The sequence below is a fragment of the Hordeum vulgare genome, chromosome 5H, assembly GCF_904849725.1.
Source record: "Hordeum vulgare subsp. vulgare chromosome 5H, MorexV3_pseudomolecules_assembly, whole genome shotgun sequence".
Taxonomy (NCBI): domain Eukaryota; kingdom Viridiplantae; phylum Streptophyta; class Magnoliopsida; order Poales; family Poaceae; genus Hordeum; species Hordeum vulgare.
In genome coordinates this window covers 408620560-408692648 of record NC_058522.1, presented here as the reverse complement: position 1 = coordinate 408692648, position 72089 = coordinate 408620560, and the positions used below count along the sequence as shown (strand labels likewise).

General features: G+C 45.4%; 1 protein-coding gene across 1 annotated transcript; it reads left to right on the top strand.

The window, feature by feature from the left end:
* The first annotated feature begins 50113 nt into the window (after window positions 1-50113).
* LOC123397934 lies at window positions 50114-52291 on the top strand. The gene is made up of 3 exons (XM_045092447.1): window positions 50114-50286; window positions 50644-51104; window positions 51372-52291. The coding sequence occupies exons 2-3, from the start codon at window positions 50657-50659 to the stop codon at window positions 52034-52036; spliced, it is 1113 nt and encodes a 370-aa protein (XP_044948382.1). The 5' UTR covers window positions 50114-50286; window positions 50644-50656; the 3' UTR covers window positions 52037-52291.
* Window positions 52292-72089: the final 19798 nt, after the last annotated feature.

The window sequence follows — 72089 nt, the reverse complement described above, 5'->3', positions numbered from 1 at the left end:
GGCTTTATGAAGACTTTTATTACTTGGTGGAGAACGCAGGTCTTACTGCGTTCGTTGAAGATAAGTGCTCACAATACCTCCTCCTCACCAATATTTTCGTTCAAAGCTTCAACTTTTATCCGAGGAAGAATCTTCCCATGGTTGAGTTCATGTTGTACGATATCCCCCAGTGCATCACACTACAGGATTTTTGCAATGCATGCAAATTACCTTATGTTGGGGATATTCATGATCCTCGTCCACGGGACTTGGAGGATTTCATAGGTACTATTGCTGTTGGAGAGGAGAGAGGAGTGTCTCGCGCTAGAATTGCTAGCATACATTTTCCTGTGCTTCGGTACTTCTCATTATTTGTGGAAAATGTTTGATTGGCCGTGCTGAGGCTGGATCACTTAGCTCTCCAGACCTTGCGGTTTTGCATGAAGGCCTTTATAGCAATAAGACTTATAGCCTAGGTGCTATAGTAGCTCAGCGGTTGAACACAAACCGTTCCAAAGGTGTCGTCTATGGAGGTATCTACGCTACTCGTCTTGCTAGACACTTTGAGATGCCTATTAGACTTCGCGAGGAAGAAGAAATGCTTCTTCCTGAAAAATATCTGGTTTATGACAGCATGGTTCGCCATGATTTTCTGGATATAGATGTTAGTAGACGGATGATTTATAACCTGGTATTTAGTCAGGGTACTCGAGAGACTATTACTTTGCCTCCTCCTTCTTTGTTCGATCTTCATGCAGGCAGGTACACTATTATGCCCTCGGACATCTACGCATATTGGGGCTTAGCCCAACCACAGGTGCCCGTGCCCGAGCCGCCAGTCGAGTACCACACGCCAGTTTATCAGTGGGAGCGAGAGGATCTCACACAGCAGTGGCATCCACAGTCTGCTCCGGAGTATCCTGGAGCTGGTTATTTCCCGCCTTGGGAGTAGACCAAGCTAGGCCAAAAGCCTAAGCTTGGGGGAGTACGTGTTCTCACCGACCTTACATTCATGCTTATGCTTTCACCTTGTTAGCCAGTGTTTACACTTAGCCACTGTATTATCCATGCTAGTTTATTTTCGTTTTCTTGTTTTCTTGTTTTGTGTCCTTTTGAGAAAACCCAAAAAGATTTTCCTTTCTTCTTTTTCTTGTTAGGAGCTTTCCCGTGTAAACAGTTTTATTTTTCTTTGGGTCAAGGTAGAAGATATTAGTTACAATGTTTAGTGGCTCTCGCATGCATACATGTTTAGCTTTTAAAGAGCCATATTACTTTGTCTTCTCCTTTGTGTTTGCCTGCAGATTCAGCTTAGTCCAATGCACGAGCACTCTTATTATTGTTCACATCGTTCGATCGTGCAAGTGAAAGGCAATAATAATGATATATGGTGAAGTGACTGAGACTGCAAAAGCTGGTATGAAATCTATCTATTTTGTTTTTGTAAATATGACTAGCTTGTCGTCCCAGATTCAGTTTTGTAGTGAGAGAACCATGTTTGCAATGACAACTTAGAGATCATAGTTTCTGATGCCATGCTTATTTAGCTAGGAGTTTATAATGGTTTGTCTTGAATGCCAACATAGATTTTGAGATGACTATGATGTAGTATGATAGGATGGTATTCTCCTTTGAATGATTCAAGTGGCTTGACTTGGCGCATGTTCATGCATGTAGTTGAAACAAAATCAACATAGCTTCTATGATGTTTGTGTTCATGGTCATTTATATCCTGCTCATGCTTGCACTCAATGTTAGTCAAACTCATTGCATCTTGATGACTGTTGTCGCTCTCTAGTTGGTCGCTTCCCAGTCTTTTGATAGCCTTCACTTGTACTAAGCGGAATACTGCTTGTGCATCCACTTCCATAAACCCAAAAGTTTTTCCATGAGAGTCCACCATACCTACCTATTTGCGGTATCTACCTGCCGTTCCAAGTAAATTTGCATGTGCCATTCTCTAAACCTTCAAGAAGTAATCTGTTTTGCATGCCCGAACCGCTCATGTGGTGACACGGGGCTATTGGTATCTTCCATGTTAGGCGTGTTATCCTCGGCATGTGTTTATTCACTGTCATTCACGAGAAAGGGGTCGATAATTGGAATGCCTAGTTCCACACTTAAATCGAAAACATAACTGTAAAACAAGACTCCCCCCGGATTGATGTTAGTATGGACGGTACCCGAGGATTCGGCTAGCCGTGGAGTGTGATTGATTGGTGGTGGGGGAGTTAAAACTTTACTTTTCTGTTTGGGAACCACCTATAGCATGAGTAGCGTGGAAGATATTGATAACTCTTGGTCATTGCGTTGACAATGAAAGCATGCCACCCAAAATTATTATCTCTGTTTTCAAATCTTGAGCTCTGGCACCTCTACAAATCAATGCTTCCCTCTGCGAAGGGCCTGTCTATTTATTTTCCTGTTGAGTCATCCTCTTCTTATATAAGAACCAATTAGAGAGCACCTCTGTCATTTTTATGCTTTGCTTTTGATTGATATTGAGTATGAATATGACTGGATCTTCGTTGCTATGAATTACAATGTTTAGTCAGCCCTTGATCTTTGAAAGTGCTCTGCATTTGTGTTTTGCGGTTTCAGAAAGAGCTAGCGAAATACCACCTATTCATATTGCTTCGTGCTTGTTTTGATTGAATTGTAGGTATCGGAAACTCATTATTATTTGCTCGCTAGCTGATTATGCCATTGATATTAGTTTACCGTGAAACCTTTGTGTCACTTGCTTATGTGGTTAACTTGTGATCTTGCTGAAATTCTCGTTACGAGTTAGACATAGTTGCAACAACAAGATCAAACAGAGTTTGTCAAAGTTTTTCTTTCTCTTTCAGTTTGTCAACTGAGTTGCTTGAGGACAAGCAAGGTTTTAAGCTTGGGAGAGTTGATACGTCTCCATCGTATCTACTTTTCCAAACTCTTTTGCCCTTGTTTTGGACTCTACTTTGCATGATTTGAATGGAACTAACCCAGACTGACGTTGTTTTCAGCAGAATTGCCATGGTGTTGTTTTTGTGCAGCAATGAAAGTTCTCGGAACGTCCTGAAAATTTACGGAGAATATTTCCGGAAAATATGAAAAATACCTGCGCAAAGATCCACCGGAGGGGACGGGCCAGTGGGCCACAAGCCATGTTGTCGCGCCCCCCTGGCCGCGGCAACCAAGCTTGTAGGGCCCACATGGGTCTGCCGCCCCCAACTCCAGCTCTATAAATTCACTTTCGTCCAGAAAAAAATAAGGAGAGAATATTTCATCGCGTTTGCGATACGGAGGCGCCGCCACATCCTGTTCTTCATCCCGAGGGCAGATCTAGAGTCCGTTTTGGGCTCCAGAGAGGGGAAATCGTCGCCATCGTCATCATCAACCTTCTTCCCTCTCCAATTCCATGAAGCTCTTTATCGTTCGTGAGTAATCTATTCGTAGGCTCGCTGGGCGGTGATGAGTAGGATGAGATCTATCATGTAATCGAGTTAGTTTTGACGGGGATTGATCCCTAGTATCCACTATGTTCTGAGATTGATGTTGCTACTACTTTGCCATGCTTAATGCTTGTCACTAGGGCCCGAGTGCCATGATTTCAGATCTGAAATTACTATGTTGTCACCAATATATGTGTGTTTTAGATCCGATCTTGCAAGTTGTAGTTACCTACTATGTGTTATGACCCGGCAACCCCGGAGTGACAATAACCGGAACCACTCCCGGTGATGACCATAGTTTGAGGAGTTCATGTGTTCACCAAGTGCTAATGCGTTGTTCCAATTCTTTATTAAAAGGATAACCTTAATATCCCGTAGTATCCATTAGGACCCCGCTGCCACGGGAGGGATGGACAATAGATGGCATGCAAGTTCTTTTCCCTAAGCACGTATGACTACACACGGAATGCATGCCTACATCACATTGACGAACGGGAGCTAGCCACATATCTCTCCGTGTTATAACTGTTGCATGATGAATGTCATCCAAACGAATCACCGACCCATTGCCTACGAGTTTGTCCCACTGCTGCTGTTACTTGTTTTGCTCTACTGCTGTTACTTGCTCTGCTCTGCCGCTGTTACTTGCTACTGTTGCTACTCGCTACTGCTGTCACTACTGCTGTTCCTTGCCACTGTTGTTACTCGTTACACTGCTGCTACCTGCTACTTTTTCTCGACGTTGACGGGAAGGAATATTTCCCGTCCACGGGCAACTTCTGGCGCCATTGATACGACAGTTGGGAATAGTCTGCCTTGTCAACAGATCGTTTCTGACATCGTTGCTATCATACTACTTTGCTACTGATACTTTGCTTGCACATACTAATCTTTCAGGTGCGGTTGAATCTGACACATTCAGCTGCTAATACTTGAGAGTATCCCTTCACTTCCTGACGGGCGAACCAACAAATTTGGGTTGAATACTCTACCCTCAAAAACTGCCGCGAACCCATGCGCTGGTGGGCCATTGCAAGACAACTCCTAATTGTTGAGCAACTGGGAGCAGTTCTGGCTCTGTTGCCGCGGAGGCATCAAGTCAGGAACACATCAACAACATTTTTCTAGTGTCGTTGCCGCGGACTGCTAGCATCTATCATCCCTAATAAGCCAGGCTATCACAACCGGCCCCTATCCCCGCCTCACCTTGCACCGATCCTCGACCACGGGCTCGCCTAGCCCTGAGCAGGCCCTTTGTCGTCGCCTCGCCCACCGCCTCCTCCCCACCCCCATCACCGAAGCCGCGCTCCAGGCACTCCTCCTCGCCCCCGAGAGCCCCCGCATCATGTAGCGCAACCCACCCACATGCCCAACAGCCGATGTCGCACCCTGTCGCTGTCCTCACCTCATCGAGTCGGCCACCATTATGGCCCCGCTCCCTCCTCCTTGCCTCGTTGAGCCAGCCCGCCGCTATGGCCCCGCTCCCACCTTGCCCCGCTCGTCGAGCCATCCCGCCACTATGGCCCCGCTCCCGCCTCACCCTGCTCGCCAAGCTGGCCAGCAGCTATGATCTCGCTTTGCCTTGCCTCGCCTCGATGCATCATAGCACGCACGTACTCCCGCCCTCCGGCCCTCGCTCAGCTCATGCTCGCGTCGCCACGAGCCTTTGTTTCGTGTTAGTTTCTTCCCCCACCCCCCCCCCCCTCCCACATGCTGGTTGTCTGAGGCAGAAAAGAAAAGGGCCGGTCGGAGTGAGAAAGAAAGGGGCAGCTGGCCCAAAAAAAGGATTACACGGTGAAGGCAATCTTTTTCGTCTCACTATGGTCAGCATTATCCCACACCAGTATCTGTATTCCTCCGGCAAAAAATACCCAGTTGCCATATTTTCCATATATATTACTAGCACATTTTAATTTATTTAAGAATAATTACTTTAACCTGTAATATTTTTATCTAGGACAATTATTTATTACAAAAGTGATGTGTCTTTAGACCGCAAATACGGATCTCATGCCAATATCATTATGCGCGAGCCTCCTTCCATGCCGCATTGTTCGACGGACACACGGGCATGTCCCCGTGCCCGCGGTCCAGTCTACATCACACGCCGCAGCTGACTCTTGTGTCCGCACTGGGACACAACACATCGATCGACTCTCAAGTTCGCACCAAGTTACTGGCCAACTCACGCATCTACATCAACACTCCACAGCCGCACATGCTCGTATGAACCGCCCAATGAACGCGTGCAAGTTGCCTCCCCCTTGGTCTGGTGTGCATCAACAAACCGGGCCATGCTCGCTCGTATGAGCCTCCAAACGGGCACGCGCAAGTCGCTGCCCCCGCGGCCCGGTCTCCTCCAACAATATTGGAGCAAAGGAAAAAGTGACATTTGTAATCATGTCTTACGTAAGGTTGCCAAAGCCTGCGCCATCCCCCACTCGCACAGGGTTGACCAATGGATATGCGCACTGGCTTGCCATCCTCCGGTCTGGTCTGCTTTAGCAAATCAAAAAAATAAGAGAGTCAGACACGGAGGAAATATCCCTGGAGAAGCTACAATTTCATCAGGCCATCATTGAACCGACAATTCAAAAGCCAACAACAAAGAAAAAATGTCCCTAGAGGAGCGAGGAGAGCCGGAGCAAGTGAGAATAACAAAGAATGGGTCAAGAGGCATATGAACTCAATCTGGTCATGACATTTGCCAAGTATATATGATGAGCATCATGAAGATCATCAACTCGCCACATTGTCTCCGGTTTCAATAAATTCCATCGTTCAGCTGTCAACTTTACACCAGCTTATGCTACACCCAAGTATGAAGACTCTCAAGCTGCCTCCTCGTGTCAACTTAAGACTCGGGGGATACATAGACATAATTCAGCAGATTTGGATGGTTTCAACAAATACAAGAACCTCGCGTCATTGAAGGGAAGACAACCCCGCCCCGAGGGCTGCTGCCTTATTGGCGGAAAAATAAAGGTCACCAAAGAGGACTAGCTGCCACGATATGCAGTTCAAGCATGGGTGTCCTGCCTTATTGGCGGAAAAATAAAGGTCACCAAAGAGGACTAGCTGCCACAATGCGCAGTTCAAACATGAGCGTCCTGCCTTATTGGCGAAAAACTAAAGGTTGCCAAAGAGGACTACCTGCCATGATGCGATGTTCAAACATAGGCAGCCTGCCTTATTGGCTCATCATATTGTGATGAGTGGAATAAAGTCAGCTTATCTGGACCCATATGCTTTGTAGTAGTAGCATTGTCTCCTATATATCCTATGCTCAGCTCTTTCACGAACATAAAGTCACTTGGGGGCTCCCGACTCAACACGTTAACCATTAATAATATCCCTCTTGGCCCGGTTAAAAGCCATTACAAACTTGGTTAAACCTGCCTATTTGCAAGATGCTACTCCAAAGAAGTGACTCCGTGTGCTCTTGATAAGTCAATCCACATGGACCCTAAACTTATCGAGGTTAAAAAATCGAATGGAGTCACATGAGAGCGAGTTAGCTATCATACGGATTTCTAACTCCACTTCTTTTTCTGGTCGTTCCGCTCTGTCGGATCGATGGTAGTCTCAGAGATCTGGTAACCTCCGACATTTTTGACAACACGCTTCCTGCTTCCGTTTTGAGTTGCGCATCTTTCTCCCCAGGGCATACTATACTATAGTATCACATCGTAGACCCCCACCCCAACTCTATCTTCCTTATCAGTGAATCGGAATATAGTGCATAGGTACTCTTCGATGCTGCGAGGACGAGACGAGGTGACATACTATGAACACGCACTGAAGTTCTTCCCTTTGGCTCGGCATATGGAACCTCCCAGCTGCTCCCTCGGGATAGGTAGGCCAACTTCATTGAATCAAGACTCGAGCCTCGAAAGCCGGCATTTTTATGTTCTGTTATCATATGCATACATCATGCTACACTGCTTCATATATACATATCTATATTTGTTTATGTTGTGGAAAGCGGTCTTCGAACCGGGTTACATCGTAACTTCTGCAAAAACAAATAAGTCTTTGATGGCCAAAATGGTTGGATCTTCATCATGGTTTATCATAACCAGTATTAAATTATTGAGGTTTTCCAAGCCAACTCAGAAGAAATAAATATTCTCGAAGCGTCATTTTATCACATATTGTTGAGCTAGTGTATTACACATTGTTGAGCCGACCTATCACATATAATGTCGGGTCATCTAATTGACTGGCTCTTGGATATTTTTTTCAATTTGTGCTCTATAGTAAATTACAACACTTATGGATTTCAACATTTATTTGCCTGATTGCATCGCAACCACGGGCAATAATTTCATTTCAAGCACAAAGGCATTATACCAGGATATTCGTACAAATGATAAATTACTCTATTGCATTATAACCACGTGTAAGGATTCATTTGAATCATATCAATATTAGTTCAAGAGAACTTTTGAAGAGCATTATGATGGGTTATATTATTCTCACACAATCCCAAGTCGTTGCAGGAAAATGACCCGGTACTTGGGGGCTACGTCATATGATTTTCTTTTCAAAGGAGTGCATATAAGTCATGAGTCGCTGCACGCAAATGATGTGGCAGTTGGGGGCTACACTACTCACGTCATTTTTTCTAAAGTATCAAGTCGCTACAGGCATGCGAGCCGACACTTGGGGGCTATAGTATTTAGTTGTTTAACATATTATAAGGTCCAGACAGAAGACCCGACCCATCACATACCGATGAGCCGGCCCTTGGGGGCTACACAGGTGAAATGCAAGACATTCAGTTTATAACCGGCGACTGAGATGACAACCCGGATTTCTCCAAAGCTATCTAGCTACATCATTTTAAACCAAGTACAAAGTCCCAAGTTGTTGCACGCAAAACAACCCAGCCCTTGGGGGCTACACAGGCTGAAGTTTTAAGTATAAGACAATTACAAGTCCTAGGCTGCTGCACACAGTACAATCCGACACTTTGAGGCTACATAGTCAAAATATTGTTCTACGCAAAACACCAAGTCATCATAAACTGATAAAATCAGAGCATGTGGGCTACATGTAATGTGGATATATAAAAAAAATAGAATACTTTCAAGCTGTCAATTGTGAGCGAGATTGATGTCATTTCTTGATGGAGGTTTGCAAACATCATATTCTCCAAGTTCTTCATAGAAAGGTCAAGAAGCCAGCTCAACAATAGATGGATCTTTTATTCCCAATATTGTTATCTAGCCGAAACACTGAAAGAATGGCTCAACATAATACGGATTTCATTGTTGCCAATAAATGTATCAAGTCAACTCGAAGTTGTTTTGACCTTGCAACACCAACGATCATTACCCGACATCATCAATGTTCATGACCCGCATCCACTACGTCCGATGACCCGGAAATTGACGCGGCGTCTTAGAAAGTCATCTCAACAACAGATGAATTTCTATTCCGAATATTTTCATCAAACCCAAAGCACAAGGAGCTGGCCTAACATTAGAGGCATTGTTATTTCCATTATTTTTTCTGCGAGGAAACCACAACAACAAGTGGATTGTGTCCAATGATATGACAAAGAGAGACGCATATTTTCAGGGAGTCATTTCATTGAAATAAGCAGACCAGTGGAGTAATCTGGTCCATTGGCATATTTATTATTCTTATTTCAGGAGCTTATCATGAATAAATTTAAGCTAACCTGTGGGCTAATGCTGGGGATATTCCCCACTGTTATAACCCGGCTAAGGGTTTGACCCGGCCTACATCTTGATAGACCTATGGGTCGCCCCATTTTTCGATTTAAGATGAAGATGACAAGGAGGAATCCAGGGCTCAATGACGAGACCCAACAAGAGACCATCTTGACAAGGAGGCCAATATGCCGGCTCGTACGAGCAGCCCCCAAGGCCCAGAATGAGACCTGGCAGAAGGCCAGGTCTGGAGGAACCCCGAAGGGCCGGCTCATGGAGAATACTCAAGAGGGATCCTCAACTTGGACGACAAAGATGACCTACAGGACTTAGAGTAGGACTACAATTAAGGGAAGCAAGATCCGGACAATAATTCATCTTGTAATAGAAGAGAGACTAGTACTAGTCCTAGTAGGACTCTACATGTAAGCCCGCCCCTTCAAATTATATTTTGAGGGGCAAGGCACTCCAAGAGGGACAAGTCAAGTCATTAGATATGGAAAAATTAGAAACCGTCGAGCAAAGTTATCAGAATCGTGATTCTGAATCAGATCGGAGCTCCGTTGCTAGGATCGTGAATCATAGAATCTTAACTATCAGGATCGTAGAAACTTAGATTCTATGAGCAAAATCGTAGAATCGTAGGGGCTAGTTTGGATCGTAATATCGTAAAATTCTAAGACTTGAGTCACGATTCTGACAAATTTTCCATCGAGACTAAAGTTAGCAAAATAGCACTCCTGTAATCAAGATGATCATCATCATCAATAACACCAAAAGCAGGATGTAGCCTTTTACCTCCATTGGAGGGCCGAACCTGGATAAACTCGCGACTTCCAATTCCGACCAACTCCGTTCAAGCCGCCACCTAGTTACGATGGCCTCACACCTAAGTCCTCTCACAAGGACATTCGTCGTGACAAAACCACGATAGTTGTCGTTGTTCTTAGGTAGCCTATTGAAGGGAAGAGTAAACCGGCCTGCAGTCGAGTCATCTTTGCAGCACCGGGATCCGCGAGACCGTGGTCGCGCATGAAGACGCTGCTCAAGCGCGTCGGCCAAAATCGCCTCTGTTGCAATCGTTGGACTTGAGGGATTGCTCGCAGCGGATCACACGTCGAATGGCGCTGTTGCGTGCCTGAGAGAGGCTTGGTCGTGGCCACATTGGGCTGGTACCGGATGTCACACCCCCTCTAGGACTTGCCCTACCGCGTTGTTGTGTCGTGCGAAGGCGCCACATTGGAAGAAAATGTCGTGCGAAGGCGCCACATTGCAAAGGCCGCCCCACGTAGGAAAGAAGCAACGGAGCCGAGGGCCATCGCACATTCCGTGATGGAAGCCGCTAGTTGGATACGCCTCCGCGCCGAGGCCGAGGCCGAGGGCCGAGGCATTGCCGGGTTGTTGCGCCGGTGGGAGAGGCCGAGGCTGCCCCTGGATGCTTTTGGGTGGGAGGGCCATGTTACGCATAGGCTGGTAGCCGTCTCCGTCAAGGCAAGGGATGTCGCTCCTTCACGCCTCACGCGTGATGGCATAGCCGTCCGGGTGTTTGCCACATCACGCCGGAGGGCACCGCCAGAGGAGGTCCAAGATGTGTCGTTCACGTGAGGGCGGGGCGCTACCGTCGCTTAACTGAGACCGACGCTGACCGCGCCTTCAGAGGCGCGGGGATGCGGTCCCCGTCGCTCCACCGTGGAGTGGACTATCATTCTTCTTGACTGTTGGCCTATTGCTCACATGTGTACAGCGAAAGTGATTGATAACGTGTTAGAGTAAAACAAGATTGAGTGAACGTGAATGGACGATTAATCCTGATTTCTATTGATTCAAATATATATACATCTGAAAGAGGTGGAAAGAAGAGGTGTGTTTGGAAACATTCCTCGAGAAAAGTCATTTGTTTGACAATAGAAAAAGAAGAAACATGATGATTCGAGATTAGACACATTTTTTTGCTAATGACTATTCGTTAATTAACACGTAGTGGCATGTGCTAATTAATTTTTAATATATATCTAGAAAAATGAATGGACGGTTAGTCCAGATTTATATATATATACACATACATACATCTAGTGCGTGTTTGAAGGCGTTCCTTCGCAAAAGGTGTCTCTTGATAATAAAAAAAAGAAGAAACATAACTGTTTGGGTTAGACACATCTTTTCTATAAGGCGAGTGCTCTATGCCGGTGCGCCAGCCGAAACTTTCGGTCGGCCGGGCACGGGCCGCACGATCCGCCAACTGCCGCGCGTCCGCACCGTTAGATCTTCATGCAACATTGTTTTTCCGATGCAGCAAAATTTTGATGCGATGCAGCAATTTTTTCAACTGTTGCAATAGAAACAAAATTTGTAGCAAAAAAATATCTACGTGATCGTAGCAAAAAAACGAAGCTGATGGTGCGTGATAGCAAAAGTCAAACACCGGTTGTAACAAATATCTACGTGAACCTGAATGCAAGTTTTTTTAGTGAACGGTTGCAGCAAAATATGATGTCGGTTGTAGCAAAAATTAACACGGTTAGAGCAAAAGTAAAAAAACACCGATTGTAACGAAAAATCCGACGAACTCGAGTTGCAACCAAATGTATATGCAGTTTTTTTACTGGACAAATATAGCAAAAAAACGCATGTGGCAAATATGACACTGGTTGTAACAATTTAGACAAAAAATTGTTGCATGGCTAATCAGTGGTGTCGCGCAGGTCGTGTGCGGCCGGCCGAACAGTTCGGCCGGTGCACCGGTCAAAAACGTTTCCCTTTTAATAATGATTGTTTGTGCTAATTACTAACAATAGACATGTGCTAATTAATTCGTAACATTGGGTACCGGTTGACACGCTCTTCGGCATGCATGACCGATCCAGCGCGGGCCCGTGGATGTCCGGTGGTCTACGGGTGGACTGGGATCGGGTGACATGCAAATGGCATGTCACCGTGTGCCTCGCACCTCCCATCCATTGTCCAGTTTGCATCCAACGGACCACATCTTTTCAAGGCAAAACAACATCCAGACACTCTCAAGCTTCACAGTTTTGAACTTTATATGATACATATACAAATCTTTTGCACTCAGATTCACAATATACTGTTTAGTTTTGAACAATACAAAATATACTGTTTACAAATTATAAACATCAGCCTTTTAGTCCAGAAACAGTATACTGTTTACAAGAAATTCAGTTTTGAACAAACGAAAATATACTGTTTACAAGAAATTCAACAGTACAAATATATTGTTTACAAACAACAGTATATTGTTTGTAAGTAATTCACAGTACAAATATATTGTTTACCTTCATATTCATAAGAAATTCAGACATGCCATTCATCACTATTTAGATTCAGACAACCCACTTCATCACAAGTAATTCAGAAGTACATGATTTAAAGTTCCAGTACCACTTACAAATGAAGAATAAAAACATATCATGTACCAATTGCAGCATACATTTTCTCCCGTTTTGGTCGGCACGGTAGATTTCAATGGTATACGCTTCCCCTTGAGTAACTTATCAAGCCAAGTTTTCTTTCTCCTTAATTTTGTTGTCGGAACCTCTTTTTTCTTCAGTCGTGCAGCTCTAAGCAATTCATCTATTTGCTCCACAATTGGGTCAACATTCTCTTTATCTTTATATGGTTCATCCATAGCACTAGTGGCATTGAGTATTTCCTGTATGCTAAGTGCAACGGAGGCAAGTGCATTGGCCAATAGCAAACAACACTGTGGGGAGATGGCTGCTCCATGTGCCACATTGTGAAATTGATAAGACAAATCCCTATACCGAAGTTGAGCTTCAAGTTTTGGATTTTCTACCACTATACTTCCTTCCTTATCTTGTATACTTCCATTGCGAGCTTCTCTAGTCCATCTCTTCAAGACATAATGTGTTGGCAATGTCTTTATATTCATCAAATCAAGGACTTTTAGACCATGTCCACGCAATATCCCCGTCCTATTGAACATTCCACAACTACATGAAACCGTTTTGGTCAAAGGATCACCTATCACTATGCGCTCCTCCTCAAACTCTAAATCACCATGCAAACTCGCAATAGCAACGGCAAATCTGTTATTTCCATCCAATACTCTACAACATGCAGTTGTTGATCTTTCATACTCACCTTGGAAAGCTTCAAATATAATTGAAGTGTACACTTTGCTTGCTTGCACCAACATAGGAGTGTACATCTTAATTCTTGGTATATATTTTCTTGCATTGAATTCAGATTGCAATTCCTTTGTTCGTTTTACTTCCACCGTCCTCTCAAAATGCATCAAGAACCGAAGAATATGAAAATCTGATTTCAAATGATTTTTCAACGCATTGTTGAAGCTCTCACTTAATTGTGTACTTCTCACTCCCAAGCTAAAGACATCTCTCATATAACATTCAGCCCATTTTTCTTTCACCTTGTAGATGCTATCTAACCAAGTTTGCTTATGCACTTTGAGCCTCATATTGTCAAACGCTTCTTCAAATGTTGCCTTGTTCTCATATCCATACATACAAGCACCAAAATCTGTGAGAATATGAGGCTCTTTTTCTCCATCCTCCACTTCATCCTCCACTTCATCCTCCACTCCCACTTGAGTTAAATGTTTGACAGCATTTTGCATGATATGAAATGTACACAGTCCATGATATGATTCTGTGAAGACCTTCCCTATGGCTCCTCCCATTGCTGCATCTTGATTGGTATAGATAGTTCTAGGCTGCCTTCCATTGTGTGCACCTAGAAATGTCTCAAAGAGCCATATAAATGAGTCACGTGTTTCATCAAACATCAATGCAGCACCAAAAATGGTTGTTTCTCTAAACTGATTGAGCCCAAGAAAAATACCAAATGGCCTATACTCTTTGTTCGTGCCAAATGTAGTGTCAAAAGTGACAACATCACCAAAGTGTGCATAGTCAAGTAGCATTTTAGCATCAACCCAGAATATGTTGGCTATATGCTCCTCACAATTCAACTGCAAATGATATTGGAATGATGGATTCTCAACTATCTTGTCACGAAAGAACTTCAACATACTACCGGCCTGTCCATAAGCCATCTCCCGCTGCCGCTTGGTTCGCAAATGATTCTTTTGGTCAGTCAAAGTGTAACCAACGTTGAACTTCCCACCAGCTCGACGACATGCAAACTCATGTGAAGCTTTTGGCATAATTCCGGAATCATCGGCTGTTTCTATCTCTAAAGCTTGCACATCTAAAACCTTCCTTTGTGATGCCAACAAGTGACAGGTTTGTGGCAATTGAAGGAGGTGATTGTGTTCCAAATCAACTTCGGTGACTTCAAAAAATTTGGCCACTCGATCAAATGAAACAATCATCCAAACTTTACATTTTGTTCTTGTTTCGGCTCTAATGTGCTTCGGCTCGTGATCTATTTGACTTTTTCTTCGGTAGCCTTCATTGGAACAAACAAACCTACATGAAGTGATTGTTCCATCAGTTCTGCTTTTGATGGTATTTCTTTTCCTCACATCAAAGCCTATGTGACCTCCATATTGCAGCCAGAACTCCCAAGCCTCATCCGAATTTCTGAACCGCATACCAACTTCGGGTATCCTGTTGCCAATCGATCCCATCGCACAACACACAATCCTGCCAAATTCCACGGTGTATATAAATTAGTGGAACAAGATAGAAACTAACAGAAATTCAAACAGTAATATACAAGTGTTGTAGTAGTATACAAGTGTTGTCAAATTCGGAAATACTCGCTGCAAGTGCTGTAGTATACAAGTTATAGAATTATTCAGAAATCTAGTGCTGACTCAAAACCGCAAAGCTGGCTCCTACGTTAAAACTGGACACAAAGCTTAGCAGATTCAGAGAATATAGTGCTACTCAAAGCTGGCACCACCTCTGGCACTAATGGAATAAGAGAGAGATAGGGAACCTAAGAAGTGGTCACTGAACGGTCCCCTGCTCGTGGCGGCGCTCGTCCTGGTTCGCGGCCGCGCTCGTCCCGGCTCCCGCGGCGGACGGCCCTCGTCCCCGACCCACGGTGTTCGGCCCTGGTTCCCGCGGCGGACGGCGCTCGTCCCTGCCTCTCCTCAGTGGCGACGGTGGGTGGCAACGACGGGCGGCGACGGCAGTGGCAGCAGGCCGCGAGACGAGGAGACGCCGGCGAATCGCCCCGCCAAAGCCCGCCTTTTCACTGCTTTCCCCGTCAGATTTTATCGCCGAGGCGCTGACCTGGTCTGTGTTCTGTGTCTGGATATTGTTTTGCCTCGGCTGCGATGTGGTCCGTTGGATGCAGGCTGGGCGGTGGATGGGATGCTGCAAGGCAAACGGTGACATGCCGTTTGCATGTCACCTGATCTGCGTCGGGTCTATGGCGCACAGAAACGTCTCATGCTGGAGACGTGTCCCCAGGGGGTATGTGGCTTGCCTGCGGCCGCTGCATGCGACCATCCGTGCGCCACGCCCATCGTACGGTTGTGTTTTCACGTACTCCACCGCTCTTGATTTTGAGGGAAAAGAAAAACAAAAATACACAGCATAATACTGATTCCCTTTCGTAATACTCTCATCATTAAAACTGCACACAAACCAACGGGAAAGAATCCAATCACCCGGGAAAAGAACCTCCTAATACAAAAAGGGCGCCAACATGTAAGATCTACTTCTCATATTAGGCGAAAGTGACCTACAGCCTTAAAACGCACAACTATCAATGGCGGCCTAACCAGGAATCAACAAATTCTTCTTTTGAATTGAGTAGCAAAGGAATCTCCGTCCCTGATGGCTTCTCCGAGTCTTGCATCCCTGATGGCTTCTCCAAGGAGTGTTCCAGAGAACCACGACGTTGATGAACAATCTCATGTACCTAAAGTAAGAAATCTCACTGAGTTCTGATGATGAATCAGCGACAAAAGCCGCAAGCTGCAAAAGCCAAACAACAACGGAAAATTAGTTTCGTTGCATTTTCACATTTAGTTGCACATTCACACTTTTTGTACCATCTCAGATTTCAGTTTTTGGAAAACACCCACTACAGTTTTTTCTGTTCCTTTTACAATGCATATAGTTCATGGACTAAATTGAATCCTAACTGACATAGGATCAAGAAACTGCAGTAGATGACAGAAGGGTACTAAAGCTTGGCATGAAATTTTTATAAGAGGAAGCTTATTTATTTTATAACAAGTATGCGGTTTTAGCATCAGAAGAAGCAGTGGCCATAAAGTGATGAACTCTTCTACTTTTATATCCTAAATGAAACCGAACTTTTCTTATTTCCTACACAGGGTCATCCAACAAATCACATGCATACATATTTACAACAACAACATTCAGTGTTGAATCCGTTAGTGCAAGGGGCAATTGGGACCTCTGACACTAGTTTGATGAGAGGACAAAATCAATTCTTTCTCAATCAACCGAAGCCAACCTAATTAATTTTGTTCTTCCGAGTTTTATCTCATGTGTGTTAGAGTTCCAAGTTGCAACTGATTTTTATTTGAACTTGTACGTACTGTTAACTGAATGCTACTCAATCTCCCTAGTCAAATATACTGCTTCACTGGATTGTCTATGGTACCAATAAAAGAAGAAAAGGAAATTTACCTATGTCCTATGTAGGTGATGTTGAAGATTGCAGTCCCTCTTCCCCTCGAAGCATCTCTGTCCCCCTTTTTTCCTCTCCAGGGGCGTATCAATTTCTGCGCTCGTGGACGTCCTTCTTCTTTCTCCCTCGACTGCTCCTCCAAACTCCTCCACAAGACCGAGGTGCCGCCCCTCTTGTGTTGCCGTCCCGCAGGCGCCCGTCAGTCTCCACGCCTCCAAGCTGCCCCAAGCACCGCGCCTTTGAGCAGCGAAGCGGGTCCGGACGGTTCCGGCAAGCGCCCGCCAAGCTCCGCGCGTTTGAGCAACAACGCAGGTCCAGACGATTCCGGCAAGCGCCCGCCAAGGTCCGCACCTTTGAGCAGCGACGTAGGTCCGGCCGATTCAGGCAAGCGCACGCGCACGCTGGCGGTGGCCAGCCGAGCCGGGGCGGGGTGAGGTATGGTCTTGATGGGAATGGACGGCCGGAGAAGAACGGGGACACGAACGCGCTAGCTCATCTAGGTGGACGTCGGACGAAGGTACGACGAGATCCAGACGGCTGGAGAGCTCCGGTGGCTGGAGGTTGGAGTAGCACGAGCTTCAGCTCACTACACACAGAAGGGGAAAGATGTGGATAGGACTGGAATGGGAATCGGTCGGTATTACGCTGTGTATTTTTGTTTGTGTTTTTACTCAAAATCAAGAGCGGGGAGTACGTGGAGACACAGCCGTATGATGGGCGTGGCGCACAGATGGTCGCAGGCAGCGGCCGCAGGCAAGCCGCGTCCCGTCCGCAGGATGGTGCAAAGTATGACTTCCCTAAATTTCCAAGAGCACGAAAGTCCGTCGCAGAAAAAAGAAGAAGAAGATACGAAAATGTGGCAACGGCGTTATGCCACCGAGGCAGTGAGGTGGCAAGAGGCGACCATAGGACCCACAGAAATGGCTTTTGACAAACGGTTGACCGTCGATCCCAGGCGGTCGCCGGTTGGAGCATGCGCGCGCAGCCGGTGACGTGCTCCCGCGCTGGTTTCCGAGGCGCGCCCCCTAACCCAGACCCAGGTCGTGCAGCAGCCCTTGGCCCGACCAGAGAGACGGAAACCCGTCGCGCTAGACGAAACGGCAAGGCGAACACACCATACCAGCGCGACGAAGAGAAATGAGAGCCGCGGCGGCACGTGGCGCGCGGTGACCACGCGTGGCGAGCTCGCACGCCCCCACGCACGCGCGGCGGGAGCGCCCGGCGGCGGCAACGGGCCGATCGACGGCCTTCCCGGTGCATGCGTCGATGGGTGCGCCGTCTGCGGACGTGACGTCGTTCGACAGGGCATGGGCGTGAGCCGGTGAGCCGGTAATACCCAGCTGGTGCAAGTTGCACGACCGGACGACCGGTGGGTGCATGCATCGTGCAGCCACAGTACTGTGCCATCATTCGAACTGGCGATGTGAGTGCTGAGATATCTGTGGTTGAGATCTGGATCCCGGGTCGATCGATTGGTTTAGTGTTATTATATTGAAGGTTGAGTGAATGTTTCGAGTAGTACTGTACTCCCATGCACGCAACGAGACCGGGGCAAGGACTCGTGGAGCTGATGTTCGCCGAGTAGGCATGAAATCACTTTTATGACCTTACATAGAATGAACTTCGTCGGAAACTGTTTCACAATCTAACATTTTTTAAAAATTACTAGTACAAATGCTCATGCTTTGCACCGGACAAAAAAAAAGACTTAACCTGCTTTATGTGTCATTGTTCATCATTTTTATATCCATTTTTAATAAATGTTCATAATATGGTATAAAAGTTAATGTTTTAGCAAAAGAACTCGTGTGTTGCAATACGTATGAAATAAATTCGGCTTACTTGATCTATAGCCGGCGTGCGGGGCGAAATAAGACGCATCCCCTCCTCTAGACCCAGTTCGAGCAAGATGCATCATTTTGTCGTACTCTCTCAACTCTTCGTCCATTCCTCCTCTCTATCTCATCAACGGTATCACGAACATCCTGACTCAAAGAAATATATTGATGATCAGATAATCCATAGGTGAGCCCTAAATATCTTTTTCCTTAAGAAATAGTATTTCTTTCCAATATTTTTTTGAACAAATCTTTCCAATATCTCAGTCACACATCTTTGAAGTACTCTAACTACTACTGTATTCATAATTAAGATTAAGATATGGTAGGCTTAAACAGCAGCCAAGTAAATTGCATGCTAGCAGAGATCGAGATCTAGATCTATGCAAAAAAAAAAGATCGACAATGTATCGTTTTAGAAAACCAGTAGAGTAACACACATCTATGCATACTGTTCAGTGTGTTATGTAAAAATTTCAAATGGCATGAAACAGCCAATTCAAGAATTGGCATCATATTACAAGCTATACACTCGAGTCGGTCTGACCATGTTTGTTATAGTTGCAGAACAAATATTTCTTGAGAATTTGCAAGTAATTATTAAGATTATAATCAAGAGAACTACCTTGTCCAACTAAAGAAGAAACAATCCCCCTTGCTCAGTTGTAACATTACACCACAGATATCATCTGATCCTAATCTCACATTCTCTTACTGGTTATGGACTTCAGCTGATCTACTCCTCCACTTAGGCCCCTGCCGCTTCGGACAATTTGGTCTATTTGGTTGCTTCACACTCAACATCCAGCAGTTTCCTAATGAATTTCATTCAGTTCCAACTCAAGCAAATTCGCAACTAAACAATATGGGCAAACTCATTGACGTGTACTTTAAATTGACAACAAACAACAACGGAAAGGACAACTCGTTATACCAATAACACCCAAGCTGGTAAGCCTCAAGTACTCAAAAGGTCTTGTCTTGCTGGTAGTATTCAGGAACGGGTACAGGTACAGTGGGATGTGAGTTGCAAAGGAAAAGGAAGAAGATCATTTGTTAACCACTGCTAATTAAGATTTACTTATTTGGTAAAAATATTTAAGACTTAACATAGAAACAGTCACGCTCAGTACCATTCAAGAACGGGATCTTGGTCTCAAGGTGTGAAGCAACACACTGCAATTGAAAAACAAAAGTAAGATTAAATTGAGGGGAGAGTACGTACTAAATTCCACCGTGGTCAGGCATACTACTTTTTTTCCCTATAAACAGAGGAATTGGGAGCAAGATATGAGAGCAATCCGCCACTTCCTCTGGCCGTTGTTGAACCCCTTGCCGGCGCCGCCAGCCGAGGAATCTGACCTTCCCCTCGTTGGATCCGGTCCACCACGAGCCTCAAGCCACCCTGCTGTCGCGCTCCTTCTCCGCCTTGCCGCCGGCGAGCCCCGCCGCTGCCGCATGGATTTGCAACAAAAGTCTCCCCGCTCTTTGACCCAACTTGATCCGGAGATAGGGGTAGGCGCGCCGACGGGGCAGGCGGTGGTGGCGCGTGGTGAGGAGGGGAGGGACAGGGCATGGTAGGAACGCACCGACGGTGGAAGGTCGCGAGCGCCGGCGGGGTAGGTGGCGGCGGGGCGCGGTGAGGCGGGGTGGGGTTGGGCGTGGTCGAAGGTGGCGGCTGGCTGGAGATGGGATCGGGAGGCACGGGAGGATTCTTTTCTCTCGCACGCACCCGTTCATTGACTTGTTTGGAGGACTGTGGGTTAATTAACTAAAAGAGCAAGGACTTTGTTGAAAAAACGCTACAACGTACGGCAGAAGCAGTTGCTGCTTTATTATTAGGGAAAGAAAGATCATGGCGTTACTATTTCACGTAAAAACGTTGAGGGTCCTCCCGTTTTGGGCCAACCTAGAAACGTCGAGGTGGGTTGGGTTTCTTTATTGGCCCACTGCGCGTTGCGCGCTCACGTGACAGGCTAAAAACGCCAACCCGTGTTGCATGGCGCGTGTATTATGTCAGCCATGCAGACCGCAGGTGCCCATCCCCCATCCTCTTCCTCAGCCGTAGAGACGAACAACTCTCCGCCCCTCTCTCCTCCACCACCAAATCCACCCCTAATCCTCCATTTTTTCCATCAAAAAGAATAGATCAGATCTAGATCGGATCGTCCCGAAGTTGCTTGAGGTATTCTCCTTTCGTTCCTCCAATTATTTTCAGTCAAGATTGATTGTTGTAGATGCATTTTTTGAAACATGATGAAACCCTAAAATTGGTTGTTTGAGATTTGTTTTTGCTAAACTTATTATGATAAACCTAAGATTATTTATCATCGTGAAACATGGTGAATCTTTAGAAATGTATTATGTTGAATCCTAATATTATTTATGATTTGTTTGTCATTTGTTTGTTGCTAAATTTGTCATGTTAATTCCTAAATTTATTATGTAAGATGTTCGAGCCGAGTAAATATCCTGACCTTGATGCTTATTACGAGAAGAAGCATCGTGTTGTGCTAGTGGAGAGAGGGGAGGTACTTATGTATTAAATTGTTTGCTTTTCATATTGCGATAAGTTGTAGTTGAGAGAAGTAATAAAATTCTTTTTTAGGTTCCACCAGTTCTTCGGTTGAGGGGCCACAACCCGCGTGAATCTTTCGTGTATGATCGTCGCTATGAGCCTTATTTTAGAAGAGTGGATCTTCTTCAGTTTGTGCTCAACTTTAAATGCACACCACCATGGATGAACTCGACGGTCATTACCGCCCTTACAAACCGTTGGAGGCCGGAGACGCACTCTTTCCACCTTGCTCTTGGTGAGATGACCATCACTTTGAAGGATATTGCGATGATCTCAGGGATATCGATCGAGGGCAGGGCTCTTACCTGTAGGTAAAGTCTGAGGGGTGGCGACAACGGGTTGGAGGATTGGTTGGTGTTGAACCACCACCGTGGATTCATGAAACCAAGCAGGATCCTAGGCCATATGGTGTGTTATACTCGTGGCCACGACAACATTTTTACTAGTGCCCAGAGGATGCGAGTCCGGCTGTTCTGGAGAGGTACGACATGGCTTACTTATGGAATATTTTGACCCAAGTCGTGTTTCCGGATGGCACGAGGGACACAACCTCATGGATGGTCTTGGACCCTTTTCGTAAATGGGGTGTTAAGTGGAGTTGGGGGTCGGCGGCACTAGCCTTCTTCGTACCGTCAGGTAATGCTTATTACGATGCATTTTCATTTTATGAAATATATGTTTGCGTGTGATCGTGTAATGCGTGTACAAATATGCAGTTGGACGAAGCATGTATGAGGAGTGATCCGACATCTAGTCTTGGTGGTTTCGTTTGGGCCCTACAAATTTTGGATGTGGGAGCATATCCGTGTAGGCCGTAACGTCACCGTCGCTCCGGAAGAACCTTGGGAGTGGCCTTGTTACAGGTATGAGGAGCGGTACCCCACTATCGCACACACATGGGCTAATGTCCAAGTGTCAATTACCGCCGCCATGAGGCGATACAAGGCATACATAAGCGAGCTAGACATGCTGAGTTATAATCATGTAATTATCCAAATACCCTGCCATTATCCCTGAATTTTTTGTGCATGAACGAGTACCATGTTCTGATGTAGGTCAACCGGAGGCCGTACATGGTACTTAGGGAGTTCCCTTTGAGTAATATGTGCTTTCACGATCAACATCTTTGGCGTGTGCGGTGCCCTTGATATGCTTTTTCGCAGTGGAGTAGCATCTTCCACATCATGTTTCAAAACATTTTGGAGTACAACAACGCACCCCACCGGACTATGTTGAGACAAGTGTGCGGCTACATAGGTGAAAGTTTTTCAACACATGTTGATCAATGTGTAACACGAAAAAATAAAATTGATGCATTCTTCTCACGCTTTGTAGGATGAGCCGGCAAAACAACAAGAATGTCACGAATTGGGAGGATCATCACCTTATGTGGGTGGACATGTGGAATGCTTAGAGGAATGCTCGAGTGGAAAATGATCACACGCCCGACAATGACGAAGGGGCATATTTAAGGCATTTGGAGTGGCTTCACAAAGAGTACAGAGCTATCCACAAGGGTGCGTGGACTCGTGCCGATTTCTTGGACCTAATGCCAAGTGAGGCTGCAGATGGTGCATTCAACAACTCTATTAGGGATACCATTGGAGCACACTTAGATTATGGCCCTCTGCATGATTGAGTGGTATGTCTATCTTGTGCCTCTCTTTTGAAATATGAACATGTGTCATTTCTTCACGAATGGTGTGCCACAGGGTACGGAGCTATGGAGATGTATCAATGTTAGTAATGTGGTGCTTGGCCATGCCCCTGGTCTAGAAATGGACGGGCTTGTTAGGAGTACCCTGCATGTAAGAGGCCTACTTGATATGAACTTGTTATTTGAAAGTGCGTTATATCGACTAGAGGAGGGTGAATAGGAGATTTTTAGAATTTCATCACTGAGGAAATTCCTTTTGAGGAAATTCCTCACTGATGACTAACTTACAGCGGAAACAGTAAAGGATCAGACGTGCAAACGTTCACAACAGCAGTATTACGGAGTGAAGAATGTGAAAACAGATTGCACAGTAACCAGGCACGCAGAATACAGATGATGATTAACTATTGTGAAGAATTTGGGGTTGAGGAAATTTAGAGAAAGTCTTCAGCAAATTCTTCAAACAGTCACAGTGAAAGTCATCAACACATAATACAGAGAAAGTAAAGAGTTGAGGAATTAGAACCCGGTTCTTAGTGAAGACTGTTGTTGATGACCCAGTTCCAACTGCTGTGACAGTTGTACATCTGGTTTGGAGCGGCTTGGTATTGAAACCAAAGGACACCCAGTCCCGGAACACACAGTCCCTACCGTATTCTCCTTGAGCTAAAGACACAGAGTCCTCGCCCAACACTCGTGGTAAGTCTTCAGGGCAGACTTCCAAACCCTCACAAACTTGGTCACCCGGCGATCCACAATTGACTGCTGGATTGCTCTAGACCATGATGCCTAACCGTCTGGAGGATGCACAGTCCTCAAAGGTAAAAGGCTTCAGTCCCACACAGGAACAACTTCTTCAGTGATGCTCAATCACTAGGTCTGGTCTGTGGTTTCAGTGTATGGGGTATTTCCTCATTGATGAATTACTCTCGAAGGCTCTGAGGAATTTGGGTTGCTCTTATGACAAGTGTCAGTTTCTAACGGAGCAGCCAACCAGCTAGTGGTTGTGGGGGGTGGCTATTTATAGCCTGGTAGCATCCCGACATGATTTGACACTGATGCCCTTAAATAATATGACCGTTGGAGTGGATAAGACCAATGACTTGGCGTGGTTATCGAAACGGTCGGAACCCTCAACTGTGAGAGTCCTCATGTCACTCATATTCCTCACTTGAGGCTTTTGGTAGGATTAGGCTTGGGTTGAGCATCATGAGGAATTTCATTCCATAGTGTTACTTTGACTCCCTTTAACAGTACGGTGTTCCTATTCATCAAATGCGAAGAAAGTGAAACAGAAAACGTAAATCTTCATGCTTCAATTTCTTCAGAACGATTTTCTTCAGGAACCACCGATCTTCTCAATATCAATATCTTCATGAGGAATATCAATTTCATCGCAGATTCCTCGCGATTCATTTCTTCAGCTTCAGACCAATTTCTTCAACTGAAGACATATATTTTTAGGGGTCGATATTCTTAAAATATCTCAAACTCCTCAATGACTTATAGATCCTGTGTACACTCACAAACACATTAGATACTTAACCTATAAGTCTCCAAACCACCAAAATCACTAAGGGGCACTAGATGCACTTACAATCTCCCCCTTTTTGGTGGTTGATGACAATTAGGTTAAGTCTTCAACACGGATCAAAAATGTGAAGTGTAAATACTCATTTGAGGAATTTGAAAACAAGATTCAGAGAGACTCCCCCTGAAGATGTGCATACCTTGATGATTTTTCTTTTATAGCAAATGCACATTGATGATTTATATCATGGAGATCTCCCCCTGAGTCTTGTAAATCATGCATACATATAACATATCATATGAAGAAAATGAAGATGCATGATGGCAAATGGTATCTGACGAATTCCAGCATGCGTGCATTAAAACATGAGGAATAAGCATGCGAAGAAAAGCGTTCAAAAGCGTCAGAGTACCATCGGGCTTAAGTTACAACTCATTACATAAAAACTTCAGAAGAGCCAAGAGTTTGTAACTTAATATAGTTTATAAGCCCCAAAAATTTCCCGCTTGAAGACTAACTCTCGAGTTTCTCCCCCTTTGTCATCAAGTGACAAAAAGGGACAAACTGAGGACTAACGCCCATGAAGACTTCATTTCTTGGCGGTCGAGGAAGAGCCGTGATGCTTCTTGGGAGTAGTCTTCTTCCTGGGGCCGGTTGCAGTGTCGAGTTGTTCCTCATCAGATTCAGCAGTGCGGAATGAAGAAAAGGAGCTGTCTTCAAGGTCTGGCACTGGAATGGGCCTGAACTTTCTCTTGGGAGGCCACGACCACTCAAAGTCCTGCTCAAAGTTCATTTCTTCAAGCTCAGTCTGGGTCTTTAGATGTGCAAGTGTAGCCCAGGTGCGATCGAAAACCTCATGCTGATAGTGATGATTAAGCTTCACAGAGTTCTGTGTCTCAGTGAGGGTGTTCACAATGGCACCAAACTGGTGTTTGACCCATTTGTGGTTGTGATCCACCTTCTGGTGAAAACTGAGGAGGAGCTCTCTGGTATTCAGCACGCGAGGAGGAACTGGGCTTGCTGGACAAGTCTCAGTCTCATCCCATGAGAAATAAGCTTCTGGTTCTTTAAATTGGCCATCAAGGGGCCTGCTGCCTTCTTCAATCATAGATTTTCCTTTCCCCTCAATGGGCTCGAAAGTCTTCTTGTTGACCCGGATAGGAGGCATATAACCAACATGGTTTTGGAAATCAGCATGGAAGTTGATGCATGTCCTTGTCCTGATGAATCTCATGATCCACGGGGCATATATCTTGTGATCATAGGGGCACATGGCATTGTCAGCCAAAGTCCTCAAGAAGAAATCATGAATATTGATAGGAATACCGTGAATGATGTTGAAGAGGATATTCTTCATGAGGCCGACAACATCTTCTTCATCGTCATGCCCTTTGATTGGCGCGAGCACGCTGCAGAGAATTCTGTAGACAAACCGGGGTGTGTACTTGAGCTCATGGACGAGGAATGTGGTTCTTGAGGGTTTTCCTGCAGCCAAAGGCTTCATGAGGACTTCCATCATTCCATTTGGCAGCTCACGCTCACCATAAAGCTTCACTGCCCCATCTGAGGGGATTAGTACGGGCAGTTCTCTGAGGAGCTCAGAAGCCGGAGCTTTGTAGTGAGTATTTTGGGACATCCAGTCGAACACCCAAGTGTTGATGTCATCAGCGTTGCCAGAGATGTGCAGAGTTGCATAGAACTAAAGAATAAGCTCACTGTTCCAGTCTGATATGTCGGAGCACATAGGAAGCAAACCTGCATCGTGGAGTACACTGAGGACTGGTTCCATGCAAGGGATTGCTTCAAGCTCAACATGAGGAATGTGCCTGTGCTGGAATATCTCGTTGCGGCCAGAGAGCACTGAGGAATAGTAGTTCATCTGAGTCCTTGTCCAAAACTTCAGATGCCTCATTTGAGGCTTGTCATATGGATTCTCTCCGATGAAATACATGCGTTCTTCAAAGAAAACTTCTTTCTGAAACTTTCGACGCTTGGAGAATGGCTGGCGCTGAACTGGCTTAAGATTCTGCTGAGGAATGAGAGGGGAGACAACCATGGCAGTCTCTGGGTTGAGCACAATGAATTCATTGTCTTGGGCGGGTACATTTTCTTCAGCTTTTTCCTCAAGTTGAGGAATTTCATCAGCTGGTACTTCTTGCTGGGGAGATGATGCTTGTTCTGGCTGAGCTTCAGGCTGAGGAATTTCTGCTTCTTTCTCAGCTTGAGGAGTTGGGTCAGCCTATTCCTCATCTTGAGGAGTCTGCTCAGAATGTACATTTTCCACAGCTTGTTTTTCTTCAGCTGGCTTTGTGGCAGAAGGAGTCTCATCAGCTGCTGCAGCTGATGCTTGAGTGGTCTCTGTCTGAGGAATGAGGGGTTGAGGACTGTCATCAATCTGGATTTCCTCATCAGTGTGTTCCTCAGAGGCGACATCCTTCATTTCCTCATCATCCCTTGTAGCTGGGTCATCAATGACGACCATGTCATATGAGGGGGCGACATTTAGAGGTACTGGATCCAGAGGAGCAGTTTTTTCAGTTTCTTTGAGGCGCTTTGCCTCTGTCATTTCTACTGCTGAGGAGGCTTTTCTCTTCTTTGCTTCCTTTTCAGCAGCCCTTGTCTTCTTCGCGTCTGATGCAGACGGGATTATCTTCTTCACCTTTGAAGCTTTTTGTGAAGTTGTTCTTTCTGCAGATTCTTCAGCTGGTAGTGAGGAACCAGTTGGTACAGAGTCATCAGCCTGCTTTGATGAAGCAGCTGGATCAGGAGCAGTCTCATCAGTGGTTGCAATTTCATCAGTTGCAGTCTCCGTGATGATTTCTTCAATGGCTGGTTCATCAGCACGGCGCTCCTGGTGTTCTTCCTCAGCTTGAGGAGTTTCCTCCTCATCAGGAGATGCATCTGCTGGCTGTTCAACCAGGTGCTGAGGAGTTGGTGCTGGTGGTGCGGTTCTCTTGTTGTAGTCATCAACAGCACTAGTGGCTAGCTTGATGAAATTGCGCTTGATGCTTTTGCGATCTGACAGCTTGTCATACTTGTCAGTCATTACTTGCAGCTCTAACTGGGTTGACACGAGTGCATCAGGAGTCAGCTTGAGGAGATTCTGCCTGAGGAATTTCTCCTTTTTGGCCTTTGCAACATTTGCCTGCCGGGCCTGCTGTTCTTTCCACTTGGCTTCATTTATGAAGGTGGCCACCATGTGGCTGATGCCAGGAGGAAGTTTCAAATCATCAATGGGTGTGTTTGGATCCTCATACCATATATTGATGTAGTCGAGGAGGACCTTGGGGTCCATGGCCAGAGGAATAACACTGCCTGATGCTTGTGCTACCCGTTCTTGCTTGTTTCTGATGATGACTTGCAGGGTTTCATCATCATACTCATCACTTCCCTCTGATGCAGATGGGACTGCGATGATTTTGCTGGGGTTGGGCAGAGGTGCACATTCAGTAGTTGCCAAAGTCTTCACAAGTGGTGTTGAAGACTTTGTCTCCGAGCTAGTTGCAGCTGGGAGTGAGGAGCTGGAGTTGGCGGTCGTAGGCTTCACGACATGCTTTTGTACTGGTTTTTCTTGAGGCTTTGGAGCTGGAGCTGAGGATTTTGATACTGAGGAGATTGGTGCTGAGGGCTTTGGCGCTGATGGTTTTGGTGTTGAAGGTTTTGGTAATGAGGGTTTTGGTGTTGAGGGTTTTGTGACAGAAGTCTAAGCAGACTTCTCTTGAGGCTTTGGAGCCTTTGGCTTTGATGGCGCAGACTACATTTGAGGAATCTCTGAGCTAGAGGTTTCTGCAGCTGAGGAATGAGCAGCACCGGAGGAAGCAGCTGAGGATTCATTGAATTTCTTCACTGCAGCTTCTGCTTGCCTCTTGAGCTTGGCCAGATGCTTTTCTTTTTCATCTGGATAGTCATCAATGGTTTTGAGGCTTGATGGATGTGCTACTTGATGATCCTCAAGTGGGGCCCTTCTGCCAGGAGGCTTCAAAGCGAATTTCTTCGCATATTTGGGAGTCACAAACTTGTACTCCTTCCATTCCTTCGCCCATCGGCGTTCAATCTTCTACAGCCTTATCTTTCTTTTGGCCATTGTCTCATGTTCATCAGGCGTACAATAGTCCATGTATATGTCCTCAGGAATATCAGCAGCTGTGTTCTGCTCCAGTTTCTTTCCTCCCTTCTGTTTTCTCTCTTCCTCCATTTTCTTCAGTTGAGGACTTTGCTGATGATTTTGAACTCTTGAGGACTCTGAAGAGCCTTGAAGAGTTTCTTCCAGAAACGCTGCAAATGAGTTAATGTGACGAGAACCGAGAGATTCATCAGCTGACATGTGTGTACCTGTGAACAGAGTATAGTTGCGAGGAATTTGGAGAGGTCATATGCGTTCTCAGATTTGAAGAAAATGAAAAAGTTTGACAGTTTGAGGAATATAACCAGTGGTTGAGGAATTTGCCTAAGCATACTGTTCTTGGGTTCCAGAGTTGTACAGATCCGAAAATTCGCACAATTGAGGAATCTCGTGATAATCTTAGATGCTTAGTATAGTTCATCAATGATTGTGGTGATAGGTAGTGTTTGAGGAATCAAGTGTGCATCGTATCTTGAGGAGAAATAGATTTCACATAGAGGATGTAAAATTTTAGATCTAATCTACTGTCAAAATGGGATATATTTACCCTGGAAGGTGCGTATGAAGAACACAGAAAGTAGTGTTGGAGAGGCTCTTCGTTCGAGTGTCCAATGCACCCTAACTTGGCGGCAGAGGACGTCTACGGCGGCAGAGGACGAAGATGGTCCGACTCCGGCGTGATTCTGGCGACGAAAAGGTCGAGGCAGTGAAGCTCTTCCTCACCGGCGACAAGACTACCAGCGGTGGCGCTAGGGTTCGGTGGAGTGTGCTATGGCAGGAGAGCGATGAGGCGAAGAAGAGAATATCGAGGGGGATAAGGACATATTTATAGCCCAAAAGTTACCGTTTGGCGCGAAAGTTTCGGACCGAATCGCCCCTGCCTCTACGTCTCCGCAGGACACGTGTAGCTCCCGTACGATGCGGTGGAGATAGTGGAGATCGTGGTTATCCGATCGTGGGAAGTGGGGGTTCAGTTATTGTGCCTTAAAAGAAAACAATTTTTGAAGATTTGAGGATTTTCCTTACAAAATCATCAGCTGACAAGGATGCAGTGATGATTTTGAACAAAGTTTCAAATAGAACGCATATGAAGAATTGAATAGACTGGATAAGTATAGCATAGAGGGAAAGTAGGGTCCGATCACATTCACTTAGCAGAAACATCAACTTGAAGAAATAGCAATAAGTGAATGTTGTTGAGGACTAGAAATCACAGTCTACCTAGGCAAATGAAAGTCATCAAGTGTTTTTGAAGATTTTGTAATAGATCATCACAATGAAGAACAACTGTTTTGAAGAAAAATGCATTGTTAGGAAATTTATCATTTGAAGAAAATCAACTTGAGGAATTTCACATTGGGCGGTGGCGTTACCCACCATATAAGAATGTTGATTACAGACGCCGCGTACAATTGTCGTAGGGCCCTGAGAATCAATTTCTTCGTTAATTTCTTCACATTCAGAGTGACATTCTTCATCAGTTGAAGAAAATCATTTCATCATGTGTTGCACATCTAAGTCATCAACTTTGCATAAGTGTTAGGATGTGTGCATGTTTTTACAAAATATTTGAAGACTCTAAGATATTTAGCTCACACCGCAACTTGCAAAACCTTTTCTCATCCAAGGGCTTAGTGAAGATATCTGCTAGTTGATCATCAGTCTTCACATGGTCGATGAGGATATTGCCCTTGAGGACATGGTCCCGAAGAAAATGATGACGAATCTGGATGTGCTTGGTCTTCGAGTGTTGTACTGGGTTGTATGCAATCTTGATAGCACTCTCATTGTCACAGTAGAGAGGTACATTCTTCATGTTGATGCCCTAGTCCTTGAGGGTTTGCTTCATCCATAGCAATTGAGCACAGCAAGAACCAGCAGCAATGTACTCAGCTTCGGCAGTGGAGAGTGATACGCAGTTCTGCTTCTTTGAGGACCAGCAAACTAGTGATCTTCCGAGGAAATGACATGTGCCAGAAGTTGACTTGCGATCCACACGGTCACCAGCATAGTCTGAATCAGAATACCCTACCAGATGAAGATTGGAGCCCTTGGGATACCATAATCCTAGTGTTGGTGTGTGAGCTAAGTATCGAAGAATATGCTTCACAGCCTTATGGTGTGATTCCTTCGGTTTTGCTTGAAAACGTGCACACATGCAAACACTAAGCATTATATCTGGCCTAGATGCACATAGATATAATAAGGATCCAATCATAGAACGGTATACCTGCTGATCGAAATCTTTACCATTTTCATCAGTGCCGAGGTGGCCGTTGGTAGGCATTGGAGTCTTGGCACCTTTGCATTCGTGCATGTCGAATTTCCTCAGAACATCCTTGAGGTATTTCTCCTGTGATATGAAGATTCCATTGCTTTGTTGACGAATTTGAAGACCTAAGAAGAATTTCAGCTCCCCCATCATGGACATCTGATATTCCTCACTCATCATGTAGGCAAATTCATCACTATATCTTTTGTCAGTACAGCCAAATATAATATCATCGACATATATTTGACACACAAATAGCTCATTATCATAGGATTTAGTGAAAAGAGTTGGATCGAGTGAACCAGGTTTGAAGCCTTTCTTCATGAGGAATTCCTTCAATGTATCATACCATGCCCGAGGGGCTTGCTTGAGGCCATACAGAGCCTTTTTGAGTCTGAAGACTTTGTCTGGGTTCTTTGGATCCTCAAAACCTGGGGGCTGAGCAACATATACTTCTTCCTCAAGCTTACCATTGAGAAATGCACTTTTCACATCCATTTGATATAAGGTGATGTTATGATGATTAGCATAAGCAAGTAGTATTCGAATAGCTTCAAGTCTAGCAACAGGTGCAAAAGTTTCATCGAAATCTATTCCTTCAACTTGGGTGTAGCCTTGGGCTACAAGTCGTGCCTTGTTCCTCACCACTTGACCGTCCTCATCTTGCTTGTTTCGGAAAATCCACTTGGTGCCGATGATGTTGTGCTTGCGAGGATCTGGTCGTTTGACGAGCTCCCATACGTCATTTAGCTTGAATTGAAGAAGTTCGTCTCGCATAGCTTGGATCCACTCCGGTTCCAGAAAAGCCTCAGCAACTTTTGAGGGTTCTATGATGGATACAAAGGAGAAATGCCCACAAAAGTTAACTAAGTGTGAAGCTTTTGAGCGAGTGAGTGGACCTGGCGCGTTGATGTCGTTGAGGATTTTGTCAAGTTCAACTTCGTTTGCAATCCTCGGATGAGCTGGTTGAGGATTTTGTCTGGCCTGAGGAAGTGGTGCTGATGCAATTTCCTCAGGAACATCTTCTTGGTTTTTATCAGCGATGGGGATCGTTTCTTCATCAATTTCCTCAGATGGAACAATGTCTTCAGTAGGCTTGAGCTTTATTGCTTCCTCAGGAGACAGCTTATCTGGATCAGAAGGCAATTGCTCTTTTTGTGAGCCATTAGTTTCATCGAACCGCACATCTACAGTCTCAACAACTTTGTTGTGATAGTTGTTGAAGACTCTGTAAGTGTGCGAGTCCTTTCCATAACCGAGCATAAAACCTTCATGTGCCTTAGGTGCAAATTTTGAGCTGTGGTGAGGATCTCTAATCCAGCATTTTGCATCGAAGACTTTGAAATAACTTACATTGGGTTTCTTGTCAGTGAGGAGTTCATATGAGGTTTTCTTGAGAAATTTGTGAAGATATACCCTGTTGATGATATGGCATGCAGTGTTGATTGCTTCAGGCCAAAAGCGACGAGGAGTCTGATATTCTTCAAGCATGGTTCTCGCCATTTCAACCAGAGTCCTGTTCTTCCTTTCGACGACACCATTCTGCTGAGGAGTATAAGGAGCAGACAATTCGTGAGTAATACCAAGTTCATCAAGATAATCATCAAGACCAGTGTTTTTGAACTCGGTTCCATTATCACTCCTGATGTGTTTGATCTTGATGCCAAAGTTCGTCGAGGCCCTTGAAGAAAATCGTTTGAAGATTTCCTGCACTTCAGTTTTATACGCTATAATATGCACCCAAGTGTATCTGGAATAATCATCAACTATGACAAAGCCATATAGAGATGCTGCATTGGTTAGTGTGGCATAGTGAGTAGGTCCAAACAAATCCATATGAAGCAATTCGAATGGTCGTGTAGTGGTCATGATGGTTTTGGAGGGATGCTTGGATCTGGTCATTTTCCCAGATTCACAAGCACCGCAGAGATGATTCTTGAGGAATTTGATTGATTCGATGCCGATGACATGCTTCTTCTTCGCGAGCGTGTGCAAATTCCTCATGCCTGCATGACCTAGTCTTCGGTGCCACAGCCATCCTTCTGAGGTTTTTGCTAGTAAGCAAGTGGTTGGTTGAGGACCTGTAGAGAAATCAACAATGTACAAATCCCCTCTTCTTACACCTTCGAAGACTTTGGATCTGTCAGATTCCATGATGACTACACATCTATATCTACCAAAGATAACAGTCATATCAAGATCACAAAGCATTGAGACTGACATAAGGTTAAAACCAAGGGATTCAACAAGCATTACTTTGTCCATATGCCTATCCTTGGAAATAGCCACTTTGCCAAGTCCCAATACCTTGCTTTTACCTTTATCAGCATATGTGATTTGCTTCAGAGGTGATGGAGTTAGTGGCATATTCATCAGTAAGCTTTTATCACCAGTCATGTGATGTGTGCAGCCACTATCGAGAACCCACTCAGTATTTTTGGGTTTGTCATCCTGCAGATGAATTAGTACAGCTTACCATCTCATATGCTTCAGATTTGAAGAATATGATACTAATTTCATCAGATCAGTAATTTCATCATAACAGAAATGTAAGGACGTGTGAAACATTTCTTATTTCATCAATCATTAGCTTGCGTCCTATCAAGCATTTCTTCAGGTCTCCAGCAAATTCTTCAGATGATGATTTTCATATGGAGACCTGTCCTGCAGAAGTGATTAGTTTGATTTCTTCACCACCCACATCTGAAGGGGTGGCAAAGCGTTCATCATCCCGCGAGCACCATATGAGAAAGGTGGCATTGAAGCTAATGCACTTCTCTTAACAGTAGGGGGATTAAAGTACTCATATGAATATGCAGAGAACTGGTTTGAGGATTTATGAACATAATGATTTGAGGAGTAACTCTCATATTCATATTCCTTATAGTTTCCCTGCATGTTAGACACATAAGCACGGGTACGAGCATAGTTTTGACCAGTTGAGGACTTTGATCCTCTTGAAGACTTTGGTCCTTCTGAGGAATTTGATGTGGGGTTCAGATTCTTCAGTGATGATGTCATGAGGATATTTACCTGAAGATTTTCAAGACAGCTTTTGGGAACCCAGATTTTCCTTAGAGGAGGGCCATTCCTGCAGTTAGTTCCAACATATCGAGCAAATACTTCACCAGATTGATTTTTGAACAGTTTATAGTTGGAATCAGATGACTCATCTGAGGAATAGGATAGTTCACATGAAAAGCCAGTTAGATTAGATGGATCAAAAGGAGGCCCAGTAGCAGCAACCCATGAGGTTTTGGGATACTGCTCAGGTTTCCAATAAGATCCATCAGCATTTAGTTTCCTCTCAAAGGCAATTCCTTCTTTCCTCGGGTTCCTGTTCAAGATCTGCTTTTTGAGCACATCACAAAGGATTTGATGTCCTTTGAGGCTTTTGTACATGCCTGTCACGTACAATTCCTTCAACCCTGCATTTTCATTAGTGACATTTGTGTTTTCCTCAAGTGAGGAAATAGACACAACTGGTGCAGTTGAAGAATTTGTAGCAATGGTAGCATTTGAAGATTCTGGTGAAGAATCAACAGTTTCGCGTTCAATGCATTTAAGACATGGAGGAATAAATTCAACTTGACTAGCGCTGATCTGTTGAGCTAGTAATGAATCATTTTCCATACGAAGATCATCATGAGATATCCTCAGCTTCTCAAGATCAAGCTTCCTTTGAAGAAATTCATAGGAAAGCTTCTCATGATCAGTGAGGAGTGTATCATAACGATCCTGAAGATTATCAAATCTAGACTGAAGACTTTTCATGTCATCAGTGAGGATTTGGGTAAGGTTCATTTCATCATTCAACAGATCATCACTTTTGTCTAGCAGTTTCTGGAGCTTTTCCAGAGCAGTTTGTTGTTTAGTGGCAATAATAGCAAGTTTACTGTAACTGGGTTTCTTATAATCATTATGGTCACAGTCACTTGAATCACACGAGGAGGCATTATTTGATACCTTTGAACCTTTTGCCATGAAGCAATAGGTTGGAGCGATGTCATCAGCATAGTCATCAGTATGGATGGTGCGATCATTTTCTTCAAGATCGAAGATTGACTTGCTGACGAAAGTGGTTGCTAGTGCAAGACTAGCCTGTCCTGATTCCGAGTCTTCATCAGAACCCTCTTCTTCATCACATTCCTCTGATTCTGCCTTGGAGTCCATTTCCTTGCCAATAAGTGCCCGAGCCTTTCTGAAACTAGTCTTCTTGTGCGATGAGGGCTTTGAAGATGAGGATTTTGAAGATTTCTTCTTCTTCTTCAAGTCATCAGAACTGTCATCCTTGTATTTCTTCTTCTTTGATTCCTTTCCCCAGTGGGGACAATCAGCAATGTAATGACCTGCTTTCTTGCACTTGTGACAGGTTCGTTTCTTGTAGTCCTCAGATGCAGATTCTGATTTCCTCATATCTCTTCTTGATGATTTACCGAACTGGCCTCGTCGTGTAAATCTCTGGAATTTCCTCACAAGCATTGCAAGCTCCTGTCCAAATTCTTCAGGGTCACAACTGCTGTCATCTGTGTCTTCTTCTTCAGATGAGGAAATTGCTCTAGCCTTCAGTGCACGTGGTCTGGAATAGCTTTGTCCATATAGATCTCTCTTTTCTTCCAGCTGGAATTCATGAGTATTTAGCCTTTCAAGGATATCAGCTGGATCCAACATCTTGTAGTCTGGTCTTTCTTGAATCATCAGAACTAGAGTATCAAATGAAGAATCCAGAGATCTCAACAGTTTCTTCACAACTTCGTGATCAGTGATGTCTCGAGCTCCCAGTGCTTGTAGTTCATTTGATATGTCAGTGAGGCGATCAAAGGTGTCTTGGCATCTTTCATTGTCATGTCTCTTGAAGCGATTGAAGATATTGCGAAGAATATCAACACGAGAGTCACGTTGGGTTGATACTCCTTCATTTACCTTGCAAAGTCTCTCCCAGATCAGTGTTGCAGAGCCCAAGGCACTTACTCTTCCAAACTGGCCAGGGCTCATATGACCACAGATGATGTTCTTCGCTTGAGAATCGAGTTGCTTGAATTTCTTCACATCAGCCGCAGTGACACTGGCAGAGATGATGGGGACTCCATTTTCCACAATATACCAGAGATCATTATCAATAGCTTGTAGATGCATTTGCATTTTGTTCTTCCAGAAGGGAAAGTTCTTCCCTTCGTAGGTAGGACATGCTGCAGTCACCTTGAACATGCCTGCAGTCGACATAACTAAAACTCCAGGTGGTTAAACCAAAATCACACAGAACAAGGGAGTACCTTGCTCTGATACCAATTGAAAGTGCGTAGAGGGGGGTGAATAGGAGATTTTTAGAATTTCATCACTGAGGAAATTCCTTTTGAGGAAATTCCTCACTGATGACTAACTTACAGCGGAAACAGTAAAGGATCAGACGTGCAAACGTTCACAACAGCAGTATTACGAAGTGAAGAATGTGAAAACAGATTGCACAGTAACCAGGCACGCAGAATACAGATGATGATTAACTATTGTGAAGAATTTGGGGTTGAGGAAATTCAGAGAAAGTCTTCAGCAAATTCTTCAAACAGTCACAGTGAAAGTCATCAACACATAATACAGAGAAAGTAAAGAGTTGAGGAATTGGAACCCGATTCTTAGTGAAGACTGTTGTTGATGACCCAGTTCCAACTGCTATGACAGTTGTACATCTGGTTTGGAGCGGCTTGGTATTGAAACCAAAGGACACCCAGTCCCGGGACACACAGTCCCTACCGTATTCTCCTTGAGCTAAAGACACACAGTCCTCGCCCAACACTCGTGGTAAGTCTTCAGGGCAGACTTCCAAACCCTCACAAACTTGGTCACCCGGCGATCCACAATTGACTGCTGGATTGCTCTAGACCATGAAGCCTAACCTTTTGGAGGATGCACAGTCCTCAAAGGTAAAAGGCTTCAGTCCCACACAGGAACAACTTCTTCAGTGATGCTCAATCACTAGGTTTGGTTTGTGGTTTCAGTGTATGGGGTATTTCCCCAGTGATGAATTACTCTCGAAGGCTCTGAGGAATTTGGGTTGCTCTTATGACAAGTGTCAGTTTCTAACGGAGCAGCCAACCAGCTAGTGGTTGTGGGGGGTAGCTATTTATAGCGTGGGAGCATCCCGACATGATTTGACACTAATGCCCTTAAATAATATGACCGTTGGAGTGGATAAGACCAATGACTTGGCGTGGTTATCAAAACGGTCGGAACCCTCAACTGTGAGAGTCCTCATGTCACTCGTATTCCTCACTTGAGGCTTTTGGTAGGATTAGGCTTGGGTTGAGCATCATGAGGAAATTCATTCCATAGTGTTACTTTGACCCCCTTTAACAGTATGGTGTTCCTATTCATCAAATGCGAAGAAAGTAAAACATAAAACGTAAATCTTCACGCTTCAATTTCTTCAGAACGATTTTCTTCAGGAACCACCGATCTTATCAATATCAATATCTTCATGAGGAATATCAATTTCATCGCAGATTCCTCGCGATTCATTTCTTCAACTTCAGACCAATTTCTTCAACTGAAGACATATATTTTTAGGGGTCGATATTCTTCAAATATCTCAAACTCCTCAATGACTTATAGATCATGTGTACACTCACAAACACATTAGATACTTAACCTATAAGTCTTCAAACCACCAAAATCACTAAGGGGCACTAGATGCATTTACATTATTTCGTTCATTATAACTATTTTTTGATATTAACATGTCAATGTCTTTCGTTGTGCAAAAGGTCGTGAAACGTTGCCGCATCTTAGCCGCATTACTTTCTTGCCATGGTGCTTCATCCACGGATGTGCGGGCACGTGCTCAGTATAGAATGGTTGTGCTTTCTTCCGCTCGTGCATCCTTGAGCGGAGCTCGGGCTACCAAGAGTCGAGCACATCTTGATGAAGATGAAGAAGATAAAAATGACGAAGCGGATTCAGACTATGTGGATCTTGGGGCTTCATATATGAAAGAAGCTCCACAGCCTAGTCAATCTTCTCAGCAGGTAGAGCAAGCACGACGATCTAGTACAAGAACCAGCCGATGCCATTATGGCACTACACTCCAGAGAAATACACTAACAAGGGGAAGTAGCATGCGAAAAGAGGGAGGAAATGAATGTGTGAACTTGTTATGTTCTATGTTTCATGAACTTGTCATTTAACTTTGTGTCTCCCTGCCAAAAGAGTCAGATTGTGAAATAGTTTTCGATGGAGTTCATTTTATGCTATACTTTCTTCATAAGGTCAGAACAGTGATTTCGACCGATTGGAAGCATGCCGAAGGCTTAGAGAATCTCTAGCAGACCCAGTATAACACCGACCCGCAAAACACGTTTACTGTTCGCGAAAAAATGACTTTGCGGGTCGGCGCTCGCGAGGACACAGTCAAACCCCCAAAATGGGTTCGTAAAAAGATATTCGCAGAAGATGTTATTTTAAGGGTATTCGCAGAAAATGCTCCTACACAATTAAAATAAAGTCAAATGATGCAATCACTTCATATGATGCAAATGATGTGCACAACTTGGGATGTGAAAACGAAAACACATAGTCGGATTCCACGGTTTCACTTGGAGGTGCATTCTGAACTTGTTCCAAGCAAGCTGCCCAACGGCTACAAATCGGCTTGATCACGTCCCAATGACCTTGGAGTGACCGAAAGATCTGTGGTGTCCTATTGGGATGCTTGGCCATTATGCGGAAGTATTTATCTTTGATTCTTTGCCAATATCTCTTGGAGGTTTGAGACGTACCCATGCAAGCATCCATAGACACCGCACTCCAAGCCTTGATCAAGATTTGATCTTCCAAGATTGTGTAGTTCTTCCAAGATCACAAGTCAAAGCTAATGCCACGTGCTGATGGTCCTTTCAAGGTGTTAGAGAAAATAAATGATAATGCATATAAACTTGAGCTGCCTGCAGAGTTTGGGGTTAGTCCCACTTTTAACATTGCAGATTTGAAGCCTTATTTGGGTGAGGAAGATGAGTTTCCGTCGAGGACAACTTCATTTCAAGAAGGAGAGGATGATGAAGACATCAACACCATTGTTACACCCACAACCCCTGCTGCTATACATACTGGACCAGTTACTAGAGTATGCGCACGCCAATTGAATTAACACGTACTTTCGTTTCTTGGAAATCCTTCTAATGTTCACGAGCATATGATGCTGCCTAAGTTAGATGCTTTTGTTTTACTTATGAATGAAGGACCTAGCATGGACAAGAAGGATGGCCATTTGAGCAGGAACAAGCATGGAGGAGAATGTGCGAGCGCAGGAAAGAACAATGGAGCTTCCCATGGTGATTTTCGCACTTTGAAGCCACCATAATAAGAGCATGAAGGCTTGGACAAAATATACAAGATGCCACTTGATAAATTTCGTCCATAAGCCATTATAAGTGTTGCGTCACCTTATTTTTTGGCCAGACCCATGTAATTTCGAAATACCACTTTATAGGCTGTTTTTAGAGTCCGTATGTGTGGGGAAACGGAGTTAGGGTTGATTTCCGAGTCCTCCTCCAAGGGGTCATGAAATTCCCCTCTGTTCCCCCATATATACAACCCTTACGACACCATTTAGACTTGGGTTTTGTTTAGATTACAAGTTCACCATAGCTGCAACTTCGTGTTCTTCATTTGTGTTCTACGACCAGACCACGACGTCATAGAACCCCACTTTCATCAATAAAACTTTCTTCTTGTATTCGCAATATCCAGATTGCAATGTCAATTTCTAGCTTGTTCTTCGTTTGCGTGCAGGAAATAGACCCTCATGGTCAGGTTGATCGGGCTCCCGCATGGTCAATAACCTCTCGGAGTTGGTTTAGCGATTGCTAAGGCGCAACGTCTTCGCACGTTCGTAGTCGGATCGACAAAGTCTACTCCACCAAAAACGATAGCCACGATCTCATCGAAAGACAGGGACAACTTTGCCTCTATCATGGTGCATGTTTGGGTCAGCTGGACCAGATGTGAGCTCCCATTACGCTATGTGTGTGGCTTGATGATCACCCCGGTCGTGGATTGTGGGATGTTCATGATATCCTCCATTATAGAGTTTGTACGTGTAAAGTGATGATTTAGAGAAACTCCAACGTAGCGACCCGAATCGTCCGCCCGTTTCTGTATGGGTGAGCGCAGACAAAAGTGGAGGCCCAACACCCCAACCCAAACCCAAAAGGCGTCCGCTTCACATCCGCGTAGACCCATTTTTGACCCAAAATTGCGCCTTAAATGTGTCGGCACGGACGCGGCGCACATCTTCTCATGTCTACGCGCGTCCACACGTGGCGCCCAGTCAACAGCCAGTGTCGTCTTTGTTAACGACGACTGCCAGTGTGGGCCCATCCGTCAGCGACCCATAGGCGTCCTCTTTTAATTCGAGCGTGCGGGGGGGCATCCTCTTTGAGAAGTCGCCTCCACCCACATCTAGCCACCCGGTTCTCCCCGCCGACGAGAAACCCAAGCCATCATGTGTTTCTTCTCCAGCAAAGACAAGGGCAAGTCTCCAGTGCTCCCATCGTCGACATATTCCTCCCGTCTGCCTCGACAACTGGTGAGCGTACCAGTGCAACATGCGAGGTGGCACTGGGAGCACGAGGAGCAGCGCCGGCGTAGCATCCACGATGTGGTGGTTGGACCGTTGCCGCCCGCCGTCATGCGAGAAGAAGACGAGGCAGCGAAGGCCGCGTACAAGAACGCGCTGGTGGTCATCTTGTGTGCAAGCGAGGAGGAAGTGCATCTTAAGGAGGAGGAGGAGGAGGCCAACGAGAAGTAGTTGGCGGATGCCATGCCGCTCTCCGCTGTCACCAACTGCGTCGTGCCGCTGCTGGCCCCACCATCCCCCGTCGAGCCAGGTTCGCTTTTCCTCAAGCTCGAGCTGGACGCCAAGGACATGGTGGTACACCAATGGGTCAGTGTGCCACCCGTCTGGTTTGGTGCGACGTCGGAGAAGGAGACGGCCTAGCTGGAGCACTGGCGGGTGCGGTGGGTGTCGGAGGAGGGCGCACAGGCCCGACGGATCGAGTTGATGGAGCGCGAGGCCGAAGCTGAGGAGGAGGAATGACGTGCTGCCCAACGAATGCCGGTGCAACCAGTGGCACACAACGTCAGCATCGCCTAGAAGACGACCTTCCCCTAGGTTGGCCTCGTGCCAACACTCGTCGACCTCACTGGCCACGACGACGACGACGAGGAGGAGGACGTCTAGGGCAGCGCGCCTCCTCGTTTTCATTTTATTAAATTTTATGTTTAATATAACATGGACTATCGTTGGCCTTCCATGCGGGCATGAAATGTTTAATTAATGGTTTTGTATTTTTAAAATGGTCTTTATGTTTTTTCATGCTGCCTAAAAATGAATGATGGGCGCTGAACGCAAGCGTCGACCCAGTTGCAAAAGCAAAAACGGATGTCCGCCGAGCCAACCCAAACGGACAAAATGCACACATAGCACACATCCGTTTGGATCAGACGGTTGGACTTTTAAATTCTTTGATGTATATTTTTGTTAGATTTTTATTGAATAATTTAATAGAGAGGTATGTGTGCACCTTGTGAGGACACAATTCAGCTACAAACTTAGGCCTTGTTTGGTTAAAAAGTCCTAGGATTTTTTAGCCCCAAGTAAAATCTTTCTAGTCCCTAGGTTATTAAATGACATGCTAAAAGATCATGTTACCCTAATAATGGACTAGAGGTTATTAAATGACATGTTAATAGTCGGGGCACTGTTGGAAAAAGTCTCAAAAGACTCTCCCTCAGGGTCTTATTTCTTTAATCCCAAATGCCCATATTTAGTCCCTAAAAATCTCTAATGTTTGATTTAGATGGGACTAAAACGGACCTTTTTTAGTCTTACACCAAAAAGTCCTGGTAAATAAACACCCTCTTAGAGCGTGGTTAATAGTATAGCGAACTGTCGGCTATAAAAAGTTGTCATATCACATATAGTCGACCTAATAGCCAACACGTATAGTAACAAGTTGCTAAGAAATAATATTTTATTAATACATGATCCATCTTACATCCTCACATGTTTCTTAAAGCCCGTGCTACAACCGACTGTTAATCTACAACCCATTTTTCTTCTCTTTCCTCTTCTCTCTTATCCAACTTAACAAAAATACAATAATTTAATCCTTACAGCTTGTTGACTGTACCATATTATATTTGCGTCAATGTTAACTCAGGTGCGTCTATGATCCTGTTTGGATTGATGGGTTAGAGTTAGAGTTGGTTAGATTGGACCAAACTAACCCCAAAACATCCAAACTGGAGGGATAGAGTTGGTTAGATGCATCTAACCCACCCAAAAAAATAACCCATCCAAAAGATGCTTATTTGAATTAGAGTTAGGTGAGACCCAGAAAAGGTTACCTTCCCCTCTACCTCCACCACACCAAATCCTGGTTAAAGGAGCCGAATGATTGAAAAAAAAACTTCTATTGATAATTCAACCTTATCATCCAAACATCTTTTTAGTTAGAATTAGTTTAAGATTAGTTTAGAATTAAAATCTAACTCTAACCTCGAATTAGAATATCCAAACACGGCCTATGCTTAGTAGTACTATGCTCGAGTTATCGAGGGAACATTGCTATTGATGTCGTTGCCCGCTGTACAAGCAACTGAACAACAGCCCACATGCTACAGACACCTTTAGTAGCTGGAAATGACTGGTTTTACTTTTGTAAACATTGATACTTGGGTGTCAGTGTGGTCTTTGACACTTCTGTGCAGCCCATATCGATATTTCTGTTAGAAAAATATAGAACTAGTACTAAGATTTGAAAATATATATAACAATTACTCATTTCATCACAGTTTAGAAGACATGCACATATATTTAAATTGTTAATTTGACTTAGGCCCTGTTTGGAACCACCCAGATTATATAATCTGGTTTTATAATCTATTATGTTTCCAAACAGGATAGTTTATATTATAGATTTTAAAAACTAGATGACCAGATTATTAAAAACTCATAATCTACTCTACCCCAGCTAAAATCAGATTATGGATTACTAATAACCTATTACCCTTGTAAACTTGAAGATAATTACCTACTGCCACCGCCACCATCTTATTTTTATACAGGACAGACATGTCATTGTACAATGTAAAACCTGAATTACAGTTTATATAATCTGGCCTCCAAACATACCCACCTGGATTATTTTTATAAACCAGATTATATAATCTATCTTCATAATCCAGATTATTATAATCTATTGTGGTTTCAAACAGGGCCTTATATACAATATATTATTTAACATAAAATCTATATCGTTAAAAAATTTCTAATGATATATTTTTTATAATACGTATCTCTAAGTTAATCAAATTATCGATCTAGATACATTATTACATTTGTAAACTGAGAAGAAGGAAGTAATAATATTTACGCCTTTTTAGACGGAAAAGAAAAGCCTGCAATAATCAAAGAGTCACGCGTGCATAACTACCATCGCCACGGTCTATGCACCTTAAGGCTGTCTTGCAATACGAATGAACTGTGGTTTGTGGTTGGCACGTACGATGTACTTTCTTCGTAAACTAATTATAACATTTAAATCAATAAAACAGTAATTTAAACATTTTTATATTAATTTATGAATAAGGTAAAACAATTTTTTGAATCAAAATATAGATGTTTCTGATTTTGCATGGGCAAAAAAAACATCTTAATTTGAGTATTTGGGAGAGTACTACATAAACAAACACATAAGCCGGGTTGGGCATCAACTTCTTAATATTCTTCTTCTTTGCTGCCTTTATTTTAGCGCGATGAGTTATTTAGCCTAGTTGATTTTTCGAGTGAGCGTGATGCTCCGATTCTTTGATACATCCGGCGCCTCCGCAATCTACTTGTTCAACAGGTTCTACTTTGGTTTCATGTCAAGAATTAAACGAAGAGTAGCGGGATTGAAAAACGAGTCAGAAATTTTAGGACAGAATAATGCGGGCTGCTACAAAAGCGTGGGCTTCGCCTTTCTTTCGGTGGCTAAGGGTCAGATTTTGACATTACTCATTGTTTTGTTTCGGTTTACGCAAATGTAATGGTTTGGACCGTCGGACGAACCAATATAGACACATGTTAGATGTCTTTCATAATACACACCATATGATTTAAACTTGTACGGATGGTTTGAGGATCGACATTCGAGATGCCCGCGAAAAAAAATGCTTACATACATACTTGATGCGTGTGTTTAGACCATCTCCACCTGCGCCCTCAACAGGCCTCCTAGGTCATTTTTTTCGCCGGCGAGGTAAAAACGACCCAGTCGCGTTCCGAGGAACCCATTTTTCGTCGATTAGGGCCAAATTGGTCCCGGCGGTCCCAGACCGAACCCAGAGCGCTGGGGGAGCGCCCGGGGACACCTCGGAAACGTTTTTGGCACCAAACACCTGTGGACCCGCTGAGTCAGCGACTGGCGCTCGGTCGTCGTCCTCATCGTCTCGTTTCCCATGGGAATCAATGTGAAGGCCGCGCCGCCGGTCAACCTTCCATTGATTCTTCACGAGCAGCGTAGTGAAGGCGCGGCGACGCGTGTCCTGGCAACGCACGTCCCGTCTGCTTCTCCCACACGTTCACACCGTGGCGCTCCGCGTGCCCATCCGCGTGCGACTATATAACCGGCCCCATGCCCCGCCGGTGGCCACACACCTCTCTCGCTGCAGACGCCCTCTCGTCTTTCGTCGCCGGCACCTCCTACCCCTCTTTCTCCCCTAAAATGGCCGAGCGCTTCCCCGGCAATGAAGCGGCAGCCAATGGCTTCGGCCGTCGTCACCTTCGCGAGGACGAGGCCGACCTTCTCTACGAGGCAGACTACTCATCACCGTCGGACATGCGGGTGCCGGGCTCGTGGAGGTTGAGCACTGGCGGAGTCCCGATACTACCACCGTCCTCTGGAGCCGACCATCGGGCAGAGATCGCGCGCATCCGGTCGGGGCCGTCGGAGAATGCACGAAACCTGCCGAGCTACGCCCCAACAGCAACACGCCGTGGGAGGCGTACTTTGAAGGCCGGCACGCCGCCCAGCTCGTGATACGTCCCAAACGTATCTATAATTTCTGCTTGCTACACTTTTATACCATTTTACACATATTTGGACTAACCTACTAACTAAGTGCATCGAGTGCGAGTTTCTGTCTGCTGATGTCTATTTTGCAGGGGCTTTTACCCAATTTTTCGAAGTCCGAAAAAATCCAGAAAAATATATATAAAAAATCAGCGAAACAGAAGCTTCCGGATCACCGAAGGAGGGCCAGGGACCTCCCAGGCGGCCTGCTGGCGCGGCCAGGCCCTAGGCCGCGCCACGAGGTTGCCTGGGTGGGTCCCACCTCCTCCGGTGTCCTCCTTTGGCCTATATTTAGAGTCCCGAGAGGAAACCCTCGCAGGCTTTCGGAATCGCGAATTTCTCCATTGTTCCGCAGCCGCAGCGCTTCCAAGATCGGGAGCATGAGGAGACCTCTTCCCGACACCCTGCCAGAGGGAGGATTGATCTCCGAGAGCTTCTCCATCGCCATGGACGCTTCCCGGACGTGTCATCAATAGTCCTCCTTGGATCATGAGTCCATGACCAGTAGCTATGTGATGTCTTCTCTCCAATCTTGTGCTTCAATGGTTGGTCCTTGTGAGGTGCCCTACATGATCAAGGCATCTATGTAATTCTCTTGCTTTTGCTATGTTCGGTTTGTTGGGAGCCGATGGATTATGAGATTATGGTTAGAGCATCTCTAGTAGAACCCTCAAACCCCCAAACCCTTAAAAATAACCGCTTTTTTACAGTTTTCGTCCGGAAAACGGCGTAGACTAGAACCTTAAACCCTTAAACCCGTAAATATTTTTAGAGGTCCGACCCTCAAACGCCATCGCAGCCTGTAGAAGTGAGGGTTGGGGGGAGTTTCTCCCCCCAACCTGCAATCCATTTCCTCGCGAGCGCGGGAGGAAGTTTCAGCTTCCTTCCCTCCCTCCGCAGCGCCGTCGCCGCTCCGCTCCGCCGCCCCGCCCTCGATCCGCCGCCGCAGCCCCGCCCTTCGCCGCCTGCGCCCCGCCCCGGCCGCCCTCCGCCGCGTGCGCCCCGCCCCGGCCGCCCTCTGCCGCCGCCGGCCCGCCCTCCGCCGCCTGCGCCCCCCGCATCGCGCGGCCGTCCCTCCGCCGCCACGCCCCGCCCCGGCCGCCCTCTGCCGCCGCCGCCCCGCCCTCCGCAGCGCCCCGCCCCGCCCTCCGCCACGCCCCGCCCCGGCCGGCCCTCCACCCCGGCCGGCCCTCTGCTCCGCCTCCGCCTCCACGCCGGCGCTCCGCCTCCGCCTCCGCCCCGGCCGGCCCTCCGCCCCGGCCGGCGCTCCGCCTCCGCCTCCACGCCGGCCGCCCCTCCCAGCGCCGCCGCCCCGTCCCGGCCGGCCCTGCCCTCTGCAGGTTCGAATTTTTGCTTTTTTCTTCATTTTTACATTTTTGCTTTTTTCTTCATTTTTACATTTTGGCACTCATATTGTAGATGGAGTTGAACAACGCCGACATGGACTCGTTGTCGGATTCGTCGGATTGGTCGTCATCCGACGATTCCGACATTGACGAGTTGTTGCAAGACGACGACGTCGAGATGATGAGCCTCCTCGTCGACGTGCAAGCGTTTGAAGACCGCGTGAAGCTTTTGGATCAGAGGAGAGGGTCGAAGATGGGGCGACTCACCATCTACCGGAACCGCGCTCTCGGACACGAGCATTTGATGCGAGACTACTTCGCGGAGGTACCTACATACCCTCCTCGTCTCTTTCGCAGAAGGTACCGGATGAGACGTAGTTTGTTTGTGAAGATTGTCACCGATTGTGAGGCCGCCTCGTATTACTTTAAACGTCGTAGATCAGCCGCCGGTATCATGGGGTTTAGTGCATATCAAAATATATCAGCGGCAATGCGGGTACTCGCTTATGGCATACCCGCGGATTATACCGACGAGTATCTTCGCATTGGGGAAGATACAACCACGGTGTCCGTCCGTAGGTTTGCCAAGTTGGTCATCCGGTTGTATGGTGAGAAGTATCTTCGGGCACCAAACGAGGAAGATACAAAGAGATTAATGGAAATGAATGAAAAAAGGGGATGGCCGGGGATGCTTGGTAGTCTTGATTGCATGCATTGGAGGTGGAAAAATTGCCCAAAGGCATGGCATGGAATGTATTGCGTTAAAAGTCGTGATGCTACCATTGTGCTTGAGGCCGTAGCATCGGAGGACACATGGATTTGGCATGCATTCTTTGGGTTGCCGGGAACACTCAATGATATCAATGTCCTCAATAGATCTCCATTGTTCAAAAGTTTAATTTCTGGGGATGCTCCAGCTTGCAACTACAAAATCATGAACAATGAGTATTCAATGGGATACTATCTCACCGATGGCATCTATCCCTCATGGGCAACTCTTGTGAAGTCCATCAAGGAGAAAAATGGGGTGCCCTTAACAAGAAAAGAGGCTCATTTCACCAAGGCACAAGAGGCAGCCCGCAAAGATATTGAGAGAGCTTTTGGTGTTTTACAAGCAAGGTTTGCCATAGTTCGGGGTCCAGCTCGGTTTTGGGACAAGAAAACCTTGGTGAACATCATGAAATGTTGTGTGATTCTACACAACATGATCCTAGAGGATGAGAGAGGGTTAAACCTCCCTTGTTTCTATGACAATGTTGGTACACGTGTGCAACCGGAAAGAAACCCTTCTCGCATACACGCCTTTCTCGAAGCACATCGTGAGATTGAGGATGCAACCACTCATGGTCGTCTCCGGGATGATCTAATAGAGCACCACTGGCAGTTGGATGGGCGGCGTATTGGCCCATGATGTATCTTTGTTTTACTTTTCTATGTCCTATTTGATTCGAACAATTGTTGTTATTTTCTCAAACATTGTTGTAATGATTTGAATGATTATTGTTTTATTCGGTGTTGTAATAATAACTAGAATGATTATTGTTTTATGTCAAATGTGATTGAATTTGTGATATGTCATATGATGAAATGGGGTGAAACGTGTGATATATGAAATGACAGTTTTAAGGTTTGGGGTTGGGGCAAAGAGTAGAACCCTCAAACCCAACCCTTATAACGGAATATTCCGTTATAAGGGTTGGGTTTGAGGGTTCTAGTCTTTGCCCCTGTTTTTCAACCCTTAAAAGTGTCAAAAATGGGCAATTCTCAACCCTTAAAACTGATTTTACATTTAAGGGTTTGAGGGTTCTACTAGAGATGCTCTTAGATTGTTAAGAGTTATATATTTGATTATCCTTTTATATTATGTTCCTTAGTGATTCATGCATGTTCTCCGTTGCTTTTTATTGCTTTGGCCAAGTAGTAGATTGTAACTCCAAGAGGGAGCGTTATGCATGATTGTGGGTTCAGGCCCCTCGATGTCTAGCTTGAGTGACAGAAACATGAGACTGGGGATGTGCTTGTTGCCACCAGGGAGAAAACAACGGTGCTTGTGACCATGGTTGCAAGGATTGTTTACCTTACGCATAGTTCGTTAATGCAGTTGTCCGTTGCTTTGAATTTACACTTTGGATGGGGCTCGCAACTTAATACCGAAGAGATGTTCTGGATAGATATCTCAAGATGGATGATTAGTAAGTAGATGCTGATGAATAAACGGTCTACTTGTCTTGGCGTACTGTCCATTACTATTGAACCTCTAACCATCAAGGAGCATAATTAGCATTGCGGTTCGATCATAATTTTGTCAATTGCCCAACTGTGATTTGTTTACCCTAACATAGTTGTTTATCGTCTTTTGGGAGAGAGATATCACTAGTGAACATCATGTGACTCCGGTCCATATCACCATCATTGTTTACACCTCCATCATTTACCGCTTTTATTTACTTTACCGTTGCAATTATTATTACCTTCCCGCTTGTGTTTTGATCATCTGCAAACTATAAGGCCGGAGAGATTGACAACCTCACTGTACTCGTTGGGAGTAAAATTATTTGTTGTCTGTGCAGGTTCATGTCTTCTGCTAGCGCCTGGGTGGAAGACACCTACTTGTTGAGCCTAGGAGTCCTCCTGGTTCGATAAACCTTACAGTCTCTTTGGAGCCAGCATCGTCACCAATGATCCCGACGCCTTCTCCCGCCTCGTCAGGCCAAAGACGGAGCCGGTGCTCCTCCTAGTCAAGCAGGAGCACCTCGCCATGGCCGCCGACGATGAGACCGCCCTCAAATGGGCGCGGGGCGACTACGTCCGGGAGAAGATGAAGCGCCAGCGTTGCGCCCTTGAGGAGGTCGCCGCCCGGTGTTGCAGTCGCGAGGAGGAGGACGTCGTCATCCTCGACGACAGTGACGAGGAGGCACCCAGGCCTTCCAACCCCGTTCGCCACGGTGACCCAGGGCAGGGGTGCAGCAAGGACGGCGACGCAGCACAGGACAATGACGACGGCGGCGGCGCGACTACACCAACTTCTACAAGCTTCTCGGCATGTAGAAGACGGCGGTGTCGGGCGCCAACGGCGGGTGGCGGCGACTTAGTTTCCATTTAGGGTTTAACTATGTTTTTATTTAACTTTTGTACAAATTTCAATAAAAACTATGAATTTTCTTCAAACTTTAGTCCTTTTTGACCGAATTTGGGCTGTGTTTCTTTTTTTGAAAAACCAATTGGGACGGCCTTTGAAGGGGCGACTGGAAAACCGAGTCCCCACGCGCCTCCAGATGACGCTATTTCATGTCCGTAAGGCCGAACTGATGAGGATGCTCTTAACCATCAGTGAACAAATGGTTATTACCATGTAGAAGTATACATTTTATAAACTACTCCCTACGTTTTTAAATATTAGTTTTTTTTAAGGTTTTAATAAAAAACTATATATGAATATATATAGATATATTTAAAATATAGATTAATTTATTTTGCTTCGTATGTAATCACTCAGTAATTTTAAAAAAAAAATAGAAACGGAGGGAGTAACACGTAAACCGGCCCGCGGTTTGAGTGACCACACTGACTGACCCTGACCTGTTCCATTCAAAATCTCGGAGGAAACTCGCCAAACCCACTTCGCGCGCAAGCTGTACTATGTAGGCTATGAGCGGTTGCACGTACCAGGCTAGGAGCGGCATGCAAGGGGCCAACGCAGCCCACGCGTGGACGGGCGACAACCACGTAGCGCTGTGGGGGCCACGTGTAACCCTGCGGGGCCCACGCCGGGACTGGGTCCCAGGCGAGGTGGCGCGGAGGCGAGGGCACATGGGCTGGGCGCGCGCGAGGTGTCCCCTCCCGCGTGCGTGGCGCGTGCATGCATGCATGCCTTCGCCGCCCACGTACGCGCGGACCTCCTCCCGCGCATGCTCTGCTCTCCCTCCCTCCCTACAAACTGGAGAGAGCGCGCGTATAGTTCCAGTCTCTTATTTAAGTGTGGCTGCCTGCACTCTATACACACACATACATCCGTCCTCTCTTCTTTCTTCTCCCTTCTCTCTGTCAGGGGTTTGCGCAGTCCCATGTATCTCCCTTCCCTTTAGCTAGCTAGCTGCTTTGCCCGTGCATCTCGAAGGTCGAAGCCCTAGTTGCCTAGCCCGAAGCTGACAACTTCCTCTGGTAAGAACTAAGCAGTACTACACCACTACTCCTTGTTACTACACTACCAGTGCGACCTATATATGCATATGTGTAGCGTAGGGGTCGCGTAACTGACCATGAAAGTATTAGTCACAACAAACCATGCGTGATCAGAATGTGTTTCGATTCTCCTATCGCTGTCACCGGTAGAAGTTATTATGTGTCGATGCGAAATATCTGAAAATATCTAGACGGAACAGTAGGCAATGTACGGATCATAACCTCGTCAGATCAATCATTTTAGGCACTGTACTGCCGAAATTGTGCGTGCATGCACGAGTCCTTGTGTGTTTTTGATTGTAACGTGTGCGCGTTTCATGCCATCCTATCGAGCAGCATTGCCAAACTGATGGCGTCTCGGGGGGGAGGAGGAGCGCATGCCAGCCGGCCGCCGCTGAGGGTCGGGCGCACCAAGGAGTACCGCATGGGCAGGGACACGCAGCTGCTCGCCGCCGAGGGCGCGCCGGTGAGCCTCTTCGTTCTCTGTGGCGACCGGTTCGAGGGCTCACAGCTATTCCGCTCCGGCGAACTGTCGGTGCACATGATCCGCGTCGAGGGCCACCCCGTGTCCATGGCCTCCTGCACCGTCGGTGACCACCAGTGGATGCTCGCCAGGGACGCACTCGTTGCGCGCGTTGACGCCCGTGTCTTCGTCTTCGAGCTGCCGGGGTTCTTCTACGCAGTCGTCGTGCCGCCGGACGAAGCCGTCGGCGCCGGAGCCGCGGAGAGGAAATGCGCCACACTGGCCGAGATCTTCTCTCGGTTCTGCGCGTACCAGGATCTCTCCAATGCACAAGGTAACAACATTCTTGCACATGCCTATATGATTTGCATGGGTACGTACTAGGTTGCTTACTGTATATTATAAGTAGGTACCTCCGTATATATATGGTCCAAATTTTAACATTAAGCACACACATGCACGTATCTCTTCTTTATGTTGCATTGAGACGTATCGAACCTAGTGAGAACTGAGAAACCCAATTGTTTCTTTCTTGAGTGTGCCTAGATCGTACCGCAAAAGCAACTAATTAATTTTGTTTGTACTGTTTGATTATGTTCAGGTGGAGAGGAAGGCGGTGACCAGCAGAGCCAGCACTGGAACCCATGGGTTCGTGCCCACGCTAAGATACAGCGCCTCCGGAGGCCCACCACGCCGCCTGGCCGGCCCACCGCCGAGGAGCCTGCCGCCATCGGCAGCGCCAGGCAGATGGAGCGTGCTGTGCGCACGTCGGCTGTCGTGAAGCTGCTCAACCGTTCCCTACTCGCCGGCGCGCTCCAGCCTGCTAGGCACCTGACAATCACCCTTGGTGCCGGTGTCGGCGCCGGCGCCGTTCGCGGTACAAGCGCACTACCCACCGCGTTCGCCGCGGCGCTGCCGAGTAAGTCCGTCGTGTCCGACCTGCTCGACGCCATCGAGACGAGCCGGACGAACGCGCCGCGCCGCGAGGCCCGCCGTGGTAACGGACTGGGGTGGTGGAGCCTCAACGTCGAGGGCGTCATGATGCTGCTCCGAGTCGTTCAGGCGATCCGGGGCAGAAGGCTGCCGGCGGCTCTGGGTGTGGGTACGAAGAGGCCACGTGACGATGGGAACGGAGGCGCCGGGCATGATGGTCTCAAAGGTGGAAGCGGCGTTGGACCGGTGCTCGGCGGCAGCGGGGCGCGCCGGTGGTGCGGCGGGAAGCAGAGGAAGCTGGGGGACACGCTGGGTGCCTGGGGAAGCTCTTGACGAGGTTAGCGTTAGTTGTCCCCAAAGGGACCTGAGAATTAAGAGGTGATTAAGGAGTTCTCTTATGTTTTCAGGAGACAGGGTTAATTAGCTCGTTCATCTGTACATCTAGATGCATGATCTAGTGCTCAAGTGTGCTGAGACCTAAGAATGTTCATGCTTAATTTAATCATTAGCTCTGTAGCTACTCCCTTCCTCTCAGTTTAGAGGACCTAGTTTTAGGTCATTGATTTAACTATATAAATATGCATTATATGTCACAAAATATATATCTTCTAAACATATATTTTTCATCATATATGACATAAATATTTTGTTAGTTAGAATTTCTTGTAAACTAAGACGGAGTAACCTTTTAGCCTCTTGCCTCTATATAAACTTCAACACTGTATGGTTGTGTTATCTATATATGCGTAGACCATTTGAGAGATATAATCCATGAACATAGGCATTGTAGTCACAGTTTGAGAGGCGAAGCAGGAAGATAATACAACTGGAGGTTCAAAGAACAAATTTAAACCTGCTCATTTTCGTTGGATCCAAATTATTACATCTACAGGACTAAAGTTATAGCCGATGTAGTTTGAAGCAAGCGTCAAAGTCATGATTAATTTTACTCACCTGTGAAACTATTCTTTTTTCCCTTTTTTTCCAACCATGCTAAAACCCAAATATCCAATTCAGTACAGCTTCGATCCATCTAACAAACGATCCGTCACGAAAATATTACCTCTGTTACAGAGGTAACAAGGCCGATGTTTATGTTTATCCAGGTTGGGATCCTTTTGATGGATTACATAAAGTATGGAGTTCATATCTCGAGACCGAATTTTGGTTGTAGCAGCAGCGCTGGCTCAGCCAAGTGCTATTGTTAAAGCTGTTAAAAGGTTTAGCAGTAACAGTAGCGTTGAAATTATAAAAAACACTACTGCTGACCCAACGAAAAGTGCTACCTTTAAAGCTGTTAAAGGTTTTAAAGGTTTAGCAGTAACAGTAGCGTTGAAATTATAAAAAACACTACTGCTAAACGGGACCCAACGAAAAGTGCTATTGTTAAAGCTGTTAAAGGTTTAGCAGTACCAGTAGCGTTGGAATTATAAAAAACAATACTGCTAAATGGGACTCAACGAATCTACCCACGATAGGGGTAGTAACAGAACGTCCTTATAAAAAGTGCTACCGCTCGGCGGGAATCAACGCTATGGCTATCAGGCCTCACTCAGCCAGCGGGAATCAACGCTATGGCTATCAGGCCTCACTCAGCCAAGCACTATTGTTAAAGCTTTAGCAGTAGCTGTAACAGTAGCGTTGGAATTATAAAAAACATTACTGCTAAACGGACCCGACGATAGCAAAACGTTTTTATAAAAAGTGCTACTGCTCGGCAGGAATCAGCGCTATGGCTATCAGGCCTCACTTAAGCGCTACTACTAAGACCAATAGCAGTAACGTCTTTTAAAAAACAGTGCTACTGCTACGCGAGGCTGGTGGCAGCTTTTAATCCACACACATTCTCTCTCCCCCTTCCTTCTCCTATGCCCTTTTCCCTCCTTTCTTCTCTCCTCTCTCTTGTTTACTTCTCCATCATTGTTGCCTTTCTTCTTTCTTCATTCTATCTCTCTTCTCTCCCCATTAAGCCCTCTTCATCCTAATTCTCCTGCATAAATGACCTCTTCTAACTTTATCTTCTATATTTATTTGGCTTTTCCTCTTTTCATACATATAGATCTAGCTAGATCATCTCTCTCCCTCTCCACTAGTTAGCTAGAGTCATCTCTTCTCAAAACAACTAGATCTAGCTATTTGTTTAGCCGTGCACAATCTCTCTTGGGATACAGGTGAGTAAAAAGTTGCGCATTTCAATAATAGAAATATGTGTGCTTGCGATATGAAGGGATTTGTGTGAGTGACATGTTTCATGAGTTGCTTTTGTTTGTCGAAATGTTGATTTATTTTCGTTTCGGCGAATTTCGAGCAAACTCGATATGTCCTATTTTTAGTCAAGGTCATGCCAAATTTTTATATGATCAACTTTGATGCATGCATGCATTTTGTTTATCACCTTTTTGTTTGTTATACCGTGCAGTCATGAAGGTGAGTGAAAGGAAGGTGGAGCGATACTTGCAATCTGCGGTGATGGACATGTATGCAAATAAAGGTCTGAGATTAGATGTCCGTATACAAGATGCAAAGAAGGAGTAATTTTGAACCCTTTTGATCGTGGCAGTTTGAAGGCATACTTGCTCATCAATGTTTTCATGGATGGCTATACTCGGTGGATAAGTGAAGATGATTATGACGACGTCCACATGGCAGGGAATAACGGCATGGGACTAGATGAAGAGATGATCGATCGACATGAAGACGATGGCGTCGGACAGGGCGGCGGGGAAGAGTCCGAACACGGCGGCGGGGAAGAGTCCGGAGATGACGGCGGGGAAGAGTCCGGACACGATGGTGGGGCAGAGTTCGGATACGACGGCGGGGCAGAGTCCGTACATGGCGGAGAGGAGGCGACGGACACGCAGCAGTCTTCGACGCTATTAAGTTCAGTCATGCAGGACCCTCATGTTCGAGACCTCCTTCGTAAGAGTACGACTAGCGACATACACTAGTAGAAAACATGGCTTTGGTCCAGCCGAGAAAAGGTCTTTAGTCCCGGTTCTATTATGAATCGGGACCAATGGGTGCTTTAGTCCCGGTTCGTGAGGCCAGGGCGTCGGCCGGGCCAGGGTCCCAGTTCGTTTGACCCCTTTGGCCTCGGTTCCAGACACGAACCGAGACCAATGGTCCTCGTTCCTGGCGCAGCACCTTTAGTCCTGGTTGGTGGCTGAAATCGGGACTAAAGGTTAGTCTTCTGTCCCGGTTCTGGTCACCAACCGGAACCAAAGAGATGCCTATATATACCCTCGCCCTGCCCCCCCTCTCTTCTATTTTTTGGCCGAGGTGTGCATGCCATGCTCTTGGTGCCACCCTTATGCATGCACATGAGGTGTTCGATGAAATTCCCAAGCCACACTTAAGCTTTCTCTTCTTCAAGCTCGACCTCCAAGCTCTATTTTCCTCAAGATTTATCTAGATTTGGCGGTGCACCAACTACACAAGTGTTCTAAAAGGTTAGCTACTTCATTCTTTCATCTCTCACTGCTAGTTTAGCTCATTTCAAATGCTCTAGAAGTAGAGTGGTATGTGGGTTTTAGTGTAGGAGTGTATGTGGGAGTTTTTTTTGATTTAGATGCAAAATTTGAGCTCAAGTTAACTTCTTAGAGTCTGCACATGTGTAGGATGCCGTCCCGTGCCCGTCCTCACCGTCGTCGATCGCCCGCGCCGATCTCGTCGTCGGCACCACTGTGGTGAGCCTATTGTTTTTATCTTCTTTTTAAAAGGAAAAAAAATTCTTACTTGTATGATTTAGATAGATACTTGTATAAATTACTTACTTTTATTATTTTTTGCTATTGTATAGTGTGATGGTTTTGGTATTCGCCCACGTCGGCCCTCGTCCAGCCTATGATTCGGACGTGGTATATTTTATTTTATAACTATTTGTTTCATTTAGTGTTTATGACAATTATGCCGACCAATGTAACATGGATATTTTTTATCTAGATGTATGTGAACCAGAAATTCCAACCGACCCTCTTGTCGAGAGGTGAAAATTAGTTGAAAAAGAAAACAATTACTTGAAGAAAAAATTGAAAATAATTGAAAAGAAGAATATGGAACCGGAGTTGCACGTTGCTGATGTCGTCGATGATCACAAGATTAAGATGGATGCAATGCGCTTGAAGATTAGGAATATTAGAAAATATACCATTGATAAAGACGCTTGGTATCATTATGTTGTTGGGTCAATTGTTACCTTAGTTGCGATTTTGATAGCATTTGTTGTTGCATTTAAATGTTTTACATAGTTGTATGTTGTTTTATAAGAACTATATATGCACTTTATGTATTTATTTTTGCAGTAATAACATTTGATCACTACTGTACTTTGGTTTTAATGCGATGATGAACTTGTATTAATTTGGTCATTTTTCTATTCATGATGTTCTTCAATGGTTTTTGATATACTTACTTTCATAATACAGATGAACCGCCAATAGATGTATGGTGACCGACGCACTTTGGAGTATATTATGGGCGTGCATAATTTTCTCGGTGTGGCCGAGGCAACCAAGCAGAATGGTTTTATGTACTATCCATGTGTTAACTGTGAGAATATGAAGGATTACTCTTCCTCGAAAACCCTTCATGTCCACCTGTTTGAGAAGGGTTTCATCTCCTATTATTATGTTTGGACCGGAGACAGAGGGATTATAATGGAAGACAATGAAGTTAAAGAGGAGGATGAAAACTATCCAGATCCTATGTTCCTTGAATACGGTGATAATGCAATGGAGGAAGCTTTAGATCAAGAGGCACCAGACGATGTATCCGATGATGATCTTTGTCGGGTCATTGTTGATGCATAGAGAGAATGCAAAAGTGAAAGGAAGAAGTTGAAGTTCGAGCGCATGTTAGAGGATCACAAAAAAGTGTTGTACCCAAATTGGGAAGATGACAACACAAAGCTCGGTACGACCCTGAAATCGCTGCAATGTAAGGCAGAGAATGGTCTATCTGACAAGGGATTTGGGAAGCTACTGAAAATAATGAAGACGAAGCTTTCAAAGGATAACAAATTGCCTGACAGTATGTACGAAGCAAAGAAGGTGCTCTGCCCTTTAGGATTGGAGGTGCAGAAGATACATGCATGCCCTAATGACTGCATCCTCTGCCGTTGCAAGTACGAGGATTTGAATGCATGCGCGGTATGCGGTGCATTGCATTATAGGATCAAAGGAGATAACCCTGGTGATGTTGAGGGCGAGCGCCCTAGGAAGAGGGTTCCTGCAAAGGTGATGTGGTATTTTCCTATAATACCACGTTTGAAATGTTTGTTGAGAAACAAAGAGCAAGACAAGTTGATGCGATGGCACAAGAAAGACCGTAGGAAAGATGAGAAGTTGAGAGCACCCACTAATGGGTCGTAGTGGAGAAAAATCGAGAGGAGGTGGGCAGACTTTGCAGGTGACCCAAGGAACGTATGGTTTGGTTTAAGTGCAGATGACATTAATCCTTTTGGGGACCAGAGCAACAATCATAGCACCTCACCCGTGACTCTATGTATCTATAATCTTCCTACTTGGTTGTGCATGAAGCGGAAGTTCATTATGATGCCAGTGCTCATCCAAGCCCTAAGAAACCCGACAATGACATTGATGTTTACCTAAGGCCATTAGTTGAAGAATTTTTACAACTGTGGAATGGAAAAGGTGTACGTGTGTGGGATGAGCACAAACAGCAGGAATTTGACCTACATGTGTTGCTGTTTGTAACCATCAATGATTGGCCTACTCTGAGTAACCTTTCAGGACAAACAAACAAGGGATACCACGCATGCATGCACTGTTTAGATGACACTGAAAGTATACATTTGGACAAATGCATGAAGAATGTGTACCTGGGACATCGTCGATTTCTTCCGAGCAACCATCAATGTAGAAAGAAATGCAAGCATTTCAAAGGTGAGGCAGATCACTGGAAGAAGCCTGCCCTTCGTACTGGTGATCAGATACTTGGTATGGTCAATTATTTACAAGTAATCTTTGGAAAGGGTCCCGGCGGACAATCTGTTCCGAATGACGCTGAGGGACGTGGACCCATGTGGAAGAAGAAATCTATATTTTAGGACCTACCCTATTGTAAAGACCTAGAGGTCCGCTCTGCAATCGATGTGAGGCACGTGACGAAGAATATTTGTGTGAACCTATTAGGCTTCTTGGGCGTGTATGGGAAGACAAAAGATACACCGGAGGCACGGGAGGACCAACAACGTGTGCACGAAATACACGGTATGCATTCAAATCAATATGAAGGTCGTGTGAGCTAGCTCTTACCAAAGAAGAGAAGGAAATCTTCTTTGAATGCGTGCTCAATATGAAGGTCCCGTCTGGCTTCTCATCCAATATAATGGGGATAATAAATATGACAGATAAAAAGTTCTAGAACCTAAAGTCTCATGACTGCCACGTGATTATGACGCAACTGCTTCCGGTTGCATTGAGGGGGCTTCTACCTGAAAATGTTCGATTAGCCACTGTGAAGCTATGTGCATTCCTCAATGCAATCTCTCAGAAGTTAATCGAGCCCGAAATCATACCAAGGTTAAAGAGTGATTTGGTGCAATGTCTTGTCAGTTTCGAGCTGGTGTTTCCACCATCCCCCTTCAATATCATGACACAGGTCCTAGTTCATCTAGTAGACGAGATTGACATTCTGGGCCTTGTATTTCTACACAATATGTTCCCCTTTGAGATGTCCATGGTAGTCTTAAAGAAATATGTTCGTAACCGTGCTAGGCCAGAAGGAAGCATCTCCATGGGCCATCAAACAGAGGACGTCGTTGGGTTTTGTGTAGACTTCATTCCTGACCTTAACAAGATTGGTCTCCCTCAATCGCGGTATGAGGGGAGACTGACTATAAAAGGCACGCTAGGAGCAGACTCAATAATATGTATTGACGGGCATTCTTGGGCTGAAGCACACTACATAGTTCTACATAATTCTACCTTGGTGACCCCGTATGTCAATGAACACAAGAATATTCCGCGCTCCAAACACCCGGAGCAGTATGACGACTGGATTACATGTGAACACATCAGGATTTTCGGTAGTTGGTTGCAAACACACATGGGTGACAACTGTTGGAATTATGCCCTAGAGGCAATAATAAATATAGTTATTATTATAATTCCTGTATCAAGATAATCGTTTATTATCCATGCTATAATTGTATTGAATGAAGACTCATTTACATGTGTGGATACATAGACAAAACATCGTCCCTAGCAAGCCTCTAGTTGGCTAGCCAGTTGATCAAAGATAGTCAGTGTCTTCTGATTATGAACAAGGTGTTGTTGCTTGATAACTAGATCACGTCATTAGGAGAATCACGTGATGGACTAGACCCAAACTAATAGACGTAGCATGTTGATCGTGTCATTTTGTTGCTACTGTTTTCTGCGTGTCAAGTATTTATTCCTATGACCATGAGATCATATAACTCACTAACACCGGAGGAATGCTTTGTGTGTATCAAACGTCGCAACGTAACTGGGTGACTATAAAGATGCTCTACAGGTATCTCCGAAGGTGTTAGTTGAGTTAGTATGGATCAAGACTGGGATTTGTCACTCCGTGTGAACGGAGAGGTATCTCGGGGCCCACTCGGTAATACAACATCACACACAAGCCTTGCAAGCAATGTAACTTAGTGTAAGTTGCGGGATCTTGTATTACGGAACGAGTAAAGAGACTTGCCGGTAAACGAGATTGAAATAGGTATATGGATACTGACAATCGAATCTCGGGCAAGTAACATACCGAAGGACAAAGGGAATGACATACGGGATTATATGAATCCTTGGCACTGAGGTTCAAACGATAAGATCTTCGTAGAATATGTAGGATCCAATATGGGCATCCAGGTCCCGCTATTGGATATTGACCGAGGAGTCTCTCGGGTCATGTCTACATAGTTCTCGAACCCGCAGGGTCTGCACACTTAAGGTTCGACGTTGTTTTATGCGTATTTGAGTTATATGGTTGGTTACCGAATGTTGTTCAGAGTCCTGGATGAGATCACGGACGTCACGAGGGTTTCCGGAATAGTCTGGAAACGAAGATTGATATATAGGATGACCTCATTTGATTACCAGAAGGTTTTCGGAGTTACCGGGAATGTACCAGAAATGACGAATGGGTTTCGGGAGTTCACCGGGGGGGGGGGAACCCACCCCGGGGAAGCCCATAGGCCTTGAGGGTGGCACACCAGCCCTTAGTGGGCTGGTGGGACAGCCCAAAAGGGCTCTATGGGCCAAGGAGAAAAAATCAAGAGAAAAGGAAAAAAAGGGAGGAGGTGGGAAGGAAGGGGGACTCCCTCCCACCAAACCAAGTCCAACTCGGTTTGGGGGGGGAGTCCTCCCCCCTTGGACTCGGCCGACCCCCTTGGGGCTCCTTGAGCCCCAAGGCAAGGTCCCCTCCCTCCCACCTATATATACGGAGGTTTTAGGGCTGATTTGAGACGACTTTCCCACGGCAGCCCGACCACATACCTCCACGGTTTTTCCTCTAGATCGCATTTCTGCGGAGCTCGGGCGGAGCCCTGCTGAGACAAGGTCATCACCAACCTCCGGAGCACCGTCACGCTGCCGGACAACTCTTCTACCTCTCCGTCTCTCTTGCTGGATCAAGAAGGCCGAGATCATCGTCGAGCTGTACGTGTGCTGAACGCGGAGGTGCCGTCCGTTCGGTACTAGATCGTGGGACTGATCGCGGGATTGTTCGCGGGGCGGATCGAGGGACGTGAGGACGTTCTACTACATCAACCGCGTTCACTAACGCTTCTGCTGTATGATCTACAAGGGTACGTAGATCACTCATCCCCTCTCGTAGATGGACATCACCATGATAGGTCTTCGTGCACGTAGGAAATTTTTTGTTTCCCATGCGACGTTCCCCAAGAGTGGTATCAGAGCTAGGTTCATGCGTTGATGTCTTCTCGAGTAGAACACAAAAGTTTTTGTGGGCGGGGATGTGCGTTTTGCTGCCCTCCTTAGTCTTTTCTTGATTCCGCGGTATTGTTGGATTGAAGCGGCTTGGACCGACATTACTCGTACGCTTACGAGAGACTGGTTTCATCGTTACGAGTAACTCCGTTGCTCAAAGATGACTGGCAAGTGTCGGTTTCTCCAACTTTAGTTGAATCGGACTTGACCGAGGAGGTCCTTGGATGAGGTTAAATAGCAACTCATATATCTCCGTTGTGGTGTTTGCGTAAGTAAGATGCGATCCTACTAGATACCCATGGTCACCACGCAAAACATGCAACAACAAAATTAGAGGACGTCTAACTTGTTTTTGCAGGGTATGCTTGTGATGTGATATGGCCAACGATGTGATGTGATATATTGGATGTATGAGATGATGATGTTGTAATAGAAATATCGACTTGCACGTCGATGGTACGGCAACCGGCAGGAGCCATAGGGTTGTCTTTATACTAACGTTTGTTCTTGCAGATGCGTTTACTATTTTGCTAGGATGTAGCTTTAGTAGTAATAGCATGAGTAGCACGACAACCCCGATGGCAACACGTTGATGGAGATCATGGCGTGGCGCCGGTGACAAGAAGATCGTGCCGGTGCTTTGGTGATGGAGATCAAGAAGCACGTGATGATGGCCATATCATGTCACTTATGAATTGCATGTGATGTTAATCCTTTTATGCACCTTATTTTGCTTAGAACGACGGTAGCATTATGAGGTGATCTCTCACTAAAATTTCAAGACGAAATTGTGTTCTCCCCGACTGTGCACCGTTGCTACAGTTCGTCGTTTCGAGACACCACGTGATGATCGGGTGTGATAGACTCAACGTTCACATACAACGGGTGCAAAACAGTTGCGCACGCGGAACACTCGGGTTAAGCTTGACGAGCCTAGCATGTGCAGACATGGCCTCGGAATACATGAGACGGAAAGGTCGATCATGAATCATATAGATGATATGATTAGCATAGGGATGCTTACCACTGAAACTATACTCAACTCACGTGATGATCGGACTTGAGCTAGTGTAAGTGGATCATGAACCACTCAAATGACTAGAGAGATGTACTTTTTGAGTGGGAGTTTAGCGAATAATTTGATTAAGTTAAACTCTAATTATCTTGAACATAGTCTAAGTCCAGTTTGAATATATTTGTGTTGTAGATCATGGCTCACGCGACAGTCATCCTGAATTTTAATACGTTCCTAGAGAAAGCTAAGTTGAAAGATGATGGAAGAAACTTTGTAGACTGGGCTCGTAATCTTAAGCTAATCTTATAAGCTGGGAAGAAGGATTATGTCCTTAATGCTGCGTTAGGAGATGAACCACCCGCTACGGCTGATCAGGATGTTAAGAACGCTTGGTTAGCACGTAAGGAGGACTACTCAATAGTTCAATGTGCAGTCTTGTATGGCTTAGAACCGGGACTTCAACGTCGCTTTGAGCGTCATGGAGCATTTGAGATGTTCCAGGAGTTGGAGTTTATCTTTCAGAAGAACGCCCGGATCGAGAGGTATGAGACCTCTGATAAATTCTATGCTTGCAAGATGGAGGAAAACTCATCTGTCAGTGAACATGTGCTCAAAATGTCTGGGTACTCAAACCGTCTAGCTGAGCTGGGGATTGAACTCCCGCAAGAAGCTATCACTGACAGAATTCTTCAATCACTGCCGCCAAGCTATAAAGGCTTTGTGTTGAACTACAACATGCAAGGGATGAACAAGTCTCCCGGCGAGTTGTTTGCGATGCTGAAAGTCGCAGAGTCTGAACTCCGTAAAGAGCATCAAGTGTTGATGGTGAATAAGACCACTAGTTTCAAGAGAAACGGCAAAGGCAAGAAGGGCAATTCGAAGAAGAGCGGCAAGCCTGTTGCCAATCCGACGAAGAAACCCAAAGCTGGACCTAAGCCGGAAACGGAGTGTTACTATTGCAAGGGTATGGGTCATTGGAAGCGCAATTGCCCCAAGTATCTGGCATATAAGAAGGCGGGCAAAGAAAAATCAGGTATATTTGATATACATGTTATTGATGTGTACTTAACCGGCTCTCGTAGTAGTGCGTGGGTATTCGATACCGGTTCTGTTGCTCATATTTGCAACTCGAAACAGGAACTGCGGAATAGGCGAAGGCTGGCAAAAGATGAAGTGACGATGCGCGTAGGAAATGGTTCCAAGGTTGATGCAATCGCCGTCGGCACAGTGTCACTTCAGTTACCGTCAGGATTAGTGATGAACTTAAATCATTGTTATTTAGTGCCTGCGTTGAGCATGAACATTATATCTGGATCTTGTTTATTGCGAGACGGTTACTCTTTTAAGTCAGAGAATAATGGTTGTTCTATTTCTATGAGTAACATCTTTTATGGTCATGCACCGAATGTGAGAGGATTGTTCATATTGAATCTTGATAGCGATACGCATATACATAACATTGAGACCAAAAGAGTTAGAGTTAACAATGATAGCGCCATATTTTTATGGCACTGCCGCTTAGGTCATATTGGTGTAAAGCGCATGAAGAAACTCCATGCTGATGGACTTTTGGAGTCACTTGACTTTGATTCACTTGACACGTGCGAACCATGCCTCATGGGCAAGATGACTAAGACTCCGTTCTCAGGAACAATGGAGCGTGCAAGTGACTTGTTGGAAATCATACATACCGATGTATGTGGTCCGATGAGCGTGGAGGCACGCGGCAGATATCGTTAGTTTCTCACCTTCACTGACGATTTAAGTAGATATGGTTATGTCTACTTGATGAAGCACAAGTCTGAAACATTTGAAAAGTTCAAGCAATTTCAGAGTGAAGTGGAAAATCATCGTAACAAGAAGATCAAGTTCCTACGGTCTGATCGTGGGGGTGAATATCTGAGTTTCGAGTTTTGTGCTCACTTAAGACAATGTGGAATTGTTTCACAGTTAACACCGCCTGGAACACCACAGCGTAATGGTGTGTCCGAACGTCGTAATCGTACTCTATTAGAGATGGTGTGATCTATGATGTCTCTTACTGATTTGTCGTTATCTTTTTGGGGCTATGCATTAGAAACAACTGCATTCACTTTAAATAGGGCACCATCAAAATCCGTTGAGACGACACCATACGAACTGTGGTATGGCAAAAGGCCAAAGTTGTCGTTTCTTAAAGTTTGGGGATGTGATGCTTATGTCAAAAAGCTTCAGCCTGAGAAGATGGAACCCAAAGCGGAAAGGTGCGTCTTCATAGGTTACCCAAAAGAGACAGTTGGGTACACCTTCTATCTCAAATCCGAGGGCAAAGTGTTTGTTGCTAAAAACGGAGCTTTTCTCGAGAAGGAGTTTCTCTCGAGAGAATTGAGTGGGAGGAAGATAGAACTTGACGAGGTTGTCGAACCTCTCATCCCTCTGGATGGTGGCGCAGGGCAAGGGGAAACCCCTGTCATTGCGACGCCGGTTGAGGAGAAAGTTAATGATGATGATCATGAAACTCCAGTTCAAGTTTCTGTCAAACCACACAGGTCGACGAGACCACGTGCTGCTCCAGAGTGGTACAGTAATCCCGTCTTATCAATCATGTTGGTAGACAACAATGAACCTGCGAATTATGAAGAAGCAATGGTGGACCCAGATTCCAACAAATGGCTAGAAGCCATGAAATCCGAGATAGGATCCATGTATGAGAACAAAGTGTGGACTTTGGAGGTACTACCTGAGGGCCGCAAGGCTATTCAGAACAAATGGATCTTTAAGAGGAAGACGGACGCTGACGGCAATGTGACCGTTTATAAAGCTCGACTTGTGGCAAAGGGTTTTTCACAAGTTCACGGAGTTGACTACAATGAGACTTTCTCACCCGTAGCGATGCTTAAGTCCGTCAGAATCATGTTAGCAATAGCTGCATTTTTCGATTATGAAATCTAGCAGATGGATGTCAAAACGGCGTTCCTTAACGGTTTCCTTAAGGAAGAATTGTATATGATACAACCCGAAGGTTTTGTCGATCCTAAGAATGCTAACAAGGTGTGCAAGCTCCAGCGATCCATTTATGGACTGGTGCAAGCATCTCGGAGTTGGAACAAGCGCTTTGATGAGGTGATCAAAGCATTTGGGTTTATACAAGTGGTTGGAGAATCTTGTATTTACAAGAAAGTGAGTGGGAGCTCTGTGGCGTTTCTAATATTATATGTGGATGACATATTACTGATTGGAAACAACGTAGAGTTTTTAGAGAGCATAAAGGATTACTTGAATAAAAGTTTCTCTATGAAGGACCTAGGAGAAGCTGCTTACATTCTAGGCATTAAGATCTATAGGGATAGATCAAAACGCCTGATAGGACTTTCACAAAGCACATACCTTGATAAAGTTTTGAAAAGGTTCAAAATGGAACAGTCCAAGAAAGGGTTCTTGCCAGTTCTACAAGGTACGAGATTGAGTAAGACTCAGTGCCCAGCAACTGATGAAGATAGAGAGCATATGCGCTCCGTCCCCTATGCTTCAGCCATAGGTTCTATCATGTATGCGATGCTGTGCACTAGACCGGATGTTAGCCTGGCCATAAGTATGGCAGGTAGGTTCTAGAGTAATCCAGGAGTGGATCACTGGACAGCGGTCAAGAATATCCTGAAGTACCTGAAAAGGACTAAGGAGATGTTTCTCGTGTATGGAGGTGACGAAGAGCTCGCCGTAAAAGGTTACGTCGATGCAAGCTTTGACACAGATCCGGACGACTCTAAGTCGCAAACCGGATATGTATTTATTCTTAATGGGGGTGCAGTAAGCTGGTGTAGTTCCAAGCAAAGCGTCGTAGCATATTCTACATGTGAAGCGGAGTACATGGCTGCCTCGGAGGCAGCTAAGGAGGCTGTCTGGATGAAGCAGTTCATGACGGATCTTGGAGTGGTGCCAAGCGCACTGAATCCAATAACCTTGTTCTGTGACAACACTGGTGCCATTGCCTTAGCAAAGGAACCACGGTTTCACAAGAAGACCAGACACATCAAACGACGCTTCAACCTCATCCGCGACTACGTCGAGGGAGAGGACGTGAATATATGCAAAGTGCACACGGATCTGAATGTAGCAGACCCGCTGACTAAACCAGAACATGATCAACACCAGAACTGTATGGGTGTTAGATTTATTACAATGTAATTCACATGGTGATGTGAGGGCTAGATTATTGACTCTAGTGCAAGTGGGAGACTGTTGGAATTATGCCCTAGAGGCAATAATAAATATAGTTATTATTATAATTCCTGTATCAAGATAATCGTTTATTATCCATGCTATAATTGTATTGAATGAAGACTCATTTACATGTGTGGATACATAGACAAAACACCGTCCCTAGCAAGCCTCTAGTTGGCTAGCCAGTTGATCAAAGATAGTCAGTGTCTTCTGATTATGAACAAGGTGTTGTTGCTTGATAACTGGATCACGTCATTAGGAGAATCACGTGATGGACTAGACCCAAACTAATAGACGTAGCATGTTGATCGTGTCATTTTGTTGCTACTGTTTTCTGCGTGTCAAGTATTTATTCCTATGACCATGAGATCATATAACTCACTGACACCGGAGGAATGCTTTGTGTGTATCAAACGTCGCAACGTAACTGGGTGACTATAAAGATGCTCTACAGGTATCTCCGAAGGTGTTAGTTGAGTTAGTATGGATCAAGACTGGGATTTGTCACTCCGTGTGAACGGAGAGGTATCTCGGGGCCCACTCGGTAATACAACATCACACACAAGCCTTGCAAGCAATGTAACTTAGTGTAAGTTGCGGGATCTTGTATTACGGAACGAGTAAAGAGACTTGCCGGTAAACGAGATTGAAATAGGTATACGGATACTGACGATCGAATCTCGGGCAAGTAACATACCGAAGGACAAAGGGAATGACATACGGGATTATATGAATCCTTGGCACTGAGGTTCAAACGATAAGATCTTCGTAGAATATGTAGGATCCAATATGGGCATCCAGGTCCCGCTATTGGATATTGACCGAGGAGTCTCTCGGGTCATGTCTACATAGTTCTCGAACCCGCAGGGTCTGCACACTTAAGGTTCGACGTTGTTTTATGCGTATTTGAGTTATATGGTTGGTTACCGAATGTTGTTCGGAGTCCCGGATGAGATCACGGACGTCACGAGGGTTTCCGGAATAGTCCGGAAACGAAGATTAATATATAGGATGACCTCATTTGATTACCGGAAGGTTTTCGGAGTTACCGGGAATGTACCGGGAATGACGAATGGGTTCCGGGAGTTCACCGGGGGGGGGGGGGGGGCAACCCACCCCGGGGAAGCCCATAGGCCTTGAGGGTGGCACACCAGCCCTTAGTGGGCTGGTGGGACAGCCCAAAAGGGCTCTATGCGCCAAGGAGAAAAAATCAAGAGAAAAGAAAAAAAAGGGATGAGGTGGGAAGGAAGGGGGACTCCCTCCCACCAAACCAAGTCCAACTCGGTTTGGGGGGGGGAGTCCTCCCCCCTTGGACTCGGCCGACCCCCTTGGGGCTCCTTGAGCCCCAAGGCAAGGTCCCCTCCCTCCCACCTATATATACGGAGGTTTTAGGGCTGATTTGAGACGACTTTCCCACGGCAGCCCGACCACATACCTCCACGGTTTTTCCTCTAGATCGCGTTTCTGCGGAGCTCGGGCGGAGCCCTGCTGAGACAAGGTCATCACCAACCTCCGGAGCGCCGTCACGCTGCCGAAAAACTCTTCTACCTCTCCGTCTCTCTTGCTGGATCAAGAAGGCCGAGATCATCGTCGAGCTGTACGTGTGCTGAACGCGGAGGTGCCGTCCGTTCGGTACTAGATCGTGGGACTGATCGCGGGATTGTTCGCGGGGCGGATCGAGGGACGTGAGGACGTTCCACTAGATGAACCGCGTTCACTAACGCTTCTGCTGTACAATCTACAAGGGTACGTAGATCACTCATCCCCTCTCGTAGATGGACATCACCATGATAGGTCTTCGTGCGCGTAGGAAATTTTTTGTTTCCCATGCGACGTTCCCCAACAACACTGTTGAAGATGAGGTGTACTCGTTGGCCAAGGGACCATACTCGATTGTATTGACTTACAAAGGGTACGAGATAAATGGAAATACATTTTACACGATCGCCCAACATCAAAAGAGCACCAACCAAAACAGTGGTGTCCGCTTTGATGCAGCGAACACCAATATGGGAAAGGACACATATTATGGTTACATGGTGGACATATGGGAACTTGATTATGGTCATGATTTTAAGGTCCCTTTATTTCGGTGCAAATGGGTCAATCTGTTAGGAGGCGGGGTACAGGCAGACCCGTAGTATGGAATGGCAACAGTGGATCTAAACAATCTTGGGTACACCGATGAACCATTCGTCCTAACCAATGATGCGGCGCATGTTTTCTATGTGAAGGACACATCTACCAAGCCGAGAAAAAAAGATAAGGAAGCGAATACGTCATACGATGAGCCAAAGCATCACATAGTTCTTTCAGGGAAAAGAGACATTGTGGGAGTGGAGGGCAAGACAGAGATGTCTGAAAATTATGAAAACTTTCATGAAATTCCTCCCTTCAAACTGAAGGGTGACCCAAGCACCCTGTTAAGCAATGAAGATTATCCATGGTTCGGCGCAATAAGCAAGGGACACACGTAAAGAAAAAGTGAAGACTTTCTCTCCACAACTAATCTGATGATGTCTATAATCTGGATTTGATTAAGCCAAAAAATGAATTACCAAATTAATGAAGTCTGGAGTCGAAAGATATTGTCCATTTTTTACACGAAGTGCATCCAGTTTTTGTCGTAACCCTCTCAACTTTTTAGCACATGCTATGTGGGTGAAATGATGATACCGTGCCAACTTTCAACCTTTTTAGAGTTTATTTGTATTGCTTTTCAATTTCAGGGTAATTTAGCTTAGCTCAAAGAGTGAACTAATAGCAAAAGGAATGAATTAAAAAGCTTTATAAAACTCTAATAGAAAAAAGAATGAACTAAAATGTGTTTATAAAACTCTAATAGCAAGAACTAAAAAGAATCAATTAAATATGATATTCTTCAATAGCAAGAAGAATCAACTAAAAAGAATCAAAATAATATTAACTAAAATTATCAAAGTATTCATTTGTTAAAAACTTTAATAGTAAAAAGAATTTTCATAAAGTATTTTTTGTTACAAACTTTAATAGAATTTTTCATAAAGTATTTTCTAAAAAAACTCTAATAAGAATCAACTAAAAAGAATCAATAAAAAGAATCAAAATAATATTAACTAAAATTATCAAGCTACTTATTTGTTAAAAACTTTAATAGTAAAAATAATTTTCATAAAGTATTTTTTTGCAAACTTTAATAGAAATTTTCATAAAGTATTTTTTTTAAACTCTAATAAGAATCAGTAAAAAATAAAACTTATGCAATTAAGATTATATAATATTTATGCAACTAAAATTATATAAAATTTATGCAACTAAATATAACAAACAAATGCAAAAAAAAGAAAAAAATACCACCTACTAGGCCACCACGGCGTGCATACGACTAGAAACTCTACCCGATAGTTGGGCTAGCATGCAAGCCCGCAAATGCCGAGTAGGCCCATAGGCAGACAAAGTTGGTTTAGGCCTATAGGCCTGCATATCAGAGGAGCTTGAGAGGGTTGGCGCAGCCACGCTTATAAACCATTCTCGGCTCCTCTCACCTAGCGAGGTGGGACTAAACTCCCACCACCTCGCGCGAGCATTAGGAAGAGCTATTTAGTCCCAGTTGGTGGATCCAACCGGGACTAAAACCCCCTTTAGTTCCGATTGGTGCCACCAATCGGGACTAAAGCCCTTTGCTTCCCGCCCTTTCGACTGCTGAAAAAGAGCCATTTAGTCCTGGTTGGAGCCACCAACCGAGACTAAAGCCCTTTGCTTCCTGCCCTTGCGACTGCTGAAAAATAGCTTTATTCCCGGTTGGTGACTCCAACCGGGACTAAAGCCCCCCCTTTAGGCCCGGTTGGAGCCACCAAACGGGACCAATACTCTAGGTATATCAACAACACTTACGAAATTTTCAAAGTTCATCTGCAGTTTCCCCCGACAGCGCCGAGCACCTCGATGCCGCCAGGCTGCCCCGACGTCGTCGCCCTCTCCCCTCGTCGAGCCCTGCCTGGACATCGTCGCCGCGCCCCTGCCCCACCATCGTTATCGCCATCACCGTCGGGGCCCCTGAGCCCGCGCCCCTGCACTGCCCCCCGAGTCCCCGCCCTCGCTGTCACCGTCGCCGTCGCTGCCCCCGAGCCCGCGCACCTACCCCGCCCCCGCCATCGCCGTCGCCGGCCCCGAGCTCGCGCGCTCTCCCTCCTCCCCGAGCCCTCACGCCCCAGTTGTGAGCCGCCGCCGCCCCGGCCCGCTGTCCATTTTATTTATTTATTTGGTTTATGTATTTTTTTTGTTCATATATAATGTAGATGTATATGTATGTATGTATGTATGGATGAAAATATTGATATGATTAATTTTATTTTGTTCATAGACTTTTTTCATAGAATTAATATTTTTTTGTTTATTAATTTTTTTGTTCATATATAATATAGATGTATGTGTACGTGTATGCATGGATGGATGGATGTATGTATGTAGAAAATATTGATACGATGAAGTTTTTTGCACATCCAGAATGACGCCATTTTGTTAAACCCCTTAAAGGTTGTGAGAATTCGTTATGATTCTGAATCCTGTTCCTAGTCAAGGACTAAAGGTTACTCGTATATAAGAAATTACAACCGAAGCATTTAAAAAATGTTAAATTTGCATAGAATTTGTTCTCGATGTCAACGATGCATGCATGAGAGAGAGGCGGTCTGCTCGACTGACCAACTATATATCGAGGCCACCCAAACCCTAGAAGAATGAGCGTCATTGTCGATCTACCCCCTCCCCAATAACTTCGACATGAGGGGGGACGTCTGACATGCATGAGAGGGAAGCGGTCCGCTCGCCCGACCAACTATCGAGGCCACACTAATATCCATCTCTCATGTTTGTATATTGCCATGTTATAATATTTGCAGAAACTATGGACAGAGACTGGGAACAAGAAGAGGTGTTGGGGGATATAATCCGCGACGGACGTGATCCCATGTCATTTCTCAAAGACATCGATGGTCAAGAAGGAGAGGATGACGACTCCGGTGATCCAACAATGGAGAAGGAAGGAGGCCATGACGGCTCCGGTGACCGAATAATGGCGAAGGAAGTAGATCATGATGACGGCTCTGGTAACCGAACAAAGGAGGGAGCCTTAACTGTTGCAAAGTCTAGCGAGGTATATATATGCTCATTACCATTGACATCATGGTGCATCTGTGTGTCCACATCGTGGACGACATCATCGACCTCAGGCCAACATTCCTTCGCAGGATGATGTCGTTCGAGAGGATGAATGGGGTCAACAAAGGATTCGTTCGTAACATGTCCCGTCCCGAGGGGAGCATCATCCAGGGGTATCTGACCCAAGAGTGCATCTCCTTTTGCAAGAATTATATGGGCAAAGAATACCATGTTGTTTGTTTGCCTGTCAACAAGCACCATGGGAGGCTCGTAGGAGAAGGTCACAACAACGTCCGAAGTGAATTGCACGTGGACTACTCGGATCGATGAGACGACTTTGACACGGCTAACTTAGTAGTGCTAGAACACCTACATGTGGTAGATGATTATGTGACACTACACAAAGGAATCTAAGCAAAGAAGTATCGTGATCAGGGGATGCGCAAGACGAACGATGAAGTTACTGTAAAGCACAACGCCACTTTCTTGTGTTCGTTCAAAGAGCAGGTTTGTGCTAATCCCTCGGAAGAGGGCAGTGCAGACGGGTTTCTCACACACGTCTTAGCACATGGCCCCACGTACAAACTCGTGTCCTATGAGGCATACGATATCAACGGGTACACTTTCTACACGGAGGCCAAAGACATGAACAGTCATTACCAGAACTTAGGGGTGACGAATGAATGCGTGACCGACTCGAACAACACAACTGAAAGATTCTACGGAAGGGTCGAAGAGATGTGGGAGCTTAACTACGCTGGAAGGCATGATGCGATGATGTTCCGTGTTAGGTGGGCGAAGGCCGGCGTAAGAGAAAACAAGTATTTCACTACCATGTCTATACCCGACGCAAAGAGCGCTACCGTGAACGTTAACGTCATCGCCAGAACTGAGCCATGGGTACACGCTAAGCACGTGACACAATGCTTCTTCATAACCGACTCGACCAATCCCAGCCGCGTTGTCGCGAGGAGAGGCAAAACGAACATCGTTGGAATGAATGGAGTCGCCAACGAGGAAGACTACGACCAATACGGCAACCCGATGAGGGAAGATGACGATGATGATGAAGCATACGTGAAAATAA

Coding starts and splice junctions, on each gene's coding strand:
- LOC123397934 (XM_045092447.1), top strand. CDS start 50,657: ATGGCGTCTCGGGGGGGAGGAGGAGCGCATGCCAGCCGGCCGCCGCTG. Junction 51,105..51,371: donor GGATCTCTCCAATGCACAAG/GTAACAACATTC, acceptor GATTATGTTCAG/GTGGAGAGGAAGGCGGTGAC.